Below are 72,089 nucleotides of genomic sequence, written 5' to 3' on the forward strand. Positions count from 1 at the left end.
TTCCTATGGGTCCTAAACAATTATAATTTCATCTTGGTCTATAAATTTTGGTTCATTTGTGAGGATTATAATATGATTAGCAAAAATCATTAGCAAAAATTCTCTCTATTTTCAAAATCCTATTTTGCCCAAATACTCTCATTTCTTCATTCCCTTGATACATCTTAGCATTGTGAGAGCTTATTGAGTGGGTTAGTGTTTATTAGAGGTTGCTTATACTCCCATTGTTTTTCTTGATTGATTGTTATTGTTTTTGGAGAGTTAAGCAATAGTTTTTTCATAGATTTTTATTTGATAAATCTTGTGTTGGGAAAAACTCATTAGCTTAAGGATCTTTGCATTGTCATTGCAAAGATTCCTATAATTTGATTTTGTTGTGCAAATTAGTTTTAATAAGCTATTATTTTTTCAAACAACTCTTGAGCCTACTTCCTTGAAGAAAATATTTTGAGTTGTTTTGAATATTTGCTTCATCTTTGAAACCTTGATTTATTATTGAGATTTGATATATATTGTTTCAAAGAAATAGCTTACTTAGAATACTCTTGAGCATATTAGTGATAATACCTTGTTGAGTGTTGCTTGCACAAAATCACATCATTGAGCTTACATTTCCTACATTGTTGATGTGCATTTGATTGATTGTAATTGGTACAAATCTGCTTGTATTAAAAGCACTTTTCATTGTATGAAAAAGCTTTATCTGTTTGTATTTTCAGGCGTGGCCTGAGGGGACTTGATCTAACCCAGAAGGATCAGGTTGGGGTCAACCCTGTGAATTTGACCTAGGGTCTTCTCCGCCCCACAAGGAGAATTTGTAAAGGTTGAGGTCAGCCTTGTGCTAATTGACTTGGTTGTAATCAGTGCCGCTCCACCCGTTAAGTGAGCTTTAGTGGAATCCCCGGGCTTGTAAGTTAGAGGCGGGGACGTAGGCACAATTGGCCAAACCCCGATAACATATTGTGCGTGTTCTTTATATTTCCACAAATTTATTTTCCACACTTTTATTTTCAGCACATGTATGTTGTATACTTGATTCATTATATGTAGTACATGTGTTGATTGAGTTTATAATTAAATAGAAAGACCCTAGGTTTGTGTAATGCTGTTGTTAGATTGGTTGACCTAGAGACAAATTTTTTAAATGCCCAATTCACCCCCTTCTTGGGAATACACCAAAGCTAACACATCCTGCTACATCTAGGGCAAATAGGGTAGGACACCCTGATACCCACGGCTCCCCATCTCTTGTCTCCGACCTCCGCTGTTTCTATCTCTCCTCCATGGGTCCCAACTAGTACTAGCTCAAAATTCAAGAGGCGCGGGCCTCTTCCTCTTACTCTGCACCAAGCACCTCTCTGTAGACTGGACTTTATCACTGTGGCTTTATCTACTAACTCTAAGAAGGTTTGGACCTAGAATGCCACCTACAAATTTTCATAATATTTCGAATTTATTTGCTATTTTTCCTAAATTTTCCCTATTTTTAATTCAAAAATTAATAATAACTACACCGGAGACCGGAAAATTCAATTTTTTTTTTTTTGGAGGTAGCCTATGTTATGCCCTTCCCATAATAGGAAACATATCCCAAAAATTGTGCTCCCCCTTCATAAAACTGAACCAAACCACGTGACATGCACACAAACTTCCTCGAAGATTTTCTTGTCTTATTGGATTGCAAAACCAAAAAAAAAGTTACCCACGACCTCCAAATGTGACCCTCTACCTCTCCAACCACTTGCTCATAGATACTCTGTCTTAGGCCTTCCTCAAATCTCCTCGCCTTCTTTTCCTTATCTAGCACCATGTATAGGGAAAATCTGTACAACTTTACAAATCTAGCTGCGTATTGCTAAACCGTCAAGTGCCCCTGAGTCAAATTCAGAAATTTCGCTGATTTATTATTCTTGGTAGTAGCGGGGAAGTACCGTACGAAGAATATTTCCTTGAAACTATGGGTACTGGCCTCTATTCCTCCAGCAACCTCATTGATCTACACCAGTGTTTAGCCTGCCCTGTTATCTTAAAAGTAGCAACCGACACTTTCTGCTCCTCAGTGCAAGGGAGAACTACCAATGTCTCTTTAATCTCCTGGACCCAGTTCTCTGTCATGAACGGGTCGGCTCCTCCTGAAAATGACGGGGGATTCATACAAGTGAACTCCTCATTTGTGCAACCTTGGTGAGCTGGTGGGTAGCCTCGATCCCCTGAATTCTTCGCTATTTCTACCATAACTTGCTGAGCAACACTACACAATACTGCATCAGAATTACTACTGCCCATACTGGAAGGCCCTGCATCGTTACCACCACCCGTGTGTGCATTGCTATTCCTAGGGTCTATCTTGAAAATAGAACAAAATAGTATAAGACTCCTAACTTCATAACACAACTTATACATTTATCTAACTAAGAACCACAAGATATCCTCTTACACCTAATCAACTTAATGTCCATATTCCCAATTTAAGGTTCAGTCTTACCACTTAGAAACAAAAACCGACGATAGTTTACCATGACTTTCCTAAAATCATCATTCTCGGAAAATCATAGAAACCGTTACGGAATTTCTACCTCTAGGCTACGAGAAAAAATCCTAAATTCTCATCTTAACTTCCAACAATGACTTATTGAACTCCCAGTCTATCCATTTCCTACCCTCATCAAGATCCATTCCTATACCCAGGTATTGTTATCCACTGTCTGCTAAAGTCTATAGAACTTAGCAACTTAGGCTCTAATACCAAACTGTAGCAGCCCAAAAATAATATTGCTATGAATTTAAAAAATAATAAATCTGCTTTGATATCAAACTATAATGACCCTGTGAATTCTGCTAAAAAATATGCTTCGATACCAACAATAATAATATCTACAATGTCAACTCGGACCCAAAGTGGGGTACCGAGGGTATTCCTGTTCTTAAATACATACTATTCAGACAACGGAAAACATAATGTACCTGAACCTCACATAAAATACCAGAGTTCTACTTTCTCCATAAATATACATACACGTCCCCAAAAATTCATAACATATCCTAGGGATTACACAAACATATCCCCTAACTCAAAACACTTACCCTAATACTATAGTACCAAGGTCTCCTCTACCTCGGAGCTCGCTCTACATGACTGTCTGGGTTTCTTGAAATGTTTAAATTCTTGGGTGAGACACCTCTCAGTAAGATGGGATAGATTATCATCAGTGTGTGACAACATGAGTTCTATTTTGTTATAAACATATATTGTACATAATTAATTGTAACATAATTAACTGTATCTAATAAATCAAGTAAATATGTACTCATACTTATATAAGTTTGGTGAAATCATATTTTCAACATAAGCATACTGTGTCATAATAAATTTCTATATACGTGTAAATTATCTGTTATATCTGTATAATACTGAAATTTTCCCCTTGATGGATAGCTAGCTGATATCATGTTTTACCCCCACATGATTGGGTTGTGCAACCCGTAGGCAAGACCTAGCAATGGTTGGCCTACCATGTTAAGCCAAAACTAACTTGTCTATAAGCACGATTGGCCTGTCCAGCCTAGTCCGGACTGCTAGGGAGGGCACATACTCCTGACTTACTCCAAAAATGAGTAGCTCAAAAGCTATCCCAAGTATAGGAGTTACGTCGTGTAATATTAAACCCAAGGGCTAGATCGTCTCCTCAGGGAATGCGTTTTAATCTCAATTTCACGTTCCCCCAATCGAAAATAAAAATGTACTGAACTCAGTTCAGATTCGGGGTTTTTCAGAGTTGTTCAATTTTACTTCTGACGAATTAAATGGCACGTAATTTAAAAACCCTAAAACTAACATTCACTAAATTAAAAAAAACAAGTATGGAAATTCTAGTCTACTTAAGGAAATACCTAAACATGCATTATAAAATATGGCAACTACAAAAAAGGAATTAAAACATGCAATGGAAACTCAATCAAACACACACACACACACACAATAAAAACCAAATCTTTAACATTGACCAAAAATTACGAATCAACATCACAATTTAAGATACGCAAACAATAATGGAACACAATAAAAATGAAAACTTTGGTAAGAATAACCCTAAACTAATCGAGCTTCAATCAAAAATTAAACTTTTAAAAGGGTAACTAATTTAATTTCTAAGATAAAGACAAATAGATAAATAAATAAACATTATAGCAAAAATGAAGACCTAACTAAACATTCCCATAAAAATTCTTACTTTAATAAAGATCCCAAAAGTAATCAAGTCTAAAAGAAACTTTAACAATTTAAAAATACTATCCAAGCAAATAACAATAATAATAATAATAATAAAACAAAAGAAAATAAGAGAGAAGAAAAGAAATTAAATAAAAAGATTTTCTAAAGAGAGAGAGAGAGAGAAGAGCTCGGGCTGTGCTGGAGCTGATAGCAGGAGGTTGGCCGAGAGATTCTCCTCAGGTCTGCTGGTCTAGTGGTGGTCCGGTGGTACTGTGAGGGACCCGATATGGTCTGGCAGCCGGACGTCTCCTGTGGCTGCTGCTGTAACTGCCAGAGTAGGGGAAGCTGGTGCACGGGTTGCTGTGGATAATCTGCAGAGGAGATCTGGGGCTTGCTGCTGCTATGGAAGTTGGTGGAGTGCTCGGGTGCTGCTGGAGTTGCTGGTATGGGGCTGGTCGTGTTCTGCTGAGCAGAGGGCTAGCTGGAATGCTGGAGGATTTCAGAGGAGGAAAAGGATTACGGGAGAAGGAGCAAAAGAGTGAGAGAAAGAAGGATAACAGAAGGAAAGAACAGGGGATAGAGAAGAGAGGAGTTTAGGGAAGGAGAGAAAAATAGAGACAAGAAAAACAAAGAGAGGAGAAGAAGAGAGCCAGAGAGAAGGGAAAGGGAGCAAAGGGAAAGAGAGGGGCCTCAAGGGGCTGCTCCTAGGAAAGAAGAAGAAGAAGGAAATATAAAGGGGAGGGGGATGCGCTGCCCTAGGATCCGTGAAGCCATGACCCGAATTGTCCAACCCGACCAGAATTGTTATATTTTTTCATTTTTTTCATTCTCTATTCATCGCAAATCTGACTCTTCTAGAGCTTGTTTCTCATAAAACTCAAAACATGAAAGTTGTAGATAATCCTTTTCTCTTTCTCCAAAAATTTGAATCGTCTTGATCGGAGCTTGGACGGAAAAGTTATGCACAAAATACGAACAGGTGTCGGTTTTGATTCCCAGAAATTTTCCTGCGATAAAATATTACCAAAAATTCATAAATAGTGCAATAAAGTTTAAGAATGATGATTTTGGCACTTTATTAAAATATTGGACAATTTTAGACATTTAATTAAAAATATAAACCGTAAAGCCCGGGTTAAGATGCCCAATTATGCAGTTTTGACGCGTAATCAACTCCTCTGGGCTCAATCGACTATCCAATCACCAACACTCTATCTGAGACATGTGGTGGCACTAATATGACATAATAGCTATGGTACCGTACTCTGAATCTAAACTAATCTATTAGGGTTCTGCTATCACATGATACATTTCATAATATAACTGTAACATAACTCATTTTCATGTTTTTGTGTAAAATCTCTCATATCATAATTTCTAAATAAACTATTATATCATAATTTATGAATAAATTGTTATATCATAACTGATCATGGCATAAAGCCGGCTAAACTGTCACGGTATTAGGCCGACTGAACTGTCACAACACTAGGTTGGCTGAACTGTCCTAATATACTGAACAATATCATAATTTCTGTAATGTTTATAACAATTCTAAAAATTATTATTGAACTGCACTTGTTCTGTATAATTATAAAATAATCTAGTCTGCATATATATACTGTAAAGTATTCGTACTCATGCCACACAAGTGAGTGTTACACTAATAATTTACTAACTGCCTGGGGAAAACATATTTAGCTGAAAAATAATATTAAATCCTCTTTTTGAGTTTACTCAGTTCAAACATCTGATTTCCTAAAAGCATGCATTAATTCATAAATTGCATTCCCATATCTATGAATATCTAGAAAAAATCATACATATAATTTCTATAATCAAATATTACATTTAAACCAGTAACTTTTCTAAAAATATCTGACATAATCTATCCCCTATCCCCTTACCTGATTCCTAGAGAAATGCCTACAGGGATTCTAAAGCAGTGCCTGCGGCATTCACATAAATCCCTGTATTCACATACCTAGTTTAATCAACTCAACTCTGGGATGATGACCATATTAACATTCCTAGGCCCACATGCTCCTAATAACAGGTTAAATTCAAAAGACAATTGATTTAATTCATCTTCCTTACCCTAACTTTGGAGTGGTGCCTAGGATCCCCAAATCACGAATCTGCCGATTAAAATGACGAGGATCGAAGCTACGACCCCGTGGTGGTATTCGATTATCGATTTGGCAAAAGATTTGAGAGAAATTGAGGAGAGAGAAAGTTGGGCGGAGGAGAGAGAGAGACGAGGAGGAGAGAGAGAGTGACGCCTAAAGATTTCTTTTTCAGGAAATAAATCTTCTTAAAGCATTGAGATGCTTCAGGATTGATTATATATATATATATATATATATATATAATATTATAATATTATATATATTATATTATTTAATTAAAAGTTATTATTATTTAATTAAAAAAATATTTTTTTGGAATCACTACAGTGAGAGAGAGTAAGGTAGGAGAGACGAAAAAAAAAGAGTTCTGATGAAGAAAAATCCAACCCTACTTGAGAGTGCTGGGTACTAGTAATGTACATAACATTGTAATACTATGATTTAAAATAATTATAAAATAAAAAAAAAAGTGCTTAAAATCTTTATATTGATTTTTAACACTTTTGAATTTTTTTTTTTTTTGGATTTTTGGTATTTAATATGATTTTTTGGATTTTTTAATCTCTTTTTATAAAAATAAATAAATTATAAAAAAGGCTGGTTGACCAATTCAAAAGAACATGCTCTCTAATTTGGGCGAGTCATTTTAAAATTGCACATAGGGGCATGTGGCCCCCTATCACCTTCTTCCTCCTACGAGGGGCTCCCTACGAACCCAAATATAAGTCGCAGCCAACAAGTTGGCAGGGCTCTTCGAGCCACTCCTTTGTAACACCTGATAACACCACCAGAGTGATCTCTAGCAACCCAAAATTGTCGGAAAAAACTAGGAAGAAATAAGTAGGGCAGTCCAAAAGTTTTATTTGTCCATTTTCTGGATTGTTTTTTAAACTTTATTGGGGTTTTATCTTTGTTATGATGATTGGTTGAGTTTTTTGCACTCTAAATAAAAAATTATCATTCTCAAAAATAAAATTGTAAAATTTAATTAATGAAGCGCCTTTTGAATAGATTTTTGAAAAATTATTCTTTTTTGTGTTTTCTTTGAGTTTTTATGATTTTTATTTCCAAAAAAAAAAAGGAGTTTTCATTTTTAGAAAAAAATATTTTTTAAAAGCATTACCCATGATGTGGTTTTAGGGTAGATTAAAATGACTTTTTTTTTTTCCTAAAAAATTAGTGTTTCCAAGTTGCAACATTTTCAAGGTTTTTTTATTCTCGAAAAATCAAGCTTCTTTAGAAATCCAAAAATATTTTTGAATTCAACTTGAAAATATTTTTTTTTGGAATTACAATGAGTTGATCCCTCTAGAGGTATATATATAGCCTATGCAATGTGTAGGTCTAGCCAAAACATTAGAAAACCAAAAAATCATTTCTCACTTTCTTTGTTGCAATTTTGTGCATTTAATAAAATTTAATTGGAAATAATGGAATGGTTACCAAGTGATAGTGTCTCCATGAGAATCATGTCTCCGTATAAACTTTATGGAAAAATCTTTTATGGGTCTGGGATCACTTAACATTTCTTTAAAAAAAGAAGAAGATATTTTGCAATTTGCTGTAGGTGGTCAATCGCCTATATGGGTTGGTCGACTAGCCTAACCCGAGAGCAGGTACAATTGATCGGCCCTGCTCTCCTACATTTTTTATGCAAACATTTAGAAATTAACTTCAAAAATTTTTTTTTTCTAAAGGAGACACACACACACACACACACAACTACAGTAATCATTCCTAGAATTGGTGTTAATAGGGTCCTTAGTCAGTTAATTTTCTATTTTAAGGAATTAATAGGTTGTTTTCCTTATTTACAAATGTATCCCGAACTCAAAACTCTAACAATTTTTTTTTCTTTATTTTTAACTTTTTCAAAAAATAAAATTAAAGTGACGACTCCATTTTCAAAACAAAAGGTGAGTTAGGAAACCACTGGATCCATTTTCTACATTTATCTTATTTTTCAAAATAAAAAAGTGAGTTAAGAAACTAGTGGATCCGTTTTCTACACTTAATCTTATTTTTCAAAATAATTTCCAAACTTGTTTGTTAAAAACGAGTTATCTGAGTCCGATGTCAATAGCCCATCACAGTTTAGTGTCATCGACTAAGTACATTACTGTCATGGATACTTTCACCTATTTTGAGTCAATCCTCATTGTATGAAAGTATTCTTTCATGTCAAATTAGAAGTTTTCTAACTCCTCAATATTATGTGCACTCCCACATGCTCTGGGTTCTAGCACCTTTATCCCTCTATAGTCCATAGTATTGGAGTTTCCCATAATAAGATCCATCAAGTTCATCTTTGTAGTAAGATCAACCATTTGAACTTGGAAAGTTTCTACTATCACGTGGAGGTCCTCTAACATCTCCACAATGGAACTTTGTTGACGCTTTTGTGATTTTTTAACACATCAACATGTCTAGCAAGTTTGGCCATCTCCATAGGCATATTGTTGGTTGTATTAGCTTGCACCTCTAGCGCTTCAATTCTCTTGGTATTGGTTGGCATGGTCTCTTACCATGCTTCACACAATTCCATTAGAAGGCAACCAATTTCATGTTGCAATTAATCAAGCTCTAATACCAATTTTTATGGGCAGAATATTTCATCCCTTGTGAAGGATTGTGAAGCACTAGTTAAAAAACTATTGTTTAACTAGTTAGCCCAAAGATTACCGTGGTTTATCATATAACACATTCATAACAATTGAATGAAAAGTAAGTGAAAGCAGCAAGCAATTCATGAAAGCAATTGACAAGAAAGCGATAAACATTAAAGCAACATTATTTATTAACAATAGCTCTGCAAGCAACATGTGTTTAGTGAGGAAGACTAGTAGGCAAAATACTTTTGACAAATGCTAGTGAGCTTTATGTGATTAATGAATGCTCCCCCCCCCCCTCTCCTAAAAATGTTTATATGCTATTTTAACTCTAACACTAGGAAACATCAAATTATTTGATGAGTCATACTCTCACTTTACACTAAGGCTTACACATACTCCAAGCCTAAAACCTATACTGCTTATTTACATGATGGTAACTCAACCCATACCCACAAGACAAGTCGTCATAGGCAAGTATAATGCCCTCAACAAGCTTACTTGTAACTGTAAGAACTCAAACCGTGATATATGGGTTAAATAATTAAGAGAGGGGTAAAAAAATTGGAATTTGAACAGGCTTCGTCGATGAAGCCAGAGTTCATTGACGAAGAAGGCCTTCTATCTCTCGTCGATGAAGTTCAGAGGCTCATCGACGAGGAGAAGCCGAGAGGTATTGTGAAGTGCGCCGAAATTTAGGGCTCGTCGACGAGGAGAAGCCGAGGGGTTTCGAAAAATAAGAAATCCTAGACTCGTCAATGAGGTCATGGTCTCATTGACAAGAAGACTATAAAGCCTCGTTGATGAGGATGCAATTCGTCGAGGAGAGATGCTGAGTCAAGGGTGCTATAAATAGAAGTTTTCATTACTTCTCAGCTAAGAAATCTCTTTTTCTCTCTCTATCTCTCTATAAACTCTCCCTACACTTCATCTCTCTAGATTTCTTCACCATAGGAAGCGAGAATCGTTAATCTAAAGTTACCATAAGGATCGTGGATGGATTCTCTACAAGTTCTACGGATCAAATTTTCGGTTCGGCCATTTTTCGAGTTTTGGCATAAAATCGAGGTAAGGCTCGGTTTTCAGTTATGATTCGGTAGTTTTGTAGGAAACAGTCTTGTGAGTATCTTCTATACTGTTGGTTGTAGGTTTTGGAACTCGGTTTGTTGTTTAGGGGCCTTAGAGTTTGGGATTTTCTATTTGGGGAAAAGGTAAGGGGAACTGTGTTTATATCAGTTATTTTTGAAATCAGACTTGATAGAACTGTGGTTCACGATCCTGTGTGTGTTTTGGCTACTCATTTGAGGGGATCTAACGGGAAAAACTATAAGTTTTTCATTATTACAGTTTTGAGAAAAGGGGGCGACGGGCTGCATTCCTGGTTTTGTTGAAAACCGAATGTATATGTTGATTTATACTGTGTTATAGGGATGAATTTTCAAACTATATATGTTTGGAAAATCATGATTTTAGATTACCAAATGGGTGTGGTTTGTTTGGTTATATAAGCATGCATGTTTGTGTTGTATTTTGGTTTAAATGCTAGTAGGAATGCGGTTCTGAATTTGTTCTAGGTATTGAGAGTGTCCGGCTCTATATCTGAGGGTGTATGAAATCGCTGGCTATAGGATGGCAGAGTCTTTGACTCTATATCTGAGGGCGTGAGCCTATCCTGGCTGATCACTGAAGGGTGTGGATCCACTAGTTTAGCGTCGGTACGATGCCATGGGAGTCAGGGACTAGCCATGTGTTGGTGGCGCCATGTTCGCTGGTTGTCTACGAGCCAACATTGTATGTCGCAGGCTGGCTTCGAGTCGAAGGGTGTGACAACACTGAGGTTGCTGATCATGTGTGTGTGTGCGTGTATGCACCATTGTGAAATTAGTACTAGAACTTCATTTAACTGCGTGTATGTTGCATCATGATAACACTCAAATGCCACACATTGATATAACTTGTATTCTTCCTTCTTGAGAGGTGTCTCACCCTGCTGTACGTACATATTTTTCAGGTCCTTCAAGTAACCAAAACTAGCATCCTTGTGTCGGGAGCGTAGTGGCTGGTGTACTGCGGGTAGCGCTTAGCTAAGTGCTAGGACTTGTGTTTTTGTAGGTTGCCGTTTTGAGATATGTTGGGCACCCGGTTGTACATTTCGTATGTGTGGAGCCTGGACTCCGTTTCTTGTATAGACTTTGGTATGGTATCATGTATGTATAGAATGACCTTTTTCCACTGCGTATATTCTATTGTATTTGGATGTGTATAGGGTGTCTGGGAACCCTACGGGGTCGGACCCTCATCCTTTGTATTGTATCTTTGGATGTTTTGTTGGATACAGGGACAAGTTAGGTTACATTCTCACCTTTGGGTCCCATTTTTGGGTTCGGAGTGTGATAGCTTGGTATCAGAGCTAATCAGGTTGTTAGGTCATGTAGACTTGGTTAGGCTTAGCTGTGAGAACATACTAGAGTATAGGATGATGGATGTGGGTAGAGTTGGTTGAGGGTTGTTTCGTTGCTAGACCAGGACTTGTTGGCGGTATTTAGTGTTTTTTCTAGAATAACGATTCCAATAAAAGCAGGGCAGACCATTGATGACTTTCGTGTTGGTGTGATAGGACAGACTTGGACCTGGAAGGGAATATTTAACATGATTGGGGATAGATCATTGTGTTAATTGTACATGTTTTAGGGATACTGATAGATTCCTATTGTGTTTCACCATGGAGCCCAAGGATAATGACCTGGGAAGTGGCTCCGAGGAGACTACGAGTGATGAGTCTCCTTTTGTGCCTTAAGGTTTGACGAGGCAGGTTTTGCGGGAAAGTGGCGGAGTGTGAGGAGACGCGAACACTCTCCTACTGCTGTGGGGTGCACCATTGAGAGGTTCACGTGCATGCATCCTCTGACGTTCTCTAGAGGACCTAACCCGACGATAGAAGAGGATTGGGTGGAGAAGACTGAGAGGATCTTGTAGGTCCTGCACTGCATGGATAGGCAGCGAGTCCTCTATGCTTCCTTCCAGCTATCTGGGGAGGCGAGTCAATGGTGGACTGTAGTGAATCTACTGGAGAAGCAAAGAGTCGGTCCAGAGGAGATGACGTAGAGCCGTTTCAAGGAAGTGTTCTTTGATAGATACTTCTCAGCTTCCATATGTGATGCGGAGGCGGATGAGTCTTCTGCTCTGACTTAGGGGAGTATAACGGTGCAGGGATATGCGACTCGGTATATAGAGCTGTCCCGCTTTGCGCTGTGTTTGATCTCGAACGAGTACGAGAAGACTCGGAGATTTGAGAAGGGCCTAAGGAAGGATATCCGAAAACTAGTGGGTATGCTTCAGATCCACGAATTTTTGGTGATGGTGGACAAAGCCAAGGTGATTGAGACTGGTATTCGAGAGGATGAGGTGGATTAGGAATCGAGGAAGAGGACAGTACCTTCTGGTTCTTAGTCTGGATCTTGTCAGGGATCGTGGAAGAATAGGAACAAGAGCTCGAGTTACTGTCAGAATAGTGAGCGCCAGGGTTCTTAGGGGAGCCAGACTAGTGGTTGTTGTACCAGATGCCACAAATGGCACGAGGGTGAGTGTCAGTTATTTGGAGGTAACTGCTACAACTGTGGCCAGCCAGGACACATGTTTCGCGATTGTCATGCACCGAAGCAAGACGTGCTTGCATCTAGTGTGAACCGGGGGAGCAATCAAATACCTCGGGGAACCGTTTAGACGAATACAGCTTCAGCCAGAGTATATTCTCTTACTCTACCGGACGCTAAGCATATAGGGAACGTAGTGATAGGTACCTTATTATTGCTTTCAAATAAGGCTTCTGTTTTGTTTGATTTAGGTGCGACCCATTCTTTTATATCTGTGAGTTTTGTGGGACAATGTGGGGTTGAGACCCAAATCATGAATGAGGTGTTATCTGTTACTACACCGTCTGGGAGTGTATCATTTTGTAGTAGGATATTGGAAGACTACCCAGTGGTAATTTAGGGGAAATTGCTACCGGCGAATCTTGTGGTATACAACATGTCAGGGTTTGATGTTAGTCTGGGGGTGGATTGGTTGTTCTCCAGTTATGCTGTGATTGACTGTCTTAGGAAGGTAGTAGTGTTCAGACCTCCCGGGGAATAGGAGTATAAATTCGTGGGATCGTGTGTGCGGCTGACGCCACAAATTCTATCGACACTACAGGCGAGGAGGTTACTCTTGGATGGGTGTCAAGGGTACCTAGCTTGTGTGAAGGAACTGCTGCAGGATGAGTTGAGACTCGAGGATATTCGAGTAGTCAACGAGTTTCCGGATGTGTTTCCAGATGATTTACCTGATTTACCTCCAGATCGTGAGGTGGAGTTCACGATAGAGTTGCTACCTAGTAAGGCACCAATCTCTAAGGCTCCATACTAGATGACTCCAGTGGAACTTCCGGAGTTAAAGGAGCAATTGCTGGAATTACTGGACAAGGGTTTCATTCGACCTAGTGTTTCGCCCTGGGAAGCTCCAATATTGTTTATGAAGAAGAAGGACGGGTCGATGCGGATCTGCATTGATTACCGTGAGATTAACAAGGTAACTGTGAAGAATCGCTATCCTTTACCTCGTATAGATGATCTCTTTGACCAATTACAGGGGAAGCGGGTCTTTTCGAAGATCAACTTGTGGTCAGGGTATCATCAGGTGAGGGTTAGATTCGAGGATGTGGCGAAGACAGCTTTCTGAACTAGATATGGCCACTACGAGTTTTTAGTCATGCCTTTTGGGTTGACGAATGCTCCGGCGGTGTTCATGGATATGATGAACAGGGTGATCCATGAGTACCTAGATCGGTTTGTGGTGGTATTCATTGACGATATTCTAGTATACTCGAGGAGTACGAAAGAACATGAGAATCATCTGAGGTTAGTATTATAGATTCTGCGGGAGAAGAAGTTGTATGCTAAATTGAAGAAGTGTGAATTCTGGTTGGATCAGGTGGCATTCTTAGGCCATGTGGTGACTGGTGATGGTAGCTCAGTTGATCCTAGCAAGATTGAAGCTGTGGTCGACTGGGCGAGGCTGAAGAATGTGCAGGAGGTTCGGAGTTTTCTAGGACTGGCGGGTTACTATCGTTGATTTGTGGAAGGTTTCTCTAAATTGTCTGGGCCTCTGACTCGATTGACCAAGAAGGGAGTGCAATTTGAGTGGACCAATGATTGCAAGCAGTGCTTTCAGGAGTTGAAGCATCGGATGGTTACTGCTCCAGTTTTTGACCATTCCTTCAAGGAATGGTGGGTATGTGATTTATAGCGACGCATCTCTGAAGGGTCTGGGGTGTGTGCTTATGTAGCAGGGTAAGGTAGTAGTGTATGCTTCTCGGTAACTAAAAGAGTACGAGAAGAATTATCCTACGCATGATCTGGAGTTATTTGCTGTTGTATATGCACTGAAGATCTGGCGACACTATCTATACGGTGTGCAGTGTAAGATCTTCATTGATTATAAAAGTCTCAGGTATTTGTTCACGCAGAAAGAGTTGAATATGAGGCAGAGATGGTGGCTTGAATTGATCAAGGACTACAATTGCATGATTAGTTATCACCCGAGGAAAGTTAATGTGGTGGCTGATGCGTTGAGTCAGAATTCGGAACCTATGGATGTATCTGCAGTTGTAGCTTAGCATCACATCAGATAGGACCTGAAGAGTTCAGGTATAGAGTTGGTGCATGGTGATCATCAGGCTTTCCTTGCTAGTTTGCTGGTCCAGCCGACTTTTTTTGAGCGTAGAAAGGTCGGGCAAGCTAGTGATGCAGAGTTGGCAGAGGTTATGGAAATGGTACAACAGGGACTAGCTACACAGTTTAACATTTCAGAGGGAGGTGTGTTGAGATTTGGGAGCAGGTTATGTGTTCTGAACAACGATCAGATTAGAAGGAAGATTCTAGAGGAGGCGCATCGTTCTTTGTATACGGTACATCCTGGTAGCACAAAGATGTATCGTAACTTGTGTGAGACCTTCTGGTGGTCTTGTATGAAGAAGTAGATTGCTCAGTTTGTGGAGTAGTGTCTGATGTGTCAGTAGGTGAAAGCTGAGCATCATAGGTCGGCAGGACCGTTGCAGTCTTTGCCTATTCCAGTGTGGAAATAGGAGCATATTTTCGTGGATTTTGTGACCGGATTGCTACCAGCACTTCACGGGAAAAATGCTATATGGGTGATCGTGGATAAATTGACGAAATCTGCTCATTTCATACAGTTGAAGGTGGGTTATCCTTTAAGTAGGCTAGGTGATATGTATGTGCATGAGATTGTGAGAATGCACGGAGTACCGGTGTCCATTGTGTCAGATCGGGATCCGAGGTTTACTTCTCGATTCTGGACGATCTTGTAAGAGGCATTGGGGATGAAACTTACTTTCAGTACAACGTTCCACCCCCAGACCGATGGACAGTCGAAGAGAATGATACAGATCTTGGAAGATATGCTGCGAGCTTGTGTGTTAGACTTTGATGGTAGCTGGATGCGGTTTATGTCACTAGTAGAGTTTACTTATAATAACAACTTCCAGGCTAGTATCGGGATGACATCGTTCGAGGCTTTGTATGGTCAAAGGTGTCGATCTCCTTTGTGTTGGGATGAGGTTGGTGAACGTTAGGTGTTAGGACCTGAACTTGTGCAGCAGGCATCTAAGAAGGTGGGTTTGACCCGGGAGAGGATTAAATCAGCTCAGAGTCGGCAGAAGAGTTACGCAGATGTTTACCGCCGTGAGTTAGAGTTCAAGGTGGGGGGTAAGGTATTTCAGCGTATCAATACGATGAAAGGGGTGATGAGATTTGGGAGAGAGGGCAAGTTGAGCCCAAGGTATATCGGACCATTTGAGATTCTTGAGCGAGTGGGTCTGGTGGCCTACAGGATTGCACAACCCCCAGCACTCTTGAGGGTCCACGATGTGTTTCACTTGTCCATGTTGAGGAGATACGTGCTGGATCCATCACATGTTATCAGTTATGATGAGTTGGAAATTGGGGATACTTTAGCGTATGAGGAGATACCTATTCAGGTTCTGGACCATAAAGTTCAAAAGTTTCGTACTAAAGAGATACTGTTAGTGAAGATATTGTGGCGAAACCACAAGATTGAGGAAGCTTCTTGGGAACTGGAAACGAAAATACGTCAGAAGTATCCACAGTTGTTTTGAGTACTTGTACATTATCCTGCTTTGGGTTGGGATAGGTGGTTAGTCGTCGGGAGTGTGTATATTGTGAACTTCTGAGACAATTTATATTGTAACCACGGTATTCCTCCGCCATAAGTGAGGGTATGTATGTATGTATTCAGTTGTATGTACGAGTTTGTAAATGAGAGATGACAAATTTTGAGGATGAAATTTTTGTAAAGAGGGGAGGATGTAAGAACCTGAACCGTGATATATGGGTTAAATAATTAAAAGAGGGGTAAAAAAATTGGAATTTGAATAGGCTTCGTCAACGAAGCCAGAGTTCGTCGACGAAGGCCTTGTATCTCTCGTCAACGAAGTTCAGAGGCTCATCAACGAGGAGAAGCCGAGAGGTATTGTGAAGTGCGCCGAAATTCAAGGCTCATCGACGAGGAGAAGCTGAGGAGTTTCGGAAAACTGGAAATCCTAGACTCGTCGATGAGGTCATGGTATCGATGAGGACGCAATTTGTCGACGAGAACTGCTGAGTCAAGGGTGCTATAAATAGAAGTTTTCATTACTTCTCAGTTAAGAAATCTCTTTTTCTCTCTCTATCTCTCTAGAAACTCTCCCTACACTTCATCTCTCTAGATTTCTTCGCCGTAGGAAGCAAGAATCGCTAATCTGAAGTTACCACGAGGATCGTGGAAGGATTCTCTACAAGTTCTACGGATCAAATTTTCGGTTCGGCCATTTTCGGGTTTTGGCGTAAAATCAAGGTAAGACTCGATTTTCAGTTATGATCCGGTAGTTTTGTAGGAAACAGTCTGGTGAGTATCTTCTGTATTGTTGGTTGTAGGTTTTGGAATTCGGTTCACTGTTTAGGGGCCTTAGAGTTTGGGATTTGCTATTTTGGGAAAAGGTAAGGGGAATTGTGTTTATATCGGTTATTTTTGAAATCGGACTTGATAGAACTGTGGTTTACGATCCTGTGTGTCTTTTGGTTACTCATTTGGGGGGATCTAATGGGGAAAACTATGGGTTTGTCATGATTACAGTTTTGGGAAAAGGGGGCGACGGGTTGCATCCCTGGTTTTGTTGAAAATCGAATGTATATGTTGATTTATACTGTGTTATAGGGATGACCGTGCCTTGACTTATTTTTAAACTGTATATGTTTTGAAAACCATGATTATAGATTACCAAAAGGGTGTGGTTTGTTTGGTTATATGAGCATGCATGTTTGTGTTGTATTTTAGTTTAAATGCTAGTAGGAACGCGATTCCGAATTTGTTCCAGGTACTGAGAGTGTCCGGCTTTATATCTGATGGCGTGAGCCTATCCCGGCTGATCACCGAAGGGTGTGGATCCACCAGTTTAGCGCCGATACGATGTCATGGAAGTCGGGGACTAGCCATGTGCCGGTGGCACCGTGTTCGCAGGTTGGCTATAGGCCAATGGGATATGTCGCGGACCGGCTTCGGGCCGAAGGGTGTGATGACACCGGGGTTGCTGATTATGTGTGTGTGTACGTGTATGCACTGTTGTGAAATTAGTACTGAAACTGCATTTAACTGTGTATATGTTGCGTCATAATAACACTCAAATGCCACACACCAATATAACCTGTATTCTTCCTTACTGAGAGGTGTCTCATCCCTGTTGTACGTACATATTTTTCAGGTCCTTCGAGTAACCGGAACTAGCATCCTTGTATTGGGAGCATAGTGGCCGGTGTACTGCGGGTAGCGCTTAGGTAAGTGCGAGGACTTGTGTTTTTGCAGGATGTCGTTTTGAGATATGTTGGGCACCTGGTTGTACATTTCGTATGTGTTGAGCCTGGACTCTGTTTCTTGTATAAACTCTGGTATGGTACCATGTATGTATTGAATGACCTTTTTCTGTTGCGTATATTCTGTTGTATTTGGATGTGTATAGGGTGCCTGGGAACCGGACAGGTTAGGTTAGATTCTCACCCCTGGGTCCCATTTCTGGGTTCGGGGTGTGACAGTGACACTTGCCAATGAAGCTCGCAATGTAAGAGATGCCTTTTGTTGTCCTATAGACCGAGCAAATATAAATTTATTTTTTACCTAGATGGAAATCTTTTCAATTGGATAGATTTAATTTCTACAACTGCATCCTATTAAGAAAAGAAGATAGGATTTTTTCCAATGAGCCAAGGACCATTCTCAAGCACCCTAATCCTATTAAGAACATTGCAAAACTTGAATAAGAAGGCCCCAAAAGTGAGAGTAAAGATTTCTATGGCTCCAATATTTTTCAAAATCTTCTTTGAGGAGAATTTCAAGTAGGTAAAGGACTGGGGTTTATCCAGAAAGTGTAGGGGAGTTGCACCATTTCTTATTACCTGAATTGAAAATTTCCTAAGGGTGGTCGACCAAAGTTCTTCCATCAAGATTTGATGGTTTGAAGAATTCCAACTTGGAAAGTTGAGGCTTTTGGAACAATGATTTCCACTTGGAAGAGTTTGTTTTAGGGTTAAAGAGTAAAGTTTGGCCCCCCCCGCGGGGGGGATGGGGGGAGTATATTGAAGGTAGTGTGGGAAGGTCGAGGGTGAAGACAAACAAAGTTAGTTGGAGACAAGGTATGTGTTGTTCATGTGGGCCATGTTCTGCCATTATAAATCGTGAACCCTTAAATTTCCTTCACACTTAAAAATGGATTCATGTTTAAACCGCACATATCCTCCTTATCTACTCAAAGTTCCAAACCAAATCTCCGTGTATGAAATTTGAAGAATTTGGACTTGATTACCACATCATCAAGGTGTATTTCCAAGCATGTCATAAAAGACCACATTTGTTGCTCTTTGGTAGGTGACATTTACATTCTTAAGGAATTGCCTTGTATTTCAGATATGTCGATGTAGGCTAGACACTAAATTGTTATTTTATAAATTTTCTCCTTAGTTATGATATTTGATTGTCGCTTACTGGTCATTCATGTAAAACAACATTCAGTGCCATGATGATATATTGCTCAAAAGATTTGTGACTGAAATTTCAATTTAACCCTTTTATTGAGGATTTATATGGAAAAAGAAATAATAGAAGCAATGTAGAGATTGTTTTTTTAGCTAAGTTTTAAACATCAAAATAAATAATTTAATTTTAATTGTGAATATTATACTCTTTTTTTTATATATATATATGTATGAAGATTGGCACTAGCATAGTTGCTTTGTAGCTTTCAGTAATTATAGACAGGAATTTACAATAGTAATAGGAATATGCGTGCAAAAAAAAAAAAAAATACAATATTTCAAAAAAATTTAATTAATTAAATATACTACCCCTCATTTGGAAATTTTAATTAACTTATGAATATGAGAAAGAATTTGTTTAGAACAATATGAAAGAAAAATCATTAAAACTGCAACAATTTCTTATTATTAGCATTAGAGATTGAGATATGTAGAACTAACAAAATTTCTAAAATTAGGGTGCCAAAATGCATCATTGCTCTCCACAAATGTAGTGGAATGAATCAGCATAGATCCTCTTTCAGACGAGATATTCACGCTTAAGTTTTTCCACAAGACCGCAAGAAACAAGATAAAAATAAGACATTTCTAAATGAAAAAATGCATTGCTAATGACTGGTGGAATTGTTCAATACCAGACAACAAATCTATGTCACAGGAGCCTACCTTTTTGTTTTTTTTTTCATTAATGATTAACAAAAATAAATGGGGGAGAAAAAGACAAATAATATATGGCAATTGTCCACAATATTACCAAATTCCTTTTCTTGGGAACCCCTATTCTTTGCCTGCCTTTTCAATGGCAAAGAACACTTTCTTTCATCTTTACAACAGCAACGGGAGTGAGCTTTTCCTCAAAGCTTGAAAGCAAGATTTGCGAGTAGCATCTTCCAAGCTCCTTATTTTACTCCATCTATATCTTGTTCATGCCCTCCAACAAAGATCTCTTCATGACTTCCTCCTGGGTCCTGCTCTATCAGGCCTGTAGTGGTTGAGTTCAGTAAATGGTTAAATGTAGGCCCAGAGCAGACGACACAGAGCACAAAATGCGCACAAACACAAAAACACTAGATGGGCAAAAGGGAGCATACTGATCAATGAGGGATCTGAAGCAGAACCAGGGCAATGCAATACAAACACACAGAAATGGCAACTCCAGCAAGAAAATTATACAACAGCTTTCCATTGTCTTTTGTGGGTACAAACATGGTCTTAAGCGAATTGGTTAGCTCAAATATCCTATGGGATATCTGCACAAGCAAATGAAGATGTCTAGAGAGTAGAATATGGAAAAAATATATATATATATATATATCTCATTACTTTTAGGCTTTAAAATTTGTAGCTTAACCAAAAATTTTCTTACTAAAATGTAAATTGTAGTTGTGAGCATGAAGTTGAGCAGTGGATAGTCTTCTGGGATAAGTGAAAGCAGCCACTTAGGTTGTCCATTAGGCGTACTTGATCTGCGCATAGATATTGGAGAATAAGTAGGTCTTACATCTTAGCGTTAATGTACTGCAATCCTTTTCAAAGACAAATTAGATGAGAAAATAGGAACATCTCATCTCAACTCAAATGCTCAAGGATTGATGATTTTATACGGATAATGGAAATCAAAATACCTTGAAAACTAATGTGTTAGAATTAAATTATGGAAATGGCTTCCCATTGTAGGATTATTTGTGTACAATAGTAAAAAAAGAAAAGGTAAATTACACTGCAAGTCCCTAAAGTCTTACTGAATTGCACTTCACTCCCTAAAGTTTATATTATATAAATTTAATGCTTTGATGTTTCATATTCAGGCTAGTTCAAATCCCTGCTTAAAGATCTTGTAAGAACTGAACAAGAAACTTTAAGAATCAAACTATTTACAATTTAAACTTCATGGGGCGAAGTGCAATTTAGCGGAACTCCAACGGCCGTGTAATTTACCAAATAGGGTTCATTAACAAACATAATAGATAGGAAAAATAAAGCCCATAAATGTAACAAAAATTACTTTAAAAGGTTCAGGGCTTGCATCAAGGGCTTAAAACCGACAATTGCCACTTGGCATTGTTTTACAACGTGTATTATGCCACACATAAAACACGAGAAGAATGATATTTTAATAGTTCAAATAATTTGCAACAGTAAAAGGTAAAAGGGCAAATAATATAAGCAGCAAAATCCACATACCTCAACCAGATGTGGAACTGGGAAATATATGTCTCCAGAGTAATCTTGCCAAGCCACCTAGTAATACAGACTAGTTCAATTAAAAGGAACAAAACATGTGATGGGACTAAGTTTAAATAAATGTAATAATATTTTAAGAAGAAAATTTACAAGGTTAGACAGTTCATAGACAACAATTAATTATTTGTTTAAAAAAAAAACTTACGCAAAGAGAGTTAAAGAGAAATTCCGAAGCTTCTGTGTGAAATTCCTCAGGCAAATGTAAACACTGGAATGCAATAAAGAATACAAGACCGTGAGCTACTAAACTGCTAAAGAGTCAAATGATCTACGTGTCACACTGTGAATGCCATTGTTATGCTTCACATTAAGCACCCTAAAGAAAGAAAAATAGACTTGATACGCACGTTATGGGAATCCATGATGTGTAGGGATGGAATTTGTTGTATGTAGCTTTGTCCAGCTTGTATATATATTCGTACCACAGATATCCAACCTAAAAGGGGATGGATTATGGAATCAGTCCATGAGATTACAAAACTAAAGAATAAAAAATATTATTTGAATTAAGAAATTAAAGAATAAAAATTATTATTTGAAGTATCAGAGAAGATAATAATAATAATACTGCAGCCTTGAGGACCAGGCAACTCACAAACAGAGAAACTCCAACAATGCTTGTTTTGATCGTGAGTTTCCGCTTGGGTTCAGATTCTTCCAACTTCTCCATCCACTTCTCAACCTAAACAAGAGTTTAAAAAGAATATTTTACGGATTTAGTAGCCAGCAAACATGAAGCACCTAGGAAATGACAAGAGCACCAACATCCAAGAAGTTACATTGGGGTGGTAATATGCATATATCATTCCAATGATCCATATATAGCGATCCAGCCCAGATCTAAAGTGCCATTCATGCAATTGAGGAAGATTTTGTTTTGCAGGATCTGGATCACTGTACCCTGCCATTGAAAATAACAATTATGTCTGTGCCTAAACCAGTAGGTAACCAGGAAACCCAACTCAACTTCAATTATAGCTGCTAGATTTATCCAAAAAAAAAAAAAGCATGATAAACTTGAAAGAGTAAAAAGGAAGCATGAGTAAAGAACTCCCAAACATTATGCCTATAAAAATAAGAAATTGAAAATGCAGGTAGAATTTTCCAAGATTCTGCTTACTCCACTTGAGCATATGCAAAATAAATCCATGAAGCTAATCTAGCTGAGTTCTAATCTGAGTGGCCCACTTGAGTTTGAGTTATTTGGTGCTGGAAATATTTTAGGATTCAGGATTCATCAGAAAGTATCAGAAAAATATTCGAAGATCATGGATGAACTGGCCATTAAAATCATTCATAATGTTGCTGTCATTTTCAAAAAATAAATAAATAAAGATAAAAAGAGTTGTCTTTATTCCATAACTGTTTCAAATTACTCAGCAACTCTGGTAATAAGTCAGAATTATTTGTACTCTTAGGGATGGTATTCAAATTAATTCATCAGTCATTGAAATATATGGAATAAACTCAGGATCAATCTGATTCAAGGAACTGGGAGAAATTCAGAAATCTGGAATCACTTGAAAGTTTAGTTACTATATAGCCAAGCCTTAGATTAATACAGCAATACATTATGAACTAGTGGAATATGCTACCAACCTAATATAAATGTTAAAGGACGCCAGAAAATGTCAAAAACCCCAGGAATCTCCCAAATCAGTATAACCACGAGAAAGGATGCAAGAATCTTCACAGCCATCACTGATCTATTCTCATTGTACTGGTGAAAAATACTGAGGGCTCCATACACCATGAGTGTGAAAAGAGTGTGCATTGGGCAGATATAGTACAGCATATAGTCATTATTAAGAACTATACAGCAAAATGCCACAAAGAAATTTAACCGCCACATCATCTGCACAAAAAATGAAAATTCAAATATATGTTACAATTATTAAACTGTACAAAATTGAAAAGAAATCATATCACATAAAGTGAACTAATAATGTAATCTGCAATTACAATGTCACCTGAGCAAAGCGTGCAAGGCTAAAATCCTTTCTTATGTAGTAATAGGAGAAGTTTCCGAATCCAGTCATCCAGACATATGCAGCAATAAATACACGTATTGCATTGTATATCTCCGTTGCAGCAAAGTAATGATACATTAGAAATAAAACCTATAAAAAACCCAGATGGACATGTTAACATTCCTAAAAACTATGCAAGGCTGTACATACTCTAGACAAGCAGTGGGTAACAAGTACAAAGAACATAGCAGTTTTACGCAGTCAATACTGAAATATAGAGATGACCTACCTGAAATGTACTAGCATAGATTTTTAGCAATCAATTTGGCATCATTCTAATTAATATAGATCAAAACTATATTACTACCAACTTACAATTCTACACTTCTACAGCTTCTTGGAAGCACTGCTCCCAATTTGACCATATCTAAATAACATCAAAGCTGAAGAATATTTCATTATAGTTGTTTGAGGAGATGGCCCCAGGGCGGTTTGGGGCCCCCCGGGGGGGGGAGGGGGGGGAGGAGGGACAAAAATAACAATGCAACGCTCAGTGCTTAAGGCTCTTACTATTTATTTACTTTTGGCATCAGACAAAAGTTCCCATGCCATGTTGGGTCATGGTTGTCTCAGGAGAGCATGATGTACACAGCCTTATATCCATATTTGGAAAGACAATGCCCATGACTCAAAGCTGCAACCTTCAGGTTTAGGTGTAACAACCTTGCCATTGGGTCAAGGCTCACCATAAGAAGAAGAAGAAAGAACAAAAAAAATTACATGCCAAAATGATTCAGAGTCAAAGTGATGATTGCTAAAGCAAGAATTGAGTGCATGAAATAATATTATAAACAAAAACATAACTGATGTACGACACAGGTGCTTTTTCAACAAGAAGACTTGCCTGCATCCATCCTTTCCATTCTTCAGTCTGATGTCGATTAAGGTAAAGCAGCGATTTTCCAGAGAATGCTGACTTATCACTATGTTTTTTGAGAGATGTCATTGCTGAAACTATGATAAGAAGAACGTAGAGAAAGAGGAAAAGATCACGATTGTATTTCTGTCCAAGGAAACACACAAAATTAATTAAAATCAAAACTGAATTACCTATTGATAGATATAGATATATTGATAGATAGTGCAGCACTGCAGTCTACTTCAATGATTAACATCAACATGTAAAGGAAAAATCAGGACTGTAATACAAACATAAAGATCAATTAAAATGTCAACCTTGCACTCAGTGTCTATACATAATGTTGTCTCATCTCAGTATTCATTCAGAACAGAGAAGAAAAACTAGGGGCTTTTGCTACAGCTGATAGAGGCCGATGAAGTTTTGTAGTTTATACATGTATAACCATGCGCGTGCGCACAAATACACACACAAACAAATGTGCATGTTTGCGTGCGTACAACTTGATATTATAATGTCTTCTTTTATGTAATATAGGCATCATCATATCATTTCCTTTTATGTCAGCAAGTTCAAACAAAAGCCTTCAACCTAGTATAAAAGGAAAGCTAGCAACAGTTGCTTCCTGCACTCTCCTCATACACTCCCTATGATTTAGCCATGTGGCCTCCTTTTTTTTTTTGGTCCAAACGTGTGAGGTAGCACTTCAAACAGTTTTGGATTCTCAAATATTACTATTAAAAATTTTTCCCCATAAATTGTGGTTACAGATTAAACAATTGTTGCTTTTGAAAATAAGGTCAAATGGACCAATCATAGGGTGAGTGTGAAAGGAGAATGCATAAAGCAATGTTTCCTAGCATTCCTCAAACCGATAAAAATGACATTATTTTATCATTTAGGGATATATTTACCAAAACTTGAATAGATTTTCTCCAATGTTTGTACCATTATTGTCGTAGTCGTGGTGGTTGTTGTTGTTATTGTTATTATTATTATTATTATCATTATAAAAATTGAAAAAAGAAAAACAAGAATTTTTTGCTATGGTATATAGGGGCTGGTAAAGTTTTGTACTTTATATAAATATAATATATATATATGTATATATTATATATAAATACATATTCACAAACATAGATGTGTGTGTTGAGTGTGAGCATGTGTGTGTATAATTTGCTACTATAATGTCTTCTTTGTAACATAAGTATCATGATAGCATTTCCTTTGACCCTTTATGTGATATTAATAAATGAACTAGTGTCGGCAATTTGAACAAATAAAAGCCCTTCCATCAACCAAAACTTATAATTATTAATTTTTTTATTGTATTCATATATTTAACAAAAATTAAACATATTTTCTCCAACATTTACAGATTTGCATTGTTTTTGTACACTTGTTCTTATTATTTCTAGGAGTTCAAATTATTTTTCTGCAATAATTTACTCCACATCAGTTATACCTAGTCTTGTACAAGACATATGCATGGACAACACACTAATGATTTACAATTTTACCAGTATAATTTTATTTTTGCATGTTTAAATGAAAAACACAAAGCTACCATTAGCAAAGTGTGAAAAAATAAATAAACAAACAAATAAAACATTTGACAATATGTGAAAATGGACAAGGAGAAAAAGGAAGGCAAATATTATGAATTAGACAAAAGTATTGGTGCCCAATTAGGAGCACAAAATAAGTATCCAAGCGAGCAAGAGCAGTTCAAAAGTATATACTTAATTGGAAATAAGAGCACAAATATCCTTTTTCAATGTCATAGCTATCTTTAAAAGGTGCAGTCATTTTTGTAATGGACAAAATAACCTTTGATTGATGGTGACATAAACTGAAATGGTAAGCTGTCAATCACAATACCACCTCCATGCTTTAATGCAGTTATAGGAAAAGTGTGTGTGTAAAAAACACATCCGCCACACATTCAATTTTCAATGCAAATGAAAATTCTTGATGTCCAACATCCAAGAACACTAGAAGACCTCATTACAAGGCATTTCAGAGATTAATAATGCTAAGCCTCAATAATATCAATGCCTCCAAGTTACTCCCATGACCAATCAATAAAGGAATAATTACATAAAGATTCAACTAAATCTCAAAGCCAAGGTAAACATTTTCTTTCTGCTGACTTTCCAAGTAGACTTAATTCACCATAGTTTCCACTTTCAGGTAGATAAGTATTTTACTATCTACATTAAAAATGTTGGAGCTCCTAAATAGGACGTGTGAGAATATGAATAAAGGTAATTTTATTTTCTAAAGACCATCTGATCATGGCAGAGAGAGAGAGAGAAGCCAATTCTTTTATAAACCAGCACAACTATGCCACATGCATCAAAGTGTGGATCCTTAAACTTATGAGGAGGCACATAAAAAGCTAATTCTTTTATAAAAAAAAATGTGTGTTTTCTATTGAACATAAATGCAACACTAGTCCAAATAGGGCATAAAACTATTTATTGCATGCATAGTTGCACACCAATAACTGGGTTAACTCTTTAAGTTCAAACACAAGATCAACACCCCACCTTTCAATTTACATTCAGCCACCAAATTCATAAATGTTCATCTCTGTCGTAGTCAGAGCAAACACGTATTTAATAATATTGAATTTTTTTCCTGAAGATGCTTCATGCATGTTTTACAATAATCAGAATGCAAAAAATTCATGTAAATATTCCGCAAAGCCATCATGACAAACAAATCATGAATAAGAACTAGAAGAATCATTAAAGAAGGGGACAAAAGCACCTTGGTGGATTCTGCCAAAAAATTTGTGCGGTCACATATGTAGAAATACAAAAGAATTGACCCAAACTCAGACCTATAAGAAATTGCATCATCATATATTAGAAGGCATGAAAATCTGCCAAGCATGCCAAGCCTTTGCAGTTATCATTAAGTACAAAATAACAGGACTTACATTGCCCTCAACAATGCTCGATGTTCTAGCAAAAAAGATTCATCCATTGTCAGAAACCTGCGTTGCACCGTTGCCAACAGATGCAGGGGGTAAAAAAAAATTCTACGGCCACAATTAAAGAAAACACCATTCAACAACCAAATATACAATGACAAACAAGAAGCAACCTGATTAAATTTGTCCTGACAGATGAGCTATGAAACTTTGCCGATGCTGATTTTGTAAGGCCTCCTTCCAGCAAAATTGCCTGATCCTCATCTTTCACTGTCTCATTTCCCAGTTCAACCAGATTATTATCTGAATGACTGCATCCCAGGAAAGTCACATGTTCAGCATCAGAAAATATTTGCAAGGAGACATCAGATTTTTCTTTTGGGCTGTTTGTGCAAGTGAAAATAACCTTTCATGTTGGGTAAAATAGTCAGCAGAAAAAAAATAGTCAATGTGAATAAGCTCAAGGAAAACAATAACTATTTATTTAATTAACATAAAAGAATTAAATATTAACCTATTTTTCAATAAATATTTCCCAGGAACAAGCATGTAATTGCTAGCTTTAACAGAAGGCAGCCAATAAGATGGTACAATGTGCATGGCATGTTATAAGATAGCTTTATGAGAATGATAGAAATGCCATATTGTTTTCATTTTTTCCAAATTTGCACAGGAAAGTTGGGAAACATGTTTTATTGTTTTATAAATTTCTCAGAGAAATCCAGGAAAACTGAAAAACAAGGAGGCAATTTTATAATTATTTGAATATCTGGAAACAAAGAATGGAAACTGTTCTCTACAACTAAACATGCCCTTATTATTCCTATCAAAACTTTAATATTAATACTTCCACCTGCCCCTATTTCTACACCAATACATTTAGTCACTTCTGTTAAGGCTTGATGTACATTGTTCGCCCACAACCTAACAGCTTAAGCTTTTAGGTAAAGTGGTAATGTAACACGGTATCAGAGCTATGGTTGCCAGGAGATCCTGGGTTCTAGTCATGTTGCCCGCATTTATCGCTAGCTTCTTCAGAATTATATTATTCCCTGTAATGAGTATTCATTGTTGTTTACCTGTCCATGTGTAATTGGGTTGCACAATTTGGGGGAATGTTAAGGCTTGATACACATATTTGGCCTACAACTGAACAGCTTAAGCTTTCAGGTGAAGTAGTAATCTAACAACTTAATCCAAGTCGAATGCATGCATGTCAAATCAGTCACAGTTTCACACTCTTCCAAAATAACTAGCCTGTCAAATATTCAAATTCTTTGATTTCAAATAAAGTGCTTGAAGCCCCAAGACTTTTTTTATGGCATTACTCCATATATTCACAAGGATGAAGAGAACAATAACTAAGGCAACATCTTATGCATATGGAAATGGATACTTGTGTGCATATAATCACATAAAAACCAATATATTGTACAAAGATCTGTATGATCCCTATTGATCCTCCATGACAATGAACTATAAGCAAACTGTAATGAAAATGCAAATTCTACAAGAATAAACTAATAGGAAGTATGTGTTGGGCAGATTCTCAGACTTCAGTTGGCATATGACAGATCAGTTGCTTCAACACAGAAATAAGAGTTTTGAGAGCCAATAAATTCTTACAGCAGTAATGAAGAATGAAACTTGATTCCAGGTAACACTGACAAAACAACTTCTCCCTACTTGTAGAAAATTTAAGAACACAATAAAATATAAGACAAAAAAGTTATTCTAGAAAAAAGCACTTGGTTGTGCATGCCAAATTAAAGAAGAATCGCACATTCAAGGCAATGAGGAGTGGATAAACGAAGCAAATTAGACACAATCCTTCTACAATTCTCATAAAAAAAGAAAATCAGCATGAAGAGTGAGCAATTAAGGTAGAACCTACCATATATCATTATCTAATGCACTATTCTATTCAATTATACATCATATAAATCTCAACTCTAACCAAACAAAAAGCAAAATTTCACTAGTGCCCCTATTCTTTTGTGCATACCATATAATTTCCATGCAGTTGAATTACTACTTCCATAGAACTGTTGTGTACACAATTGACAGAATTCTATTCAATTTGTACCATTGAATTTACATTCTGTTCCATTAAGCTTCATTTTGTACTTCAAAGTGGTTTTTTCATTTTTTTTTTTTTTTGGATCAATTTTTAGATAACTCACTATTTGTTCCAAATTGCTCCTCTTTTATATATTTTTTCCTTATATCAAAAGTCAATGCAAACTTGCTTGACGAATTTTGGTTCTGGTGCATGAGTCAAGTAAATAGTTGTGCTCTGGCAAATCTAATTCCATAAGAGAAAATTCATGGACAACTAAACAGAAGGGTAAGCCAGATCTACCCTATAATTGATTGAACACCTAAAAAACGTACAATAAGTATCAGCATTGCCCCCAAAGACCAAAAATGTTATTTAAAGAAAAGGTCCTATCAAATAAGTGCACAAATCTCAATGTCAATTGAGGGAAACTTACACTTTTAGAGGAGATGGAGACTTCTTGTACTCTAAAAACTCGGAATATAACCATGCCACAAAAATTTGAATGAACCCAAGCAAAAAAGACACCTGAGACAAAATAAGAAAAGGCGTCATTATATCAGGCAAAGTAATGAGCAATAAACTGAGATTTGCGAACTGCAAATCTTTTTTTTTTTTTTTTGTGGGGGGCGGGGGGGGGGGGGGGGGATATGTTTTATAAAATAAAGAAAAATTTATGTGAAACTAAATGCCAAAATGAGTGAATTAAACTCAAAGCAGACATTTTACAGAGACCTTGTCCAATGTTCTAAAGCCCAATTCAGGATGTCAACAACATTACTGACTTAAGCAGTCATTTCAAAGAGAACTTCTCCAAGTTCCTAAAGCCCAATTTGGGATTTCAACATTGATATTGACTTAAGTTATTAAGGAATCATAACAGGCACATGAACATGGCTGTATCATGCAACTGGCTGTGATTTTTCAGTACTTAATTCAGTCATATAGCACACTGATCCATTTAGAGATCAATAAATTCATTGATTGCACTGCATACAGAAGCACAATCAGTAAAATAGGAAAAAAAAAAAAAAGGACCCATTAGCCAGTGCAGGGACAGCCAAGTAATGTCCTAGGAGAGGTGAGCTTGATAAAGTCCTAATAGCATTTTTCAAGAAGTGACCACTCTCGGAGACTGAATTTCTGTACTGTGCTGCACAGCCCAAGATAACTTATGCCATTGCACTAAACAACTGCCTCATATACATTCTATAACAAAAACAAAAGGAAACTCAAAGTTTCTGCAATAAGAACATAAAAAATTATATGAAAACTTAAAGAAACATTGGTAAATATTCAAAAAAATGTTCTATCATAAAGCATTGCTTTAGGACTTTATCAAAGTTTCTGCCTGAACACAATGCTTTAACTTTGAAAGAATAAGCCATGAAGTATAACTACTCAAAGGCAAGACATACCAAACATGTGTAGGATTTTTTTTTTCTATCATAAACTTTAATAATGATGAGTGACATAACTAAAATTTGGAATAAAAAAAAAACAACAAATCCTTCAGTTCTTTTTTCTTCTCCCTTTCTCTCTCTTTAAGAGCTGTAAACCTATCATTCTAAGGTATAAATGAAACATAGAAACAGTATCCTATGAAACACACAAACAACAGGGAGTGTGATTACACTATGTACTATACACGTGAGAAAATTCATCAATAGTTTGAGAAGGTATGATGATGAACTTGTGAGAGACTGGCTGGAAAAAAGTCTTAAAATCCCATCATACAACCAGGCCCCCTAAATGAAATGGAAAAAAGGGAGGTAATGGTGCTCTCCTTACAATACAATTTCTATATCACTTTTTTTTTTGAGAACTTCTTTTTCATCTCCATAGAAAACAAAAGTTATGGGTGCATAATTTCAATAGGATATAAACCATAAACCATTTAAAAGGAGAGAAGTACAACCTTATGAAAAATAAAATACTCATATATATATATAAACATCACTTAAAGGAGACAAAAATTTTCGTAAGTTACACATCAAAGTCTATGCACGTGACTTAGTCTGCACGTTTACTTCTTTTTTTATGTTCACATCCTACTTTTTTTTTTGTTTTACTGGTTTAAGTAGGATTAGTTATTCATTAATGGTTCAGTTTGTAAAGCGTCAATTGATATGATTGAGTACATTCACAAGGCTTTGTTGGTCAAATTGTTTAACTCAGAGGAACAACTTGCTAATTTGACAGGTCTTGTTTGTGCTATATGAGAATCTCCTGTTAAATAGTCAATTATAAAACTGCAACCAGAAAATTTGACTCCAAAGAATTTAAGCTCATGAATTACAAAATTAAATTTCCATCCATTTGTCCTAGTTTGTGAATTTAGATTGTGAATTTATTTTGCTGAAAGGATCCACCGCCCACCAAAATGAAAAATTAAAAAAACTAATAAACAAATAAAATAAGCTCAACCGTTATAAGATAAAAGGCTTAAATCAGTATTCCATCCACTATACATGTCCCATCTAAAAATTAACTGCAATACAACAAACAAAATGCAACCTTTTTCAGAAGCTAAGATCGAGACCTGGGACAGTTTTTATAAAAACCAACTCCAATTTCAACAATAAAAAACGAAAGCAAAAATCATCACCCAAAACACCTTGTCCAATAACCCAACTGCAACTCAAACTAAATCGAAAAACACACAAATTTCCAATCAAATAACTGAAATTGCCCACATTTCAATTCACAAACCACCCTCCATACGGGAAAAAAAATGAAAGCACGAAATTGGGTGCGAAATCACACCTGGCCAGGGGTAATTGGCCCAGAAACCACCATCTTAGTTCCGCGTACCAGTTCCAAAACTGCAAAGGAAACAAAAGCAGAGCAAATCAACGACAAAACACCCACATTAGAAGAGAAGAGCGGCGAATGCGGAATCAAATATCTGAATTGATGGATCGAAGGAGACAGCACCTGTAGAACAGTAGGTGGTGCAGGAGAGTGATCTCTAATCCATCTTCATAAATAAGGGGAAGGAAGGAAGAGAGAGAATAACCCTAGGGAAGATCGAGGGAGATTGAAAGCAGGAAATGGAGATCTGAAGCAACAAAGTCAGTCGTCAAGGTTTGCTTCACGAATAGAGAAAATGGCGGAGGAGACGTCCCTCTCTCTTCCAACCAACCGTTGAGAGTCGCAGTAGTTGTCCAACACAAGGTAGACGTTCCTTTGGTAGATATGTTCATGCCTTTTTTTTTTTTTTCCTTGTTTTTTTGGGAGTCTTAAATCAATTAATATTTAAAAATTAATTAATTAATAATTATAATGATTAACCAATCAAAGGAAAGGAGTTTTTCATATAATATAACTGCTCTTTATGGATTATGTTACAAATTTCAAACAATCTAATTTAGTTGCTTTCAGGAAAAATCAATCTTAAAACGAACCATTAAAACTAGGATTTGGTTCAACTTGATTAGGTTAGAGCGATTTGCAGTTTAGCTTTTTATTTTTTACTTATTTATAATATAAATAATTTGAGTGAGATTGAAATTTTATAAGCTATTTCTCACCTTAAAAATATTTGCATCATGTCTAAATAATTTTAATAAAATCTAACATTATAGTAAGTACTATTTGTGCCCCCACGGGCATGATGCGGTAAAAAGATATCAGCACGTAAGAAGGAGCATCAGGAGTTCAATTTCAGGTATCACGGAACCAGCTGTAGCTATGGATTGTGAGAATTTACTTTGTGAGCCAGCGGAGACTCTGGATAGTAAGAGTTCACTCTGTGAGCCAGCGGGGATCGTAGATGGTAAGAGTTTTCTGTGAGCTAGCGGGAACCATGGTTGGTAATGGAGATGTGTCACAAGGGTTGGGTTGGCTGAACGTCCAACTGATGCAAGGAAGCCGTGTCTGTATTCCAGACTTTACTTTATCAGCGATACATAGGGGGATGACGCTGATCTGTAGGTTTGGTGTCGTACTAGGGGTTCGAAAGGTTTGTTGGTGGTTAGAGTTCCTATATAATAGAAAAAAAAAAAGTAAGTACTACTTGTTGATAGGAACCGAAACAAAGAAAGTCATATAAATATTTAAATTCATAACTCGATTTGGTTATGAATATTCGGTTTATAAAGAAATTAATCCACATCCAATATTAGATTTGGAGTTGAATTCCTTTCATTTTAGATAAAATTTTAACTAAACTTGTGTGTGTGTGTGTGTAGAAGCACATAATATCATAGTGGTGGTTGGTGTGATTCTATGATTGAATAATTGCTTTGGAAAGAAGGGGAGCAAGAATTTGCTAAATATAATAATAATAAGTTCTTTCGGTGGTTACTTGAATTGGGATGCTACAAAATTTTCAATTAATTAATTACACAAAAGTGCAAAGTGCAAATAACTTTATTTGTTTACTTATTGGCAATGATGACTCAATAATTTTTATAAATAAAAATAAAAATAAAAGTGTTGGTTTTGGATTTTTAAAAACCATTTCTCGTGATTTTTTAAATAAAAAAAATACTAAAATTGATGCACTTTACACATATACACATATTTCAATAATTAATTTTAATAATAATGTCAAAATTTAACATATTATCTTACATTATTTTTTAGCATAATTTTCAAATATTGATAAAAATAATATTTATGCATGTAGTACATAAAATTTTAAAAATGTTACAAACATTTACATGTGATATATAAATTTATTTGCGGCAAATCAATTTAAATGTAAAACTAATTGAAAAAAATAAAAGACAAATATGGACCATACTAATATTGAATTAGAATTTAAAATGTAAAATTTGAGTAAAATTTAAATACTTTATTTTATAACATATGGGAAGTTGAACACTATGTTGTGCTCTATAATTTTTAAATAATATAAATTAAAATTAGTTCTATAATTTTAGTGGATGTAAATATAAATCAAAGATAAAGAAAATAGAAAATAATAATTCATATTAATTTTATAATATAAAATATTTTTTTTTTTTTTTAATTATTTTAGTAGAATTCATTCATGTTAGGAATTTTTAATCTTATCTCATAAAAATGAAAAAGGAGTTTAAAAAATAATAAAAAATTTAATGGACCAGATGTTTAAAGAGAGAGAGAGAGAAGTTTTAAAATTGTAGGGCCTGCATGGGGCCTTGCCTTCGTCGCAGAAGGAGAGAAAAGAAAAGAAAAACCTAGTGTAAAAAAAGAAAAAATTAGTGGGGCTATGTGGGTCCCTATCTCGGCCAAAAAGGGGGGAAAATAAAAGTAAAAAAGCTCTACCTGAGAGAGAGAGAGAGAGAGAGAGAGAGAGAGAGAGAGAGAGAGAGAGAGAGAGAGAGAGAGAGAGAGGACAAAAGTAAGAAAAAAAAACAAAATACAATGTCATGCATTAGGGCTGAATTTTCGCTATCGTTAAGGATTCATAAATAGTATAGATATTGGTAAAGAGTGTTGAAATAAAAATTAAATATCGTTTATAAATACTTGTAAAATATAATATTTTAGTACTCATATTTCTATTAGTTGAAATATTTTTTAACAGATTAAATGATTTGCAGCCAATCAATATAGTGTATAAAATTATTTAAAAAATAATAAATAAAAGAATGATTTGCTCAAATTCTATGAAATATTTGTGATGCAAATATTACATTTGGAACAAAGATTACATTGGCAATGTTTAGGTAATAAGCATGGAAGTCCATGCTCCTTGCTTAATATGGTAATATGGAACTACTTGTCAGCATAATAACATTTAAAACATTAAGGGGAAGTAAGTGAAACTTTTTAGCAATATTTTTCTTCTTTTGTTTGGTATTTGTCTTATGAGAAATTGTATGGTATGCCTGTCTCTTCACTTGTTTGTATTCATGTTATTTAAATGTAAAACTTATAGCGGGTGAGTCCTACTTTTTTCAATATCACTAGCTATGACAATGTACTATTTGTGTGCTCCACAGCTCTTTCTTTTTATTTTATACTATTGACTTTTTTATTATTTTTTAAAAATTTTTAAAAATTATAAAAAAATAATAAAAAAGTCAATAGTATAAGGGCATATTGGGATAATTGTAAATAGTTATTGAGATACCTTGGAACAATTATGAACAATTATAAGGATAAATTTGATATAATTATAAGGGTATTTTGGATAATTATGGATAGTTAAAGGAATATTTTAAAATAATTATTAGTAATTATAGGGATAAATTTGACATTTTTGAAAATGACACCACAAGAAAAATCCCCTTCATAGTGTTAGTGATGCTTATCATAAGTGGAGTTTACTTTTTACAATCCTGACAACAAAACAACTAGCACACTAACAAGAAGGAGGGGCCTTATGATTTTTCTTATTTTATGAAAGTAATCTCTAAAATACACTCAATGTATAAGTTATTTTATCATTATAATATTTATGAATCATATGTGCATAAATATTTTAATAAATTAAGTTTATGTAAAAATTTAAATAAATCTTTATAACTTCATATTATCTTATTAACTCAATATACCTTAAGCACAATAAATTTAAAAATGCAAAAAACTCAAACAGATCTTCTTAACCCCCCATTATCTTCTTAGCTTCCTATTATCTTCTAAAAGTGACAAATTAAAAATGTGAGACAATCACATAACATGTGCCCACACAATAACTAAAGAACACATTATAATTCCAAGTGGCCTGCGAATCAAGTCCAATTTCTTTGCCTTAATTGTTTTTTAATATCTTTTTTTTTTTTGAAAATTTAAAGGAGAATTCTCATTAATAGTTATATATGCTAATTTACTAATGTGCCAAATGAAGATGCACTAAAGAAAAAACCAAAGAAAATGAGTTTAGTAGAAGCGAGTAGACCCATCTTTTCAAGCTCAGCTAAGAACTTGGATTTGTATTTATTTGGATTTGAATAAAATATAGTGTAAAATTATATTCAATTTTTTTTTCAAATCAATATAATGTAAATTCAAAATCTAAGATTCATGTTCCCAAATTTTTTTTTTAAAGAAATTAGGAAAAAAGTTATAAAAATTGGAGAGGAAATCAAAGTCATACCTTAAAAAATTGAATATAAATGCTTAGCACTTGTTTAGTTGTGTTGGTGTCGAAAATCAAACAAATTTCGTGATTCGTCCCTTGACCACGAACACTTGAAAAGAGACAATCGTAAATAGTTTGGAGGACCTAGGATGTAGTCCGAGTGATAACTCTGATGCTTAAGTAAGAGACTTGTGGGAGACTTTGAATTGCAATAGTAGAAAGAAGTAGATAAGAAGGAGATGTTTATCTCCTCTCAAAGTCCCTATTTATAGTGGTGGAGGTTGACCCTCTTTTAATTCAACATTGATGAACACATTATTATACTTATAAGGGTTATGAAAGTTTTAAGGGTATTTATGTGGAGGTTTTAATTGCGGCCTTCTAATCATCTCCTCTCATGAATGAGCATATTAAATTTAGTGCGCCAGTTACACGGGGGTGTTAATGGTGGTCTTGTGAGTGAGTATGAATTTAAGGTATATCAGTTCCCCCCCCCCTTGTTTCGAATTTTCAAAATGTGTTTTTAAAATTCAAATGCTTCAAGGTCTGCCATTTCTTTTGATTTTTTTTTTTTAGGCCCTATTATTCACAGTTTGGCTTAATCCAAGCTGACACGATTTTGTTCAATTATAGTTGTGCTGCACAAGCGTTCAGCTTAATCCAAGTTGCATTTGGTTAAATATGAGCCACTTTTATGTTTCTTGTTTGGACCAATCTGAGCCGTATTTGGCTTAACTTAAGCCGTTTTGTGTTTCTTATTCGACTCAATCTGAGTCTTATTCGGCTCAATCCGAGCCGTATTCCGCTCAATTTGAGCCGTATTCGGCTCAATTTGAGTCACACTGTACAACCATTTTAGCTCAATCCAAGCCGTGTTCAGTTAAATCCAAGCCTCTTTTCGACTCAATTCAAGTCGTACTGCACCATTGCTCGGCTCAATTCGAGCCGTATTTAGCTCAATTTGAGCCGTATTCGGCTCAATTTGAGTCGCACTGTACAACCATTTTAGCTCAATCCAAGCCGTGTTCAGTTAAATCCAAGCCTCTTTTCGGCTCAATTCAAGTCGTACTGCACCATTGCTCGGCTCAATTCGAGCCTTTTTCTCAAAGTTTAGCTCAATCCAAGCTGGGTGTGGCTCCATCCAAGCTGATTTTCACTCTTATTGGCTCATCTCGAGCTAGTTATATTTGCTGTTAGGCTCAATTCGAGTTGGATAATTCGTAATTTGGCTCAATCTGAGCCGAGTATTCCTCCATTACAATCAAATTTGAAACGAGTGCTCCTTCATTACGTTCAAATCTAAGTCTATTCTCGCACTTTTGGCTCGATCCGAGCCGATTTCATCAGTGTTGGCTCAACCCAAGCTGAATGTTTCTTAATACTAATCAATTTGAGCTGGGTGTTCACCTTTTTGGATCTTTTCGAGCCAGATGCATATGGCTTCAATTCGAGCCGATGTTTGTAATTTCTAGCTAGATCCAAGCCAAACTTTTGTCGTGCTCATTAGTTGGGGGCCACTCTGGCAAGTAGTGCCCATTCTTCGTTTGCCTCATAAGCTATGCTCATCAAGTGGGCTAGTTCTTTGGGCCATCATGAGCTATGCTTATTTGTTATTCCATTCTAGTGAGCAATGCTCAATATTTGTTTGCCTCATGAGCTATTCTCATCAAGTGGGCTGGTCTTCGGGCCTCATTAGTTGTGCTCATTTGTTGGGTCATTCTAGTGAGCAGTGCTCAATCTTTGTTTTCCTTTTGAGTTGTACTTATCAAGTGGGATGGTCTTTGTTGACTTTTTGAGTCCAATCCCTATTTTGATGTTGACAAAGCACAAGTATCTTATGTGTGTATTTAGTACTTGAACAAGTTTACTTGATAGCACAAACATAAGGTATTTAAAAATAAAAGCTATAAAGACGCATAAAGCTCATCTCAACTTGGCATATTCCATGAAAACTGAAGAGCAAAAGAAAAGAAGACTTTTGTTTTATTTGTAGTGCATTTAATATTTATATATTTGGTTTGTAATAATGTATATCCTGCATGATATGATACTAAGCTCAGAATGACCATAGACTGACCGTAGGAAACCCAACAAGGACCATAGACACTAGGGATTAAAACCTTTCATGAAAAAACTTCTTCTAAAATGCTAAAATCATACAAAGGTTTTTTAATTATTCTTGGGTCAAAAACTGGGCCAAATTTTTTATTTTAACTGACCCCAGTTAACCGACCAACTAAAGGCTTAAAGTGCTCAGTCGATCGACTAGTTCATTTGGCCAGATTTGCATAGGCTCAGTTGACCGACTATAAACTCAGTCAATCGACCAACTAAAGGCTTAAAGTGCTCAGTCAACCGAGTATCGAAGGGGTGGAAAATTGCCCTTGCTTAGTTGACCGACCTCTTGCTTAATCGACTAAGCCCTTAGAAAATTTGAATTTTTGGCTTAGTTTAGTCGACTGACACTTTCCTCAGTCGACCAAACCCTTAAGAAAGTTCAAATTTTACCCTAGGTCATTCGATTGACCCTTTCCTTAGTTGACTGACTCTCTCGAGTTGCCCAAATTTTTCAGCGCTAAACATGATTAATATTTGTTTAAGCATTTCTAAAATACCGAGTGTGTTCCCAAACGATCATATTTTTTAGAAGTCTATAAATACCCCTTCCATAAGCTTAATTAGCAACTTTGATTAGCCAAAAATTTCTTTCAAATATTTTGGGCTATTTCTTAAATCAAAGTTTCCCCAAACTCATTTTATGATAAAATCTTTTGTTGGGGCAAAATATTTTTTTTACTCTACTACTCTCTTTCACTAATTGTTTTGAAAAATTCTTTATGAAAAGAGAGTATTTATTTTTTACATTTATTTCTGTATCCAAAGCATTTACTCTCACTTGTTCATTAGTTTAGAAAATCATTTTTGAGAGTAAGCTTTGAGGGTTTCCCATATTATTTATTTGATAAATAATTATTGGGATAACTCTTGGTAGCCTTTGAATATTTGTACATCTATTGCAAGATTCAAAAGCTCGTATTGTATTTATTGCAAAAATGTTTTTGAGCATAAATCCTAACTTCTCCAAACACTTTTATTGCAAATCGTTGTTGGAGAAAATGTTTATTTTATATTAGATCTTTGAAGCTTTTATTGCATACTTCAATTAACATCAAAGATCATATATATTTGTTTTTGCAAAAATATTCTTAAGAGCAAAAACCCCAGGTTCTCCTACTTCTTATTGAAAAATATTTTTGGAGAATAATTTGTTTGGGTTCAAATCTTTGAAGTATTTTATCATATATATCTTTTTCAAAGATTACAAATTTATTTTGAGAAAAACACCCTTACTCTCTTGAGCTTATTTCACATCATATGAGAGTGCATTTTGATCTTTAATGTGTACATCCCTGCTTAGTTTAGAAGTGTATATTTGTACAAAAATTATTGTTTTATGTATCAATTTGGCTCAGCCTGTAAGTTGAGTTGGGGAGACTTTGCCCCGTAAAGGAGTTCCGATTTAGTTCGAACTCGGTTAGGTGAGCTAGGAGATACACCTTCCTGTCAAAGGGTGTACAATTTGGTTCTGCCCGAAAAGTGAACCAAGGTGTCTTTGCCTCATAAGGAGAACCGGTTGTGGCTTAGCCCTGTAATTGAGTTGGGGAGACTTTGCCCCACAAGGAGTACTGGTTGTGGCTTAGTCCTGTAATTTGAGTTGAGGAGTCTTCGCCCCGTAAGGAGATTGTAAGTGGCATCGCTCCGCCTGGTTAAAGTGAGCACATTGTGGAATCCTTGAGCTGCTAGCTTAAGGTAGGGATGTAAGCAGAATTGACCGAACCCTGATAACAAATATTGTGTGTCTCTCTCTATCTCATTTATTTTTCATACTTTAAATTCCGTATATGTATGCTTGTTCTTTCATTGTTATAATTATCCTGCATACACATAGACAATTTAAATGAGATATCTTCCATGTATATGTTTGCATTCAGTGGCTAATCATTTCACATACACTCTTTAAAGTTTAAATGGGATATGATGTGGTGTTTGTATGCAAATATTTAGTTCGTTGAGTGTAATGATTCAAAAATTACACCATTTTTTATATATAAAATATAAAATTACTCTGATACCCCTATAACACCTGATATAACATCTTAGGCCTCAGATGGGCACAGAGGTATTCTTGTACACAAATTGAAACATCTATGCAGCGGAAAACATAAAGTCATACACTCATATTTACAATACCATAATTCAGTGATTCCAAATCATACATACATATTTACACATCACCCCAGTATTATCTGCTAAAAAATACAATCCCTTGAATGCACTTACCCTATAAACAGGGAAGTACAAAAAATCTCTCTATCTACGAGCCTGATCTGCCCACCTAACTGGATCACTTGAAATATGTTAAACCACTGGGATGAGACAACGCTCAGTAAGAGGAAATATGCTATTACTAGTGTGTGGTGATTGAGTTTAATAAATATTATATTGACAATATCTGAAACTGTAAAAGCTGGTAAATCAATATACATTATAACTTGCATTTATCATAGTTTAAAGTATAACTGTAATATCTGAGTTTTCTACTTTTCATAGTTCTAATATCATACTAATTGAGATGTTTACCCTGAAAAAACTGCACGTCATGATTTAACCCCTCATGACAGGGTTGTGCGGCCCATAGGCGGCACTTAATCCTGGTTGGCCTACTAGATAAGTCAACTGTACTCTACCAATCCTCATTCCGGTCAAACTGCAACCTTTCCTAGGCTCGGAATTGGTAACTACCTTGTCAAACCGACCACCTCAACCTAGTCTTCTAGGGAGTCTGCAATCACTCCAGGCACGATTGACGGAAATCATCCACACACTATCTAAGATGTGTGGTTGCACTCTATTCTATACTAGCTACGATACCGTGCTCTACTAACTGAACATAACTTGATTCATCAAGGTCTGATATTGTATATACTATTTCAATAGATATCCTACTATTTCTATCTTGTTTCCAAAATAACCATAACACTATAAATCTGATCTGAAAATACTATAATATCTTACTAAAATAACTGTAATATCTATAATATTTGACTGTAATATCCTACTGTTTTATCTGACTGAATAATCTGTAATGTCTGAGTGTTATAGTTTTGGAAAGCATGACATTCTGTAAATACTGTAAAATACTTGTCTGTATAATATTTGTAAAATATCTATCTGGTAAATATTTGTTTGTAAAAATATATCTATCTATATATATACACTGTAAATTATAATATTATGAAAAACTATATAAATTATGTACTTAACAAATATCTACTCAGACCACACAATTAATAAAACTCATGTTCTGAAATCTATAAAACTATATAATTTATACCCTGTACCTTAATAAACAAATACTATAATTTACTGATAATATTTCTGAATTTACTAGTAAAACATATTTCCCTTACCAGTCCTGAAAATATAATATCCTAATTTATTTTACAAAACTCCAGTATATTCCCATATTACTTAAAATTTAAACTCAAATAGGCCTAATAAAACTGAAAATACCCAAATAATATGCATACTTTGGTTTTGGGATGATGCCCAAGTTGACCAAACCAACAATTTACTCTAACAGACTTATAAAGAATCTCCCCAAGAACAACGTGGCGACTTCGGATCATTGAAATAGGGAGAGACAGAGCGAGAAATGTAGAGAGAAGTGAGATGAACCGAGCAGGAGAGAGAGAGAGAGAGGAATGAGGAAAAATAATTTTCTTTTGCTGAATCCCGATTTTCTACTACTTATAGACGTTTTGCCACATGGCCAAGCCACGTCATCTCATCGAAGAGTTTAATAAGGAAGTTCGTCGACAAGCATGTAACCTTCGTCGATGAGTTTTAGGCCCCGAAAATGGCCCCTCGGTAAACTCTCATCGACGAGACATGCATCCACGTCGACGAGCCAAAGAAGACTTTTCCCTCTCTTTTCTTTATTATTTAATTCCCATAATTATCCGGGTTACTATATTCTCCCCTCATAAAATTTCTTCCTCGAAATTTACTATCTATATTGAACACCATCCTTTGAGGAAAATAGGCTACTTATTTTATTACTTACCCTCACTTATGGCGGATGAATACTGTGGTTACTTTCAAGGTTCTAGGAGATTACAAATATACTCATAAAATAAAATTCTCCCAAAACAAAAACACTACCTACCCTATAATCTAAAATACAACTATACATTCATCATTCTCTACTAATTAAAATAAAGTTGCTGTTATTTTAAATAATACTAACTATTACTGTATCCCACAAAATAGGTGTAGGTATTTCTATCTAATTTCCTCTTCAAACTCCCACAAAACTTCTTTTATGACATGATTCCTCCACAAGACTTTTACTAATTTAATTTTCTTAGCACGCAATTCCTGTTCCTTCCTGTCTAAGATCTGCACCGGTGCTTCCTCATATGCTAGTGAATCCTTAGAGCTCTATCTCTACATAACTAATCATATGGGAAGGGTCTAGTGTAATACCCCAACCCTGAAGGGTCTGGGCTATTTACTTTTTACTATTGATTTACAGCAGAAGTAAATAAACTCAATTATTATTAAACCAGAATACTAATTATCCATATTACAATCATTTATTTCAAAAGAAGAAAAATTACATAAGCATAAATATTTGGCATCATACTAATATTTCTAATCAATCTTTATTTTTCTATCCCCACCCGCATGCTTGCTAAACCTGATTTTCAACATGCCCTTCAGAGTTATCTTAAATTAAAATATGATTGGAGTGAGATAATGCTTAGTAAGTAAATAATATTATTATTAGTGTGTGGCCAAAATGAGCTTTTAAAAATTTCGTAAAATAATATTTAATACTATAACTTCAAAATTGTTTCTAAAATAAATGTAAATCTCAAAATTTTTGTATAAAACTTTCACCATCAACTATAATAGTAAAATTTAATAACCATATACTGTGACCGTTAAATTAAACTTTTAACTTTAAAACTATAAAAATGTTTAACTATATACATACATATACTTTTCCTTATACGTTTCCTTTAAATCGTCATTTAGGCACAAGAATGACCCTTTTCATATAAACTTATACTTTTCCTTCAACTCATTAATAACTCTGTACACGTAATTAAATATGTATAAACATATATTGTAAAAACCACCCTTAGGCCAGTTTTCTGTAAGTCATGTTTACCCCCATGACTGGGTTGTGCGGTCCGAAAACTGGACTTAGCTGACTGGCCGACCAAACTAAATCAATGTACATAAGCATTAAGTGAGATTTTCCTTATTAAATCCTGGTCCGGAACCAGGTGTGCACTAAGGAGAAATCCACTAACATAAATAACCACTCTGTAAACAGTGTGGGTGCACTCTGATCCGTTTAAACTTTAAGCTGCGGTATCGAGCATCTGTAACTTTGAACTTCTTTTGCCATAAGGGGTTTTAAAAACCATCTTATTATAATTTATGCAATTTAAAATAATCTCGTAAAAATCTCATCTTTACTCATATTTTCATAAAACATGCAACGTAGAAATAAACTCATGCCACACAATTTTTGTGTAAAAAATATTTATTTATTTATTTTTGAATAGAAAGAAATGCTGAAAATTACCCAAGTGGATTAGAACATTTCTTAACCCAAAAATGCACGTATATTAAAGATAGAATTGGTATAATTAAATATGCGTAAAAAAAATAAACTCATGGAAATTTTATGAAACTAACTAACATAATTGAAATTTACTTATAAAATAGACTCGACTATGAATTTTAAATAAAAAAAAACTAACATAATCAAATTTACTTACCTTCTTCTTTTACCTTGTGCTACGAACACAATAACTATCTCTAAGAAATGAGATCGGAAAGAGTGGGTGAGTGAGAACTTACTCAAAAATTCTCTCTCCACCACTAATTCTTTCACTCACTAATCATTTTCTTTCTTGGAAAAATTGTTGTGAAAAATGAAGGTTGAGAGTTTCCTATTTATAGGAAAATTTTGGGGAAGAAATGAAATTTGTAAAAGTGTGGGGAGAGGGGTGAAATTATAATTTTTTTAAAATTAAAAAATGGGTAAGAGATGGGCAAGGTATGAGTTGAGTATGGGATGAGGATGGAGGCCATGTGAGAGTGCTTGTCACCATTCCCATTAAATAAAATTTTAATTAATTAATTAATTAATTTATTATTTTATTTATTTATTTTTTAAAATCCTTATTATCATTATTATTACTTTTAAGCTATTTTTAGTATTTATTTTATTTTATTATTTATTTTTGAAAAAGAATTAAATTTGAAATTTGAAAACTCATGTGGGCCTCACATGGTCTTGTGAGCCCCAAACAACTTCAAGACCCAAGTGAATCCTACGTAACTCCAATAATTCTCATACGATTTTATGATCCCTACACAGCTTCGAGACTTGTGTGAACCTTCACACGGTTTCAAGACTCATGTAGGCCCCACACAGTCTGGTGGGCCCTGCATAGGATACCTATATTATTATTTTATCATATATTTCTACAAATTATGTCAGTCAAAACATTATTTTATGTACTTATTTACGTATATAAACAGTGTCTACCCTGTTTTATCCTATGAAATTCCATTTTGACTAGGCTGACCTCTAGGGAGTGACTGAGTCGCAATGGTCTCTGAGCACTCGCTTAGACAAGGTCTTTCTTAGGCATCAAACATGGAATCAAGGATCCTAATAGAGAAACACTTTCGTTTTGAAACTAACTAAATGACCATTATTATTATTATTATTTTTTTTTTGGGTTATTACGTCTGAGACGTATTTCCTCAACATGGAAACATAAAATATGTCGTGAGTTCTAAATAGGGCTGGTGGTAGAGTTAGCTTGTAAGCAACTGACCCCACTCTCTTAAGTATTTTCAACCGGGCCAATGTACCTAGGGCTTAGCTTATCCTTCTTTACAAATCTCATAACTCCTCTAAGTGGAGCTACCCTAAAAAATACCCGATCTCCCACGTCAAACTCTGACTCTCGACAACGAGTATTTTCGTAGCTTTTTTGCTGACTCTGAGCTAAACTAATTCTGTCTTTAATTAGTCAAACTTTATCGCAAGCTTGTTGTACCAATTCTAGTCCCATAACTAGCCTTTCACCCACTTCATCCTAGTACAGTGGAGAACGACACCTCCTACCATATAATGCCTCGTATGGTGCCATGCCGATGTTGACTTGATAGCTATTATTATATGTGAACTCAACCAGCGGTAGATACTAGGTCCAGCTACCCCCAAAATCCAGCACACAAGCTCGCAGACTATCCTCAAATATTTGAATCGTCCTCTCGGTCTGGCCATCAGTCTGAGGATGAAAAGCTGTGCTAAATGCTAACTGTGACCCCATGGCCTCCTGAAAACTCTTCCAAAATCGTGACGTAAATTGGGGTAATGGTTTGAGACTATGGATATCGGCACTCCATGGGAGTGTACTATCTCCTAAATGTACAATTCTGCTAGCTTGTCCATATAATAATTGATTTTAATAGGGATAAAGTGAGCGGTCTTCGTCAGTTGATCTATGACCACCCAAATAACATTTTGTCCCTGTCGCGCTGGTGGTAGCCCTGTCATAAAATCCATGGAGATGTGATTCCATTTCCACTCAGGGATGTAGAGTGGCTGTAACTGTCCCGTAGGTCTCTAGTGCTCAAACTTTATCTGCTGGCATGTTAAGCACTACTTCACAAATTCAGTAATGTCCCTCTTCATACCGCTCTACCAGAAGGATTCCCGTAGATCCCAGTACATTTTAGTACTATCTGGATGCATGGTGTATAGTGATCTGTGAGCCTCCTCTAAGATCATCCTCCTGATCTCGACGTCCTCAGGAACGTACAGTCTAGCATGGAACCTCAGAGCCCCGTCATCTGAAATACTGAATTCTTCCCCTTGTCCATCCTGTACTTTCTCTATCAGCTCTTCTAATTCTGGATCATTCCTCTAGGCGGCTTTAATTCTTTCTTGCAAATTAGGCTGTACTACAAGGTTGGCAATGAATGTCCGATGATCATCCTCTATCAGTTCCATACCTAACCTCTCCAAATCCATCTGAATAGGGTGCTGAATTTCCACTGCTGACACTGTTGCTCCCGCTGTTTTCCTACTCAATGCATCGGCCATCACGTTTGCTTTCTCTGGATGGTAGCTAATAGTGTAGTCATAATCTTTAATGAGTTCCAGCCACCTTCTTTGCCTCATATTCAGCTCTTTTTGGGTAAAGAAATACTTCAAACTTTTGTGGTCCATGAAGATTTTGCATTTTCCATCATATAAATAATGTCTCTAGATTTTTAGTGCATACACCACTATGACTAACTCTAGGTCGTGCACAGGGTAATTATTTTCATATTCTTTAAGCTGTCTAGATGCGTAGGCAATGACTCTCCCATGCTGCATTAACACACATCCAAGACCCTTCAAAGATACATCACTGTATATCACAAATCCATCCTCTCCTGATGGAATAGCCAGTATCGGTGCCAAACCCAACCTCCACTTTAACTCCTGGAAGCTCTGCCCATAATCATCGGTCTAATCAAACTTCACATTTTCCTAGCAAGTCGTGTTAGTGGACTTGATAATCTGGAGAAACCATCTATGAAGCGTCGGTAGTAACTTGCCAAACCTAGAAAACTCCTGATCTCCTAGACATTTCCTAGCCTTACCTAACTCACCACTGCCTCTATCTTACTCGGGTCAACCGCTATGCCATCCTCGGAGATCACATACCCGAGGAAAGTAACCTGCCTTAACCAGAATTCACATTTCTTGAATTTTGTGTACAACTTTCTTTCTCTTAATATCTACAACACCTACCTCAAATGATGCTCATGCTCCTAAAAAATTCTTGAGTAGACTAGTATATTATCAATGAAAACCATAATAAACTAGTCCAGGTACTAATGGAGCACCCAATTCATTAAATCCATAAATACTGCAGGTGCATTAGTCAACCCAAATGGTATCACCAAAAATTCATAATGCCTATATCTGGTTCGGAATGCTGTTTTCAAAATGTTCTCTACTATAACTTTTACCTAATGATAACCTGACCGTAGGTTGAATTTAGAGTAGACTTGGGTCCCCTAAAGCTGATCAAATAAATCATCAATCCTGGGAAAAGGATATTTATTTTTGACCGTCAATTTGTTTATCTCCCTATAATCTATGCACATCATTATGGTCCCATCTTTCTTCTTCACGAACAGGACTGGGCTCCCCCATGGCGACACACTAGGCTTGATAAATCCTTATCCAGCAACTCCTGCAACTGATATTTCAATTCTTTCAATCGGCTGGAGCTATACGATATCGTGCTTTAGATACCAGTGCCGACCGTAATAGTAGATCCATGGTAAATTCAATCTCTCGGGGGTGGCACTGAATAGCTGACACTAGCTGTGGTGAGGCATGCACACGTGAACCCTAGCTGTGGTGAGGCATGCACACGTGAACCCACAAGTCTGTATTCTTGCTCTCTCGGGGGTCTGAAGATCACTTCTTTTTGATGGCAATCTATGTTGGCGTGATTAGCTGCCAGCCAATCCATACCCAGTATTACATCAAACCCCTGCATATTTAGTACCACGAGATCAGCTGGTAGTACTTTCTCCTGAATGCTCATTGGAAAGTTTCGAAGTACTTTCCTACACCTCACCATAGATCCCGTCAGCGTGACTATAGACAACTCAACATTTAATAATTGTGCCTCTACCCTAGTTACTTTAACATACCCTGCCGACACAAAGGAATGTGTGGCACCTGTATCAAATAAAAAAATAACTTTATATGGTAAAACAGTAAGTATACCTGTAATAACATCTCTAGCAGCCTCAGTGTCTCCCACTATCATAGCATAAACCCTCGCTGGTGCTGTGTTCCTCTGCTGACCTCCACGGGGTGTCTGGTAACCACCTCGAAATGGTCTGGGAGTTGGTGCATAGTTCGATGGTCCTTGACAAGATCGAGCCATATGGCCAGGTCTCCCACATCAGTAACAAACATTCTCACCCAACCGACACTCGCCCGGATGCCTTCGACCACACCTGGGGTAGGTGGGATAAGTCTGTCCAACTTGATACCCACTGTGTCCTGTCGTTTGTTTCTGACCCTCACCAGCTCTGCCTCCTCTCCATGGACCCCGACTAGGCCTGATCTAAAAACTCAGAGGTATGGGCCTCTTCCTTTAGCTCGGTACTCCCACATTTTCTTGCTCACTCTCCTCTGCTACCATGACCCTATCTACTAACTCCGAGAAGTTCTGTTTCTTAAGAACCACCACTTGCTTATAAACGTTTCGCCTCAAATTTCTCTTAAACATCTTGGCCTTCTTAGCTTTATCTGGAACAATATAAAGGTAGAAACATGACAACTCGATAAATCTTGCTGCGTATTGTTGGACCATCATCAATCCCTCGGACAAGCTCATAAATTCCTGTACTATAGCCTCTCTAACCAAGGTAGGATAGTATCTGTCAAAGAATATGTCCCTGAATCGGGCCCAAGTCATCGGCACTGGAATTGATCCCTGCTCTTCCAATAATCTAGTGGTCGTCCACAATCTCTCGGCCTCCCCTGTCAACTTATACGTGACATAGAGGACCCTCTGCTCATCAGTGTAGTGGAGCACCATCAAAATATTCTCTATCTCCTGCATCCAGTTCTCCACAACTACAAGATCAGCAGCTCCTAAAAATGCTGGTGGTTTCATCTTCGTAAATTTTTCTATCGTGCACTCCTGAGCTGTAGATGGACCTCACTGCTCCCTGCAACTCCAGGCAATCTCAGCCATGACCTGCTGAGCCACACTGTGTAACATATCATCTGAATTCTTGCCTCTTGTAGCAGAAGGCCCTGCTCCATCGTTGCCACTAGCATGAGCGCTACTACCTCCTAGGTCCATCATAAAATATTATGATTTTTCTAAAATCATCACCCTAGGAAAATCACAGAAACCACCCTAAAACTCCACCTCCAGACCGTAGAACAAAACCCTAAATTCTCATCCTAATTCCCCAACATTATTTCATTGATACATTGTTCTATCTTTCTCCAAACTCTATTCCTATATTCTAGTATTGTTTTCCACTGCACTCTAGAGTTTACAGAACCTAGCAACCTAGGCTATGATACCAAACTGTAACAACCCAAAAATTACACCATTTTTTATATATAAAATATAAAATTACTCTGATACCCCTGTAACACTTGCTATAACATCTCAGACCTCAGATGGGCACTGAGGTATCCTTGTACACAAATTGAAACACCTATGTAGCGGAAAACATAAAATCATATACCCATATTTACAATACCAGAATTCAGTGTTTCCAAACCATACATACATATTTACACATCACCCTAGTATAATCTGCTCAAAAATACAAGCCCCTCAATACACTTGCCCTATAAATAGGGCAGTACAAAAGATCTGTCTATCTGCGAGTTTAATCTGCTCACCTAACTGGATCACCTAAAATATATTAAACCACTAGGATGAGACAATGCTTAGTAAGAGGAAATATGCTATTACTAGTGTGTGGCGACTGAGTTTCATAAATATTATATTGACAATTCATGAAACTATAAAAGCTGGTAAGTCAATATACAATATAACTTGCATTTATCATAGTTTAAAGTATAACTGTAATATCTGAGTTTTCTACTTTTCATACTTCTAGTATCATACTATATCTACTGATATTTTGTAAATTTGTATACATATACATAACTGAGATGTTTACCGTGGAAAAACTGCATGTCATGATTTAACCCCTCATGATAGGGTTGTGCGGCTTGTAGGTGGCACTTAATCATGGTTGGCTTACAAGATAAGTTAACTGTACTCTACCAATCCTCAGTCTAGCCAAACTGCAACCTCTCTTAAGCTTGGAAGTGGTAACTACCTCGTCAAATTGACCACCTCAACCCGATCTTCTGGGGAGTCTGCAATCACTCAAGGCACGGTTGATAGAAACCATCCTCACACTATCTAAGACTTGTGGTTGCACTCTGATCTATACTAGCTACGGTACCGTGCTCTGCTAACTGAACATAACTTGATTCATCAGGTTCTGATACTATATATACTATTTCTATAGATATCCGTCTATTTCCATCTTATTTCCAAAATAACCATAACACTATAAATATGATATGAATACTATAATATTTGACTAAAATAACTGTAATATCTGTAATATTTGACGGTAATATCTGTAATATTTGACGGTAATATCTGACTGAATAATTTGTATTGTCCGAGTGTTATGGTTTTGGAAAGCATGACATTCTGTAAATACTGTAAAATACTTGTCTAAATAATATTTTTAAAATATTTATCTGGTAAATATCTATCTGTAAAAATATATCTGTCTATATATATATACACTGTAAATTATGATATTATGAAAAACTATATAAATTTTGTACTTAACAAATATCTACTCAAGCCACACAATTAATAAAACTCATATTCTAAAATTTGTAAAACTGTATAATTTATACCCTGTACCTTAATAAACAAATACTATAATTTACTGATAATATTTCTAAATTTACTAGCATAGCACATTTCCCTTACCTAAATGGTTAGGAGGCTTGGCTCCAACTTATCCTCATGCTCACGGTGTACTGTCCCCAAAATCTTGAAATAATACATATATATATTTTCAATAAATCAACTATATTTCTCTGAACCTACATACTCATAATTTTCTGAATTATAATTTACTTGGGCTTCTAGAAATATTCACTGGGGTCCTCAACCTATGTCTGTAAGGTCCCAAAAACACCATAGTCCTGTAAATATAATATCCTAATTTATTTCACAAAACTCTAGTATATTCTCATATTACTCAAAATTTAAACTCAATTAAGCCTAATAAAACTAAAAAAACCCAAATAATCTGCTTACCCTGGTTTTTGGATGGTGCCCAAGTTGGCCAAACCAACAATTTACTCCAGAAGACTTGTAGAGAATCTCCCCAGGATCAATGTGGCAACTTTGGATCATTGAAACAAGGAGAGATGGAGTGAGAAACGTAGAGAGAAGTGAGAGGAACCGAGTAGGAGAGAGAGAGAGAAATGAGGAAAAATAATTTTCTCTCGCTGAATCCCTATTTTCTGCTACTTATTGACGTTTTGCCACGTGGCCTCGTCGACGAGCCATGTCACCTTGTTGACGAGTTCAAGAAGGAAGTTCGTCGACGAGCACCTAACCCTCATTAATGAGTTTTAGGCCCTGAAAACGGCCCCTTGGTAAACTCTTGTCGACGAGACATACGTCCATGTCGATGAGCCCAAGAAGACTTTTCATCGACGAGGCCCTACTGCATCCCCCTTTTAAAATTCTTTTTCCCTCTCTTTTCTTTATTATTTAATTCCCATAATTATCTAGGTTACTACATTGAGAATGTTATAATTGTTTTAAATATTTGCATACTTAATTAATTGGGGGAATTGAGATTGTTTAGAAAGACACTAGGTTGTGAAATACTATTTGTGATTTGAATTTAACCTAGGAAGTTTTTAAATACCCAATTCACCCCCCTCTTGGGAATACACCATTCCTCACAGTCTTTGGGCCTTATGAGTTGTGCTCATTTTTTAGGCCGTTCTAGTGAGTAGTGCTTATGCTTTGTTTGCCTTATGAGCTATGCTTATCAAATGGGCTAGTCTTTGGGCTTTATGAGCTGTGTTAATTAGTTGGGCCAATCTGGTGAGCGGTGCTCATCCTTTGTCTGCCTCACAAGCTGTGCTCATTAAGTGGGTTGGTCTTTGAGCCTTATGAGTTGGGCTCATCAGTTATGCCAATCTGGTGATTCGCGCCGCTTTGGGATTCACCCCATTTTGGTTCTATAAATTACTTCCTTTGTCTCATTTTTCCTTTGTCTCTAGAGGGATTTCTTCCATAACATCAGGTGTGCCTTCTTCCCTTATCCTTTTTTATTTTTTCCCTTTATGCTTTTGTGTGCTTCAGTTTTATTTGTATGCATGTATTCTATGCACTTTCACATGTTCTTGTCGTTGTTCTTCATGTGTTCTCAAAATTTTTTCTGAAAGTCACTTCTTTCGATCTTTAGCTTATAAATAAAAATGTTGTAGTGATGTTTATTTCCCCTTTTAGGATCCTCTATTAGGATGGATACTTCTGAGGCTCACTCTTTAATAGGAGTTTGTATAAGGAGTTCCAGGTCTTGTCTCACTCCAGATGATCTGTTGAGCCTATGCCACATGTACTTCATTTCGAGCACCATTCGTCTCAGGGCTCCTAGCAGCTCTAAAATTGGCCCTTTAACCTAGTCCAGATGAAATCTGCTTGTATGCTGCCTACTTCGAGACTGGGCTTAGGCTGCCTTTCCATCCCTTCATTTATGATGTCCTATGGTTTTATAATTTGTCAACTAGCCAACTGGCTCCCAACTCATACCTTACAATGGTATGTTTTGCGGTTCTTCTCATCCATAGGACCCACCTTCAGTCATACTACTTCGATCCTGCATCCAGATGAGGAAACATTATTTCAAAAAGGAGGTGTTTTATTTTAACTGCCTCCTAGAATTTAAGTTGTTCTCCCCTGGTGCTTCCTCCACACATCAATGTAAGTGTAAGTTTTTTTTTTTTTTTTTTTTTTTTTACTTTTGTGGAGTTGAACAATAATGGGCCTCGCCTCTGGTCGACCCCTCTTGACGGTGATATCTCCTATGCCGTCCTTCCTTTTTTTTTTTTTTTTTTTTCTATTCATTCTGCTCCGCATCTAATTCTGCCTACCTTTTCAACCTGGCAGAGTCACATGCTCCCTAGTTTGTCTCCCATAGAGCAGGCAATCCTCGAAGAGCCCCATCTCGGGGCTCGCTAGGGAATTGTTCCCAATTTTGATCTGCTTAAAGAGCAAAATCTTGTGCGATGTGGCTTTAGTATGATTCCATCTGGTCCTCACTTTTACTTTTTGTATAACTTTATCGTGTTATAATATCTGTGTATATATTGCTTCTTATATGTCTTTCCTTTTGTAGACATGGATTGGGGTGACTTTGAGCCAATTATTGCCAATAACAAGAAACGGAAAGGTAGGAGCAAAAAGAAAGCTTCACTAGGGGAGTTCTCCTAGGTAAAAGACATTCTTGGGGCTGCTGACGAGGTTCCAGCTCTGCCACCTCCAGCTGCTATACTCGAGGGGTGAGGTTTGCATGACCATGTTGTCTCGGGTATTGCCATCTAGCATGCCATGCTTGCAGAGGATGCTTATAAGATGAGGATGATGCTCCCTAAGGCTCTTACTTCAACCGCCCGCTATGCAACTTATAGGGTATGTTTTAGGTATTGCTTATGGATTTGTATTCGCTCGTTAACTTTTCTTTTTCTTTTTAGCTTGCAACCATGAACCTCACCTTAGATGACAAGGTGAGCAAGATGCACTAGGTCTCTTTGGAGTTACAGTAGTAGGCCTTGGACCTATAGGAACAACTGAATGACAATGCTGCTTGATAAAAAGCTTTTGAAGAAGAGATAACCTAGATTCGAAGTGTGGAGATCTTGGCCGTTGTCAACTCCGCCGTAGTTGGCTACAAGAACTTTAAGAAGTTTTTGCAGAATAGGAAGAAATTCGGGGTCCTTTTATATTGTGGGTGCTTTCATAGATGTTGGGAACAATTCAAGATAAAGTACCCCAAGATTGACACATCTAGCATCTGCTCTGTTGGGTATGACAATATTAGCCCTCTATTGGGAGTGGAGGACGAGGACGAGGACAAGGATAATGAAGATGAGGAGGTGAGGAATTTTGGGGATTGAAACTTTTATTGGGGGATTATTATTATTATGTAATTGCTTTAAAAGCATACAAATTATGAATAATATTTTTTTAATATATCTGAGTTCCATGTGTTCTGAACTTTTTTCCCCCCTAAGTGTTTTATTATGTACATTCCTGGCTTGATCTTAGCTGCTACTTGATATGGTCCTTCCTAGTTGGGCTTCAACTTGCTCGATCCTGGATCGCTAGGATTGTTTTGTGCTTTTATTAACACCAAATCTTCTGGCTTGAACATTCAAGCCTTGACTCGGGCATTATAGTATTTAGTCGCCCTTTGTTGGTATGCTGCCACTTTGATTTGGATATGATCCCATTTTTCTTCTAATAGGTCTAACTCTGCTATAAACTCCTCATTATTCCCTTCTTCATTGAAATGTTGTCTATACCAAGAGGGGATTTCTACCTCTACAAGGATGACTGCTACTGCTCCGAAGGCGAGTAGGAAAGGATTCTCTCCCATGGCTATTCATTGGGTGGTGTGGTATGCTCATATGATTAAGGGGAGCTCTTCCACCTAGCTACCTTGTGCCGATTCTAGGTGTGTTTTCAAGCCATGCAGGATTGTTTGGTTTATGTTTTCCACCTATCCATTGCTTTGCACGTCTACTACGGATGCAAAAAGTAGTTTTATGCCCAGGTTGGCGCAAAAAGTTTTAAAATGGTTATTATCAAATTGCCTTCCATGGCCTGTCAATATTGCCCAAGGCACTCCAAACTTGCATATTACTAATGTCTAGACAAACTTAGTGATATTTCACTCCATGATATGGGAAAAAGCTTCGACCTACACCTATTTTGTGAAGTAGTCTATGGAAACTAGTAAGAATTTTCGTTACCCTATTGCTTGGGGCAATGGCCCCAGTATATCAAGCCTCCATTGTGCGAAAGGGCATGGACTGGTTAAGGGAGTTAATGTGTTGGCGGGTTAGTGAGGCATATTGGCACATCTTTGCCATCTGGCACACCGCTTCACCAATTCTAACGCATCTTTTCTCATGGTGGGTGAGTAGTATCCCTGTTGTAAAGCCTTGTGAGCCAAAGCTCTCCCAACTAAATAGTTGTCGTAAACCCCTTCATGGATTTATCTTAGTACATACCTTGCTTTCTTGTTGCCCAGGAATCGTAGATATGGCAGTGTTAAAGATCACCGGTACAACTTTTTGCCTATTATTGTATATTTTGCTGCCTTCCTCCTTAACTTCAATGACTCCTTATTGTCATCAAGTAACCAACCATCTTGGAGGTTTCTTACTAGGATAGTCCTTTAGTCTTCTTTTTCCTCCTCTATTGTGGCTATGTAGATCTTTTCATAGGTTGGTTTCTGTATTCGCTCCAGGTAGACAAAATTCTCTCAATCTGGTTTTGAAGCTGAAGCCATCCTTGCCAACACATCAACTTTTGCATTCGCTACTCGGGGAATATACTCAATTTTGAATTCATAAAAAATTTTAATATACTCTAGAATCTTTGCCAGATATATTTTCATTTTTGGCTCCCTGGCTTCAAAATCACCTTTCACCTATTCAACCATAAGCTGGGAGTCGCTCAAGATTTAGAGCTTCCTTACCTTAAGATACATAAAAAGTCGCATCCTTGCCAATAAAGCTTCGTACTCTACATCATTATTAATTGTTTTGAACTCTAACCACAATGTATACTGTACTTCGGATCCATCTGGGGTTGTAAGGATTAGCCTACACCTCCCCCTATTCCATTTGAGGACTCATCCACATGGAACATCCAGACTTTTGACTCTTCTGATTTTTCATGGGCTTGTTCGACCAAGAAATCAGCTGGGACCTGGGCTTTGATTGCAGGCCTCAAATTGTAGTGGATGTCAAACTCTCCTAACTCTACTATCTATTTCACCATCTTTTCTGAGGTTTCAGACCGCTAGAGGATTTGTCTCAGTGATACGTTGGTCAACACGATTACTTTGTGTGCTTGGAAGTAGGGTTTTAGCTTTCTAGTCACACAAATGATTGCAAAAGCAACCTTCTCTGCTGGAGTATAATTAATCTTTGCTCCATGCAATACTTTGCTGGTGTAATGTATGGGCTTGTGCTTCCTATTTTCCTCTCGGACTAAGATTGCACTCATCGCACGTCATGGAGAATCCTGATACAAGTATAGATCCTCTCCAGTACTTGCTTTTGTCAAGAGGGATGGAGAGCTGAGGTACTTTTTGAGCTGCTCAAAAGCCTTATCCTGCTTATCTCCCCATTTAAACTTTCCTACTTTGCATAGTGCCTTGAAGAATGGTAGGCACCTATCCCCCGAACAGGAGACAAACAAGCTTAAAGTGGCAATTCTTGCTGTTAGAACTTGAACTTCCTTCTTTGTTTGAGGAGCACAGACCTCCATCAAAACTCGTATGATATCTAGGTTTGCTTTTATTCCCCTATGGATTACCATGAACCCTAAAAATTTTCCTGCCGATACACCGAATGAACATTTGGCTAGATTCAACTTCATTCTTTACTTACGTAACAATTTAAATGTTCTTCCCAAATCCTTTACGTAATCATCAGCTTTTGGGCTCTTCACTAGCATATTGTCCGCATAGGCCTTCGTGGTATTCCCCTGGAGATCCTTGAAGATCTTGTTCACCATCCTCGGGTAGGTTGCTCTTGCATTTAACCCAAATGGCATTATTCTATAGTAGTAAAGCCCCCTTTTAGTGATAAAGGCAATTTTCTCTTCATCTTGTGGGTGCATGTAGATCTAGTTGTAGCCTGAGTATGCGTCCATGAAACTCAAAAGTTCATGTCCAGATGTTGAGTCCACCAATTGTGTTGACTCTATGAGTTCAATCCTGTTTTGATAATGACAAATCATTTGGTATTTGATCTGTGCATTGAGATTGTGAACAAGAACTATATTAAGCATGCACTGAAGGATAATAAGTTATGGAAGCCATGAAGAGTAAAGCATAAACAACTTGGCAAATCCATAGAAGTCAAAGAGTACAAGAATGAAGATGCAAGCGACAAGTTCAAGAGAGTCATGGGAATGGGTACTTAGAACTCATGTATTTACATTTTCATATGATTTAATTTGAGGCTCAAATCATAAACTATAATGACCTTAGGACTCATGCATTTCATGAACATCATTAGGGGACATTCATGGACTTAGAAATATTTTTAAAACCCCAAAAAATATTTTTATAAAAGAGCCAAGAAAGAGAGGAAAGTAGTTTTTCAAAGTATAAAGAAAAAATTCAGGAAATAGGAACTTCAGACGACCGAACTCAGCGGTCAGTTGCCTAAAGTTGCCACTTGAGAAGACCGAAGTTAACCTTAATCATCTGAAGAATTTCTTCAAAAGACCAAAGATTAAGTTCAATCGTCTGAAGAATTAATGGTGAAACACAGAACCTGGTAGAAGCACCTCAGAAGACTGAACTCAGACTTCAGTCGTCTGAACCCGACACTTTAGTCGTCTCACCCTGTATCCAGGATATTTTTTCGAAGCTCTAAGGAACTTTAGTCATCTGGGCCTCTGACCTCAGTTGTATTTACTTACGGGAAAACTTAAAAATCTAATTTTTAATAAGAGAACTCGCGAGATATTTTTTGATCCAACGGTTGAGATCTATTCTAAGGGCAAGATACCTATATATTGAACATCTAAACCCTAGTACGTTAGCTAAGATCAACGAAAAGAGAAGAGAACATCTTTTTGAAAGAGAATTGAGAAACTTGAGCACATTGCTATACGATTGCCTGCACTCCAACTTATACTCATCAAGCTTGGGAAAATCAACTCAGAAAATCAAAGGAAATTCATTTACTCATCTTGGTTTCACCTTGATATTGAGGTTTAGTCAATCCATTTATTATTTTCAAAAGGTTTCTCATCTCATCATTTATTATTTAATATTACTAGAGAGAGATCAATCTTGAGTTTTTTTTTTCAAATACATATAAAGATGGTTTTTGACAAGATCATTACTTGAGAAAGGTTTTAGCTATTGGTTGAATAGTTTTTGATTCAAGAGTATATCTATTTTTCAAAGAGCTTGTCATTGCAAAATCTACTTTTGAATATTTGTTAAGAGGTTGATCTTGAATGTGCACACACTAAATCATTTTTGATAAGATTAACACTAGATAAAAACTTTTGTTATTGATTAGATATTTGTGATTCAAGTGAGTTTTCATTCGAAGACTTGATATTTTTAATATTCCAAAACCTACTTGATTGACAAGTCTAAAGGTTATCTATATACACTTGAGAGAAATATTGTTGTGACAAAGTGTGTTTTGTGTATTCAATGATTTAACCTAAGTTCTCCAAAGCATTGATTTATATAAATATTTTTGGGAGATTTGATTAAAGGGATTGCTAGTGAATCATATTTTTTCATATAACGATTATATCATTACATTCATTCTGAGCTTCATGTTTCATCATATGATTATGTATTAGGAATTTCAGTTGTACTCACTAGCTTTGTTGGAAGCAACTTTGAGTGTTTTATAGATTTGATTGTAATCATGGTTCGGGTTGTGAACTAGGTTTGAGGAGAGAGTTGTATCTCTTGTAAGCAGTGGAGTAGGAGGAAGCTTTACCTTTTGTAAGCAGCGGATGTAAGGGAAGCTCCGTCCCAATTTAAGGAGTAGGGATTATAGTGGAATCCTTGAGTGGGTTGCTCAAGGCGAGGACGTAGGCCGGGTTGGCTGAACCTCATAAAATCGCATTTGCATTCTCTCTTCCCTTACCTCTTTACTTTCCGCATTACATTTCATTAATTGTATTGCATGCGTATGTTGAATAACTCTACACGCACTTAATTGGGTGAAAAGAACTCATTGATAAAATAAATTTAATTCAGTCTTAAATCCTTGCAATTGATTTGTTAAATATACAAATAGGGATTAAGTGGTAAATAATTTCAAAGAATTTTAAAATACTCAATTCACCCGCCCTCTTGGGATTACGCCTAAATCAACAAACTAGTCAATTCGTGGAAGAGGTAAAATATCCTTCGATCATTCTTTGTTTGAGTTTGTAAATTCAATGCAAGTCTACCACTTCCTATTTGAGTTTTTTTTTATTACCAAAACTACATTGTTAAGCCATTCTGGATAATTGACTTCCCCAATTAAATTAACTTTTAAAAGCTTGTTTACCTCTTCGTCGATTATCTTCACTCGTTCTAAAGCAAAGCTCCTATTCTTCTACTTTATAGGGTAGTGGTTATGATCTACTTGTAATATATGCTCAATGATTGTGGGATCAGTTCTTGGCATATTTTCAGCAGACCAGGCAAATATATCTGCATATTCACCCAATAGTCTCACCAGCTCTGTTTTCAATGATTCTGGCAATTGGTTTTCGATCTGGATACACCTCTCTTGGTTGTCTTTTGCTGGAACATTAATCAGCTCCTTATCTAACGTGTTGATTTGGGAGTACTTGTCCTTTTTTTTTTTTCCTTTCAAAACCATCACATAGCGGTTGCGAGCTACCATATGATATTCTTTTATTTCTTCTAACCCCGTTCGAGGTGGATAACTTAACCTTCAAATGATAAGTGGAGGTTATGGCTTGAGCTGCGTTGAATGTTGAGCCCCCAAATCTTATATTATAAATGGAAGGACAGTCAGCCACTAGAAAATTCATCATAAAGGTGACCTGCTGCAAGAGTGTCCCTATGGTTAATGGGAGTGTGATTGTTCCTAAGGGATGGACCACATCTCCCTCAAATCCGACTAAGAACATTGAGATAGGCTTCAAGCATTCTCTTTTGATCTTCATTTCTTGTAGTACCAACCAAAAGATTATGACGATTGAACTTTTGTTGTCTATTAACGCCCTCCTTACCCGATAGTTGGTGATGGGTAACAATACCACCAAGGCATCATTATGAGGCTATTGCACACCTTCCTCATCTTGTTTGGCAAAGATAATAATCTCTTCCTACTTTTGCTTTTTCTGATTCTTTCTCCAATCTTCCATCAAGAGCACTTTTTTTGCATATCTCTTCCTGGCACCTTCATTGTCTCCTCCACTAGCTAGTCCTTCAAAGATCACGACGATTTCTCCCACAATCTAATCTTCCTTCTACTTAACCTCCGACTTTTTATGATCACGGGCTTCAGTTTGGTGATCACCTTTTTTTATGTGATGTTGATCAATATGCCTTATGTATCCCTTTTATTAATATGATGACACATTGATGACCTCCCAATATCCACTCCTTTGCTGACATGGTGATACGTGGCTGACCTCCAGATGTCCACTATTCTTTATATTTGTTCTGTAGTAACACATCGGATCAATTGAAGATTTTCTACTTCTTTGATGGAAGACTTTTTTTTTTTTTTAGTTTTTTATGTGAAGACTTTATTATTGTGTTAATTTATATTTTTTGTGGATATGTTATTTCAAGATTATTAAGTGCTTGAAGACCATGCTTGAAGACCCAAGTGACGTATTGAAGCAAAGTCCAACTCAAAACCCATGTGGGCCCCACATGGCTCCAATGGGCCCCCACACAGTTTTGGCCTTCCTTTTGGAATATGTTTAAATTTCAAATTTGAATTGTAATAATGAAAAACAACTAAGCTTGACTTGTGTGCTTATGAGTTGGAGTTCCTTTTTTTTTAGTAAGTATTAATTGAGTTAGGTTAATAGTTGTTGAAAGTTGTTGAGAGTTGTTGTTGAAAGTTGGTGAGAGTTGTTGAGTGTTTAAAGCTTTATCTCCCAGGCTATGCCTATAAATAGCCTTCCTATTGTAAGAACAAAAAATGAAGTCGAAGTTGAATATAGAAGAAATATTTCTTTGCTTGAGCCTATAAAGCTTGTCTCTCTCCATGTGAGTGAGTAGTGTGAGGCTACGACGTTCTTTCCAGAGATCAAGTGGTGAGAGACCACTAAACTATCCAACGACTCCATCAACCCCTCCTCCATCTAATACTCTCATGGCCCCCATCAACACCACACGACGATCATCATCTACACTTCATTGTTGCGTTCATCTTGTGATTTAAAGTTTGTACGAAGGACCTACAATGTGACCTAATATGTGTGGAACAACGTAAAGTCATCCAAATCAATCCCTTGGTAACTTCAGTACTTGTGTTTGAATCCTTTGCTATATCTTGTTAACCCTTGCTAGTAGATTAAAATCACATCTTTGAATAACCCATTTGATCCATAGATTGCAATATTGGTACTTGCTAGTTAAAATCGATTATATGAATATTAGTTTGCTAACATAGAACTATTATTCTTGAATCTTTGAAATAACAACTTTTCAGCATATAACTTGATTCCTTTGTGAAAGAACCAATTGAGACTTAATTTCTGGACAAGTCATACACCTTTTCAAAATCCTTGAACATGTGAAATAAAACATGATTTATTGTGTTTATGTTCGGATAATTAAATTCTTAAATTAAAGTTTTAAAGTGTATGTGCTTGTGTGAGGGTTGAATCATAGGACATAGGTCAACCATTCCCGTCCTACATCATCTTGGTATCAAAGCCTAGGTCGAATTAGGTGAACCTTTTAAGTCTCAACACCTTTATTTTCCATCTGCAGAATTGATGTGCGATTTTCACTATCAAAACCTTCTCTTCTTCAAAAACCTTAAACACAAAGTTGTGGGAAATTTTCTTTTCTTTCTTTTGACATGAAAATATCTTTATTTGGATTTTTGTAGAAAAAGTTATGTCCTAAATACCAAAAGGTGTTTGCGGTTGAAAATCCTTTAGCAGCTCTCGGGTTTCTTGAAAAACGGGTGATTGTTTTGCCCAGAATAGCCCACCCATACTTTGAATTTTTGGTATTTGGACCTTAGTTATGTTAGGTTTACACTTGACCTTGCCTTGTGCAACCAAACACCATTCCAAAGGGCTGCCTTAGTGCTCTGCGAATCCTTTCCCAACCCCTAGGATGTCTACTCAAGTCGGGAATCCTTACTGAGGTTGTAGGACTCATGTTAAGAGAGAGCCACTTATGACTCCTAGATAAAGACCTTCCCTCCCTCCAAAAAGGTGAGTGAGTCTTCAAGATAACATTGCTAGGATACCCCCATGTTATGAGCCTATGCCCAACATGGGGATGATGAGGACTATGATGTTGGTGAGCTTCATGTTAAAAGATCTTACCGAAGGGACCATCGTGATTCTTATGAGGATGCAATGAAGCAAGTAAAGATAGAAGCCCCCACACATAATGGATAGATGGACCCTAAAGTCTTCCAGGGTTGGTTGACTAGGATGGATTCCTATTTTGATTGGTATAAAATGACTGACCCTTATTGGGTTAAGTTTGCAAAAATGAGGTTAACGGGGCAAGCCAAGCTCCATTGGATGAATGTTGAGAGGCAAGAAGCGAGGCTAGATCATAAACCCATTGAGCATTGGGATCTAATGAAGGATAGGTTAAGGGAGAAGTATGTATCCTTTAGCTATAGAGACCGCCTTATAGATCAGATTTACAGCTTGCGTCAGGGTAGCATGACTGTTTTAGAATACATGAGTCAATTCAATGACTTGTTTATAAGATGTGGTGTCTATGAGACTGTTAGTCAACAGATCTCCCAATTTCATGGAGGATTAAAGCCTAAACTAAGGAGAGAAATGTTTCTCCATCACATTAAGTCCCTTGAACAAGCCATTTAGCTCATGACTTTGAGCAAATGAATAAAGGGCCTTTGGGAAAACGATTTGGCCAACCTTCAAATGAGCCACACTCTCAAAGGGTATAGAGCCATAACAAGTCTCAACCAACACAATCAGGTCAAGTTGCTTCCCGAGGGAGCAATCCCATAGTCCAAAGCCCTATGGACAAAGGGAAAGCACCCATGACTGGATCCTCTCACTAGAGTTTTGGTAGTGTAGTGTGCTTCAGGTGCCATAAACAAGGACACTTTCCCAAACAATGTCCCACTAGGAACTTGGCGTTTGATAAGGAAGATGGTGAGAAAAAGAAAAAGGAAGAGAAAGAAACTAGTGGAAAAACCATGAATATCATAAGTGAAGAGCCGTTTGAGCAAGAAAGTCAAGATACACAGGAAGTGAATGTGGTTATTACTAAGGAGACTGAAGTGACCCTTTTTGAGAAAGAAACACCTGTAGAAGTATCATCCCTACCTTTTGAGTTTAAGGATGTCATCTCTGATTCACCGAGTGAATCATCTCCCATGAGAGAAAATCAATATCTCACTGACCTTGTTCCTTATTCATCTCTGCCTCATTCACCACATCATAGAGTGAACCCGATAGAACATGAGGAGCTGAAACGAGTGAATGAATTAAATGAACATGAATTTGTTCATAAGAGTTTAGGTCCACTTGCATGCCCTACATTCCCTAATCCTCTTGAACCAGAAACTCCAGAGTTATCTTTGTCTCCACCTTTACCCATACCAAAAAACCTCGATGAGATCGAAGAGATCTTGGATGATAAGGCAACGTTCACATGAGAAGGATCATATCAAAAGTTCTTTGCCAAGTGGAGAGACAAGCCACTTTATGAGAGGAGCTGGATACTTAAAGAAGACCTCCTTCATTGCACCTCAGAGTTTTATTCCCAGTACATCACCTTTAATTCTTTAGAGAAGAATTCTTTTGGGCCCGGGAGAGATGATAGTGATCAACATGCCTTATGTATCCCTTTTACTAATATGATGACACATGGACGACCTCCCGATGTCCACTCCTTTACTGACATGGTGACACGTGGATGACCTCCAGATGTCCACTATTGTTTACATCTATTTTGCAGGAACACATCAAATCAATTGAAGATCTTCTATTTCTTTGATGGAAGACTTTTTTCTATGTAAAGACTTTGTTATTGTGTTAATTTATATTTTTTGTGGATATGTTATTTAAAGATTATTAGGTGCTTGAATACCATGCTTGAAGACCCAAGTGAAGTATTGAAGTAAAGTCCAACTCAAAACCCATGTGGGCCCCACATGGCTCCAATGGGACCCACACGATTTTGCCCTTCCTTTTGGAATATGTTTAAATTTCAAATTTGAATTGTAATAATGCAAAACAACTAAACTTGACTTGTGTGCTTATGAGTTGGAGTTCCTTGTTTGTTAGTAAGTATTAATTGTGTTAGGTTAATAGTTGTTGTTGAAAGTTATTGAGAGTTGTTGAGTGTTTAATGCTTTGTCTTCCAGGCTATGCCTATAAATAGCCTTATTATTATAAGAACAAGAAATGAAGTTGAAGTTGAATATAGAAGAAATATTTCTTTGCTTCAGCTTATAAAGCTTGTCCCTCTCCTTATGAGTGAGTAGTGTGAGGCTACGACATTCTCTTTGGAGATCAAGTGGTGAGAGACCACTAAACTATCCAACGACTCCATTAACCCCTCCTCCATCTAATACTCTCACGACCCCCATCAACACCACACGGCCAACACCTTCATACACCCACATGATGATAATCATTTACACTTCATTGCTGCGTTCATCTTGTGATTCAAATCTTGTATGAAGGACATATGGTGTGACCTAACTATGTGTGGAACAACGTCAAGTCATCCAAATCAATCCCTTGGTAATTTTAGTACTTGTGTTTGAATCCTTTGCAATATCTTGTGAACCCTTACTAGTAGAGTAAAATCACATCTTTGAATAACCCATTTGATCCATAGATTGCAATATTAGTACTTGCTAGTTAAAATCAATTGTATGAATACTAGTTTGCTAACATAGAACTTTTATTCTTGAATCTTTGAAATAACAACTTTTCAGCATATAACTTGATTCCTTTGTGAAAGAACCTACTGGGACTTAATTGCTGGACAAGTCATACACCTTTTCAAAATCCTTGAACATGTGAAATAAAGCATGATTTATTGGGTTTATGTTTCGATAATTAAATTCTTAAATTAAAGTGTTTAAGTGTATGTGCTTGTGTGAGGGTTAAATCGTAGGACATAGGTCGACCATTCCCGTCCTACATCATTATGAACCTTGATAAGTACCCTCTTCTTATTAAAGCTTCAATCTCATTTTTCAAGTGGATACACTTGTCTGTGTCATGCCCGTGATCCCTATGGAATTTGTATAATTTGGATGTGCTCCTCTTATATGATGGTGCACGCATGGACTCTGGCCAGGAAACGTAACCCTTCTCCTTAATGTGCATAAGGACATTGGTTCGAGAGACATTCAAGGGGGTGTAGGACTAGAATTTAGGTGTGGGTCCTAATTCCCTTTGGCTATTGAGCGGTTTGCTACTTTCTTGCCTTTTTCCTACTTTGGCTGCTTCCTCTGAATCTTTTGAGTCCTTCCTTCTTAAGTTGGTTTGGCTCCTTCTTGTGGTCATCACTTCTTCTAGTTTGATGTATTTCTGGGCATGTGTTATTAGCTCTCCCATGTTGACCGGGGGCTTTTTCCCTAGTGAATTTAGGAAATCCCTTGGTTGGAGGGCTATTGTTAAGGCTACTACAGCCACCCCATGATCCAAGTTTCGAATTTCTAGGGCAATTTTAATAAAGTGATGCATGAATTCTTTTAACGTCTCCCTTTCTCCTTAAACAAGGCTCATCAAATGAGTCGAAGTTTTCACTATTTTTTGGCTACTAACAAAGTGTCCAGTAAATTACTACTCCATTTCGGAAAAGGATCCAATGGACCCAGGTTTCAAAGTCTGGTACCATGCCTTGACATTCCTTTTTAGAGTGGCCACAAATGATCGGCACATGATTGCATCTAGTGCGCCTTGAAAATGCATCAGCACTCTAAAGGTGTCCAAGTGATCAACAGGATCAGATAGACCATCATACTCCTCACTATTCAACATTTTAAACATGCTAGGTAGAGGAACATCCATTACCTCTTTAGTGAAGGTAGGATCCTAAGATTTGACCGATGACTCCCCTGTAGAGGGATAGTTGTGCACTTCCTTCATCATCTTCTCTAATTGGTCGATTTTTTTTTTTTAAATTTTCCTCTAACTCATGGGACCATTGCTCATAGATACCTACATTATTCACATCTTCCACGTTCTTTATTGGATCGGAAGCCTTAGCAACGACCTCTGGTGGGACTGCAACCTTCCCGTCAAATCCAGCTTCTACCCAATTAGGCTTAGGAGCAAGTTCTCTATGGTCCCTTCTTTAATGCAAGATCATAATGAACATATCCTCCACCCTTCTTTAGAATGCTAGGAATTCTCTTATTAGTACACTTGGGTTGTCAATTAGTGCGGAATGGATGGACTGGTCACCCATAGCAAGTTCTAACTTTGAATTATGTGATGTGGCCATGATCAAAGATAGAAAAACATCCAAAAAGAGTTCCCATAGACGACGCCAACTGTTGCTACAGAAAATTGAACGATTTTGTGATTCGTCCCTTGACCACGACCACCTGTAAAGAGACAATCGTAAATAGCTTGGAGGACTTGAGGTGTACTCCAGGGGATCACTTCAATGCTTATGTAAGAGACTTGTGGGAGGCTTTGAATTGCAACAATAGAAAAAAGTAGATAAAAATGAGATGCTTACCTCCTCTCAAAGTCCCTTTTTATAGTGGTGGAGGTTGACCCTCTTTCATTTCAACATTGATGAGTACATTATTGTGCTTATAGGGGTTATGAAAGTTTTAAGGGTATTTATGTGGAGGTTTTAATTGTAGTCTTATAATCGTATCCTCTTATGAATAAGCATATTAAATTTAGACCTCCTCTCAGAGTCCCTTTTTATAGTGGTGGTGGTTGACCCTCTTTCATGTCAGCATTGATAAGTACATTATTGTACTTATAGGGGTTATGAAATTTTCAGGGTATTTATGTGAGGTTTTAATTGCGGTCTTATAATCGTCTCCTCTTATGAATGAGCATATTAAATTTAGCGCTTCAGTTACACGGGGGTGTTAATGGTGGTCATGTGAGTGAGTATGAATTTTGAGTATATCAAGTTGCGTAAATTAGTTTTTCTCTTTTATTTTTAATTTTCTAAAACATAATGGAAAATGTGGCTTATTCTTAATTTTTCAATATGTGTATTAGAAAGATAAAAAATAAATAATTTATTTAGATATAGAAAGAATTTTTATTTTTCATTCCTAGATTTTTAAATAATTGCAAAATCAAAAATTTCCAACTTCCCCATACAAATGTAAAAATTGAAAAAAATATAATTTGGCATTATTGTAATTATTTTAAAAAATAGAAATAAAAATTGAAATTATTGTCCCATGTGAACAATGTGAATTAATTAAAAATGTTATACAAAATGTTATAAAATTGAAAATAAAACTATATCTTTGTAATTAATTAAAAAATGTATTCTACAATTAAATAGGCACTTAGATTTTTTAACAATTGACTAACTTGGGGAGTTAATATTTGAGAATTATTTTTATGAAATGCAATTAACTTTTTTTTTTCTTTCTAGATCATGACTAATGACTAACTATGCACATTCAATAAAGAAGTAATGCAACTATAGATGAATACTCGATATCAATTTTGGACTTCCAAATCACATGAAGATTTGGACATAATTCTTGGATGCCATAAAATTTCTAAATTTTACTAATCGTATGTTTGGAGGGGCATTGGATTTAGATCTATATTAAATTTGAATAAAATGTAATACAAAATTATGTTGAAATTTGTTCAAATCCACCCAAATTCAATCCAATGTCTGAATCCATTCTTCCGAATATAATTTAAGTTCACATGTAGCTTTAAATATTTAATAGAAACAACAAAAATATTTAAAACAAATAAAAAAAATTGATTACACACCCAAAACAATTAGTGAAAAATCAGAAGAACAATTTACATATATGCGAGTATATAATTGACTTTTCTAATAAAATCAAATCTTATGAACCTAATTATTGTTGGTGTTGCAGGGTAAAATTAGCTGGGTTGCTCCTTCGACTCCCATTGATCTGAAAGGGAAGAGAAGAAAGGCCTGGAGGACCCGGGATGTACTTCGGGGGATCACTCCGATGCCTAAGTAAGAGGGATGCTTTAGAGAGGCTGAATGGAACAGTAGAGTGAGTTGAATGACTTACTTGGGCCTCTTCCTCGATCCCTTCTTATAGGGGCTCGAATTGACCCTTGGTTGGTTCGTCTTTATTACGTGGGGGCATGAATTGCTCCCCAGTCATAAAGTGCTTGCGCCCATCACTCGGCTATTTAAGCCGCTGGCGTGGATCTATCCTCCTTTTTATTGGGTTGAAGCTGATTACTTGTCAGAATGTCTAACCCGAAGAAGGCGTGGGACAGGTGTTGACCTGCTCTCATTGGCTAGATTATTTTGGGCATATCAGTTGTCCCCCCCTTAGTTTCAAATTTCTGGACAGAATTTTGAACAATTGCTTTGTCTGCATTTTTCCCTTTTCCTTTTTATTTTTATTCTTTTTTTTTTTTTTGGGTTCCGAGCTGATTTTCTGAGCTGCTATGTGGGGGACTTTTGCCGAGCTGATTTTTCGAGCTACTATGTGGGGGACTTTTGTCGAGCTGATTTTCCGAACCGCTTTGTGGAGGACTCTTGCCTGCTGTTCCAAGCTGGTGTTTCAAGCTGCTCCATGGAGCCTTTTCCCCAACTATCACGAGTTTGGGAAGAATTTGCTGAGCTGATTTTCCTGAGCTGCTATCCCAAGCTACTCCGTGGAGGACTTTTTACCGAGCTGTTTAGAGATGGGCAGAATTTGCCGAGCTGCTCCATGGAGGACTTTTGCCAAGCTGATGTTTGGAGCTTCCCCTTGGAGCATTTTTTCGAGCTACTGTCCCGAGCTACGTCGAGGAGGACTTTTTACCGAATTGTTCAGGGATGGGCAGAATTTGCCGAGCTGTTCCATGGAGGGTTTTTGCCGAGTTGTCCGAGCTGATATTCCGAGTTGCCCCTTGGAGCATTTTTTCGAGCTGAGCTACTATGCGGAGGACTTTTTTACCGAGCTGTTTAGAGATGGGCAGAATTTTCCAAGCTACTGCGTGGAGGATTTTTGCCAAGCTATCCGAGCTAATATTCTGAGCTGCCCCTTGGAGCATTTTGCCGAGCAGCTCGTGTCGAGCTGCTACACAGAGCGAATTTTGCCAGATTGATTTTATCGAGCAGCTTGATGGAGCAATCTCGCAGAGCAGGACTTGACGTGCAAGTTTGCTGAGCAGTTCGTGCCGAGCTGCTTCATGGAGCATTTCGCAGAGCAGGACTTGCTGTGCAAGTTTGCCGAGTAGTTTGTGCCGAGCTGCTTCATGGAGCGAATTTTGCCAAATTGGTTTTACCGAGGAGCTTCATTCGCTGGGTTTTGTCCTTCCAAGTGAATTTGTCATTTATGCTTAATGGGTCGTGCTCACCCGCTAGGCTGTTTTTGGCCTTACGAGTTGTGCTCATCATTTGGGCCTTTGGTGTTTGATGAGTTGTGCTCATCTGCTAGGCTTTGGCCTTTTGAGTCATGCTCGTCCGTTTGGCCTCTTTGCCTGATGAGTCGTGCTCATCGGCTAGGCTGTTTTTGGCCTTACGAGTCGTGCTCGTCATTTTTGGCCTTTGATGCTTAATGAGTCGTGCTCATCTGCTAAGCTTTTGGCCTTTCAAGTCATGCTCATCAGTTTGGCCTCTGTGCCTGATGAGTCATGCTCACCCGCTGGGCTGTTTTTGGCCTTACGAGTTGTGCTCGTCATTTGGGCATTTGATGCTTTATGAGTCGCGCTCATTTATTAGGGGTTTCAATCTACTCCTTTTTCTGAGGCGTCGTTAACATCCTTTCTATCCTGTGAAAATGTGATAAATGCATGTTTAAATGTGCCGTACCTTGGGGAGTGGCTTAGATGAAACGTTCTCATTTATGGGTTGTCGATCTGACACTGTTTTTGAGGTGATGTGGTCCTTCCGAGGTGCCGTCTGTCCTCGGGAAGCTAGGGCTGTACACATGTCATCGATTTTCTGTACATTCATGGATTCTCTATGTCCTTTCTCTCCCTTGAGATGCAATCCTTTTTCTACTGACAAGAGTTTTTTTTTTTTTTTGAGATTACTGTGTCCTTGGGGATTCGTGCCGCTCTCTCTTTATAAAGGCCAGAACCCCTCATTCTTTTTTCATCTTCAGTCCAAAGGGTCCCCTACTTGTCGTTAGGTATGCTCTCCCTTTCAATTGCATGTTTGTTTTGTTGTTTTTCATGTTCTTCACTGTTTTTGCGTTTACTTTGCCTGCTTGATCTTTTTTTGTATGGTAACTTTGCTGTTTTCACTCAAAATTTTACCGGTTTGATCTGTTTTTGCATCTTTCCTTCCTTGTTTTTGCTGGGGCTCACTCGTTTGATCCGTTTGTAAAACTTTTGTTTCGTTCTCTTTGTTTTTTCGATGGAGTCTTCCTCACAGCCTTTGCGAGTTCCTACTACAGTGAGGAGTGCTCGTTGCAACTTTACCCCCTCCGATCTGCAGAACGTTCGTTATTTTTTTGCCATCCCACAGTGTATTACTGTTAGGTTACCTTCTGTTTCAAAATCAGCTCTTGATCCGAGCTCCGAGGAGCTTTGCCTGTATACGGATTATTTGGACTTGGGTCTTAGACTCCCTTCCCCCCCCTTTATCTCTAGTGTATTACGTTTTTACCGAATAGCACCCTCCCAATTGGTTCCGAACCCCTACCTCTCACTCACCTGTTTCACTGTCCTTCTGCTTCATCTGGGCCATCAGCCTACAGTTCCTCTCTTTAGGGGCTGCTTCCAAATGTGAACGCACTCTGTAGAGAAGGATCTGTATTATTTCAACTCTTTACCAGTTTACAAGCTTTTTACGCCGGATAGTTCTTCCATACATAATTGGAAGTCCCGGTACTTCTTCGCTTTGGGGGAGTTGAACTACTCGGGCTCTTTTGTCTGGTCTGCTCCTCAGGATGGTAACGTTATCTATCTATCCCTGTCTACCTTTTTATGCAGGGTTGTGAGTAGGTTACCCGCTGACTCACTTGTTTTCCTTTCACCCTTTCTCCTTTTGTAGTTTGGGTGCGCCACCTTCTTCTAAGGCTTTCCCCCGAAGAGCAGGCCATTCTGAAAAAGATGCGAGCCCTTGGCGAACAGGGGATTGTCCCTTAGAAGGAGCTGCTCTAGGAGCATATCCTCGTGCAAAGGGAGATCAGCCCCGTTTCCCCAAGTCTTACCTTGCCTTTGATTTTTATATCTGCGTTCAAACATTCTCTCTATTATCGGTGTTTTTATCTTTTCTCTTTCTATCTTTGCACATATGGACTTCAATAGATATGAATCTCTTATGGGGGAAGCTAAGAAGCAGAGGGTGAGTAGGCGTAGGAAGAAGAGAAGGGAGCTTGAGGGAGAATCCTCTCAGAGGGAGACACCTGCTGCAGGTGATATTGGAGCCTGTGCTGATGAGAACACCGCTGCTCCTCCTCCGATCCCCCTAGCTTACAATGAGGCAATCTTTTATGAGCCGACCCGTTCTGCATCTGCTCTATGCCGGGTGGTACACGTGGAAGATTATGTGCAGGCTCAGTGCACTTTTCCTGATGCTCTTTGAGCGAAGATTCGCCACACCTCTTACCAGGTATACTTTTCAGCTGGGTTAGTTTTCTCCTTATACATTGTTTTATTATCTATTCCGCCCTTTGTATTTCTCCTTAGTTAGCAACGATGGCTTTGGCTCAAGAAGAGAAGGTTGCCGAGATGTACAGGCAGACCTTAGATGCCAGGCAAAAGTACGTCGTTGCTCGGAATGAACTTCGTGATGTCGAGGTCCATGAGCACGCCTTATAGGCTGAGATTGAGCGCATTCATAGGGACGAGGTACCTGCCAAAGAGGCTACCGCTGCTGCTAACGCCTCCCGTGCCATAGTGAAGGAGTATAAGGACTCCACACAGTTCATTATGGACACCTTTAAAGCTTACAGGGTGGGTTTCAAGAGGTGCTGGGAATAGGTCAAAACCAAGCACCCTAACCTCCCCCTAGATGGTGTAAGTTCACATGGATATGGCAACGAAAGTCCCAA

General features: G+C 37.1%; 1 protein-coding gene across 1 annotated transcript; it reads right to left on the reverse strand.

The window, feature by feature from the left end:
- Positions 1–19,675: 19,675 nt before the first annotated feature.
- On the reverse strand, positions 19,676–32,446 carry LOC131144104 (protein REDUCED WALL ACETYLATION 3-like). Its single transcript, XM_058092491.1, has 17 exons — positions 32,161–32,446; positions 31,990–32,048; positions 29,660–29,751; positions 27,338–27,475; positions 27,171–27,227; positions 26,999–27,071; positions 24,209–24,367; positions 23,305–23,454; positions 22,934–23,189; positions 22,114–22,235; positions 21,930–22,016; positions 21,682–21,770; positions 21,480–21,542; positions 21,275–21,331; positions 20,457–20,556; positions 20,182–20,340; positions 19,676–20,072 (listed from the first exon to the last, which is right to left on the reverse strand). The coding sequence occupies exons 2-16, from the start codon at positions 32,020–32,022 to the stop codon at positions 20,185–20,187; spliced, it is 1,632 nt and encodes a 543-aa protein (XP_057948474.1). The 5' UTR covers positions 32,023–32,048; positions 32,161–32,446; the 3' UTR covers positions 19,676–20,072; positions 20,182–20,184.
- Positions 32,447–72,089: the final 39,643 nt, after the last annotated feature.

Source organism: Malania oleifera, chromosome 12 (assembly GCF_029873635.1).
Source record: "Malania oleifera isolate guangnan ecotype guangnan chromosome 12, ASM2987363v1, whole genome shotgun sequence".
Classification (NCBI taxonomy): Eukaryota; Viridiplantae; Streptophyta; class Magnoliopsida; order Santalales; family Ximeniaceae; genus Malania; species Malania oleifera.

Coding starts and splice junctions, on each gene's coding strand:
- LOC131144104 (XM_058092491.1), bottom strand. CDS start 32,022: ATGGTGGTTTCTGGGCCAATTACCCCTGGCCAG. Junction 27,228..27,337: donor GTCAGGACAAATTTAATCAG/GTTGCTTCTTGT, acceptor GGTGCAACGCAG/GTTTCTGACAATGGATGAAT. Junction 27,072..27,170: donor CGAGCATTGTTGAGGGCAAT/GTAAGTCCTGTT, acceptor AATTTCTTATAG/GTCTGAGTTTGGGTCAATTC.